The following is a 72089-nucleotide window of genomic DNA, read 5'->3' as shown; positions in this document are numbered from 1 at the left end:
TTTATCAACAATATTTTGTTAGTATTATAATATTAGCTGTCAACGGACGGCTCTCTCTCTCTCTCTCTCTCTCTCTCTGTGACCCTCGCATTTTTCCCATCTTCGCTTTACATATTGAATTTTGCAATTGCAATTTCCTCGCTGATTCCTGAATTTCCATTTTCAATTCGCCGAGTGTCGATCGTATTCTGTCCCTGATAACTTGTTTAAAGTTGTCGTCTGGTTATGTAGTACTATATGTGTAAAGCCTTTGGTAACGGGCGTTGCTTTCGATACACATACACACACACACACACACACACACACACACACACACATATATATATATATATATATATATATATATATATATATATAGATATATTATCATATATATATATATATGTATAATATATAATAATCTATAATGTGTTCTAATATTATGTTATTAACAAGATGACGCAACAGGACTTAGGCTATTGTTAGATAACGGGTGCCACTCATCCCTGTTCCCCCCCCCTCCCCCGCCCCCATCCACACCTACCACTCCTCTAGCTTTCTCTCATTCCACCCCCCCCCCCCCCCCATCTCTCTCCCTCGATTGTGTTTTGAATTTAAAGTTCGCTGATAGTAGTCATTAAAGTGGTATATCCCTGTGTGTGTGTGTGTGTGTGTTTCACTGAGTCATTAACACATAATATCAAGCCTGATTTCTTAAAAATATGCATTAAAAAAATAACTCGTTACGGATTCAATATGCGAGACGAAAACGAGCAGATGATGTTTTCAGAGAAATGAAGGTGTTTCATTCATTTCTAGAAAAAGAACCCAGAAACTGTATATTAGGATTAGCTTATTGTGAATGCTTTAGGAGTTACTGTTGAACTTCCACTTAGAGAGCAGAGGGCGCCATTTGCTGTGGTTGGTGGTCTTGATAACGTGATGGAGTAGCTCCTGGACAGGTTCCTCAACTATGCCTGCCTGGATGAGGGAAAGGTCTCACAGGAATGTGGGAGAAGAGTAATTCGTTCCTGCTGTGTAAAGGTGGGAGACAATTGACGCAAGTGTGAGGATTACCAGGGCATTATTTTATTTACTTGGCTTACTAATGAAGCAGGCGTGTACCGAGGGTGTGAGGTTCGAACGACCCAAATTTCTGGATGTCCATATTTTCTGTGACTATCCTTTTCATTGAACTGTCCTTACAAAGTAATAAATAATTGTTGTTTTTTGTTAAGTCAAAGTATGAACATAACAACAAACAAAGTAATTTGCATGTTATTGTTAACATAATAAATGAATCAATCAATAAAACTGAAGAATAATCTTGAATCTCAGTGGGTACTTTCAACATTATAAGTAAAATTGTGTCAACCAAAGCCAGTACTTTGAATAACATCTAATCGGGTAGAAGGACATAGACCGCATAGGTATATACCCAATTTTTCTTCTTAATATAACTAAAATAACATTTTCAAGTATTTCATCTTTTATACACTACCACTTACTATATATGCAATGACATTTGTAGAAGAAAATGTCCAGTTTTGGGAAAAACGACCCCCCTTCTTAAATAAGAAAGAAAAAAAGAAAAAACTGGGTATGGGCCTGTGAAAGACTTATAGGGGGAGAGCAGTGTGGGTTTAGAGCAGGGGTTCTCAAAGTGGTCGATATCGACCCCCAGGGGTCAATAGGAGCATCCAAGGGGGTCTATGAATAGTCAGGGGGTCGATGAATAACTAACGTGTCGGAGAATTAAGTTACATATAATCGTACATCTAGTTCCTAAACATATTTTCTTACTTGGTGTTGCTTTTTTATCATACTGAATGTCAAGTACTAAACTAATACTACTCAAATTGATTCTGACATAGTTTTTTTTTTAAATTATTAAATGCTAGTCTAGGGGGTCGATAGAAAATTTGAAACTTCATAAGGGGGCCGTGGAGTTAAAAAGTTTGAGAACCCATGGTTCAGAGAGTAGGAGAGCTTGCTAGATGAAGTGTTTATTGTGAGGAGCAGTTATTTATGATACTTGAAAATAGATTAGAATAGTACTACTAGCACACATACGCTTAGAAATTACTGTTCATTATAGCATCAATAGAAAAGCAGTGTCATGGGTATTTATTTAATATAGAACATATGAAAGCTGCTGCTGGAAGCGATTACAATCTTTTATGATGGAGGCGAACCATGAGAAGAATACGTAAAAAAAGAGAGTGACTGGTTTGGAGGGGAAATTGGGTCAGAGGTCAGGTTATCTCGTGTCTTCTGGCTTAAATACCTTGAAAGGAGTGATATTAATAAAAAGAAAATTAAAGAATGGAAATTAAATGTAGGTGTAAAATATGTGACGAGCATTATAAATGAGTGTTGAATGATTAATACATTGCAGACGATGCAGTACTGACGATATATATATTATATTATATATATATGTGTGTGTGTGTGTGTGTGCGTTAAAATTTGTTTTAACTGTACTTCAATTTGCTTGTGACTAATCTAGTGTGTCTTACAGAATACGGGAAGCCAAAGTAAAGTGATAATGAAAAGAAAATTTGAATCATGAAAAACGGGCGATGGGAATATAGGAGATGGATTCTTGTACACGATTATGATCCTAAGAGAGATTTTGTTAGCATTAGCCGAATGAGGGAAGTTGGCTGGATGAAAATAAACACAATGTTTATCCATTAAGTTTCACTCTATACAGATTTCCTAGATTATGTTATCTCTTAAGATACATCAATCTTGCTCTGGCTCGGGTATTTACAGTAGATAACGTTCGTTGTAGAGATTTCCAAGTTCCGTAGACCATGTGGCCTGTAAAGTTCCAAGTTCCATAGGTTTCTTTCATTCCTTCTAAAATCCCCAAGTCCAGAACATTCAAAAACTCATAGGCCATTCTTAATCCCAGAAACCATAGATATCATCCTTCCATATTCACCCGAAGATTGGCTGACCTTTTGTTCTATCAAAACACATCTTTTTATAGCCTCTCGGTCTGTTCCAGCTTCAGAGGTCACGTTCAGACCAAAAATACAAGAATCACTTTCCCGAATGCGGGGTCAAACTCCACCTGTGTTTGGATATCTGATATATCCGCCTGGTAGTATAGGCAGTTAGACCCTGTGAATCGGCGAAGGTAAACACCTCCTTCTCCCTCATATCAGTAAGCGCCTTTGTAAACAAAAGAGTGGTTGCCCCTGTCGGGATGTTTGGGCTTCTGCTTACTGACAGTGGTTCATTCCTCCCGTGCCAAGTTCAGGAGTCGCTATTGTCGATGAATTGGGAGTCCTTGGTTCAAGTACAGTGAGTAGGCTTACCCCTTGATGGGTGACCAACTTCCTTTGGCATACACAGGTCTGATACTGTTACTTCCATTGGTCTTTAGTGACAGTCTGTTTTTCTTGTGCGAAAAATTATTATCATTATTAAAGCTGTTATGTGGTGGAAGTTTGATTCGAGCTTGTCTTCACCATGTATAGACATCTTTCATTGTCTGTCTGATTTGTAAGAAGTGATGTTTTTCCAAATCTTATGAAAGCTTCATTTGTTCTTGATAGCCTGGAAATGTGTAAGATTATATGGTAACCCTTTTTTGCATTGACATTCTACAATGAATAAGAAAAGTGATGAGTAATATTTTAACCGCTGTGAAAGACTATGACTTCAGCCATATAGGGATGGTTGTATGGAAGGTTCCTTGATAACATATGGTTGATACTCAATATATCCTTAGTATTAGGAGTTTGTGTATAATTCAAAATGACAATTATGTGATGACACTCTACACATGTGCCGTTTATGGTGCATGTAAGCCAGTGACAATGTTCCCTCTCCTATGTGTAATTTTGTCTTTTTCAGAAAGGTCCTAAGAATAATATTCTGTGCCAGTAGAGACAAATAAATTAAAAAGAAAACAGTGATGATAAATCTTAAGTGAGTGAACTCAGCTTGATATTGACTCATACCTGGGAAGCTCATTAAGAGAAACCTGTATCATTCCAGAAAGTGCATAACAATTTAACGACATTTGAATCGTATCCGAAATCCATAACACTCCCTGTGATGAGGGTCTTAATATGTGCATAAGACCCCTTGTCTTGAATTCCACCCCTTACGTGTACGGTATGGCACTCGCTTGGGCCCAGAAGTGAGACGCTCTCCTCTGCTCGCCGTGTCGGCCGCGGGTGTGTGGGCTGATGCTGGGTGGGGGGGCGCAGGTGTGGAAAGAAGTCCTCTGTTAGCGCCACCGACGGTTACTAGTACTAGCGGTGGCAGTGGTGGAGGACGAGGTGGAGGCCGGAGTGGTCGTGCACCGCATTATCACACACACTATCAGCACCCGTCACGACCGCTGCCTCGACCTCGCACGCCGGGTCCTCCACCACTGCGACCGTCACGGCCTCACACCCCTCGGTACCATCACCACGGCTACCACCAGTCCCCGCGACAGTCGCGCCACGTCGCAAGCGCCGCGCCCAGCACGCCGTTGCCAGCAACATCGCCACTACCTGAACAGGGTAGTGGTCTGTTGACCACACCCACATATAAGATCACTTGTGCTGCTGCTGCTGCTGCTGCTGCCAAAGGTAGCACGAGCAGCGCCAGTGCTTGTAACGTTGGCGTAGCCCCTGGAGAAGAAGATGCCTTGAACGTAGAGCATCAACAACACCATCATCAGGTAGGGTGGTGTTGCCCTGCTCCTGTAGCCAGAGTCGGCAACTGCGATCCTCTGTCTGGCTGCCTTGACGCCGATGCTGCATACGTCTGTACTGCTCTAGCCCCATCGTGTTTCCTCATTCAGAAAGTGCGCGAGGTAAGCCGTCATTTGATCCCTTCCACTGACTAACAGGAAAATCTTAATACTTTGTTATGGATTACTGTTGATTAAGTAATTGTGTGGTTTCTGGTGTTGTACGTAGTGTTGTTTTATTTGTCTTCATTTATATCTTTCTTAGTTTATTATATGGTTTATTTGAAATGGAATTAGTAGTTCTGTATGCTAAAGTAAACCCACTCTTTATATATACTTGTACAAAACTTCTATTCAGATTAGTCTTCATGTAGGAGATAAGGACTGGCAGGCTGTAAGTGGTAAGGTTACTTACAATGGACTGGGTTCTAGAGTAGCAAGTGAACAGTAAGGTTACTCCTCATCACTGCATAGAAGTGCCAGTACAGGAGCCTATTTTGTGCAATTGTAGTAGAAATTTAGCAAACATCTGAATTGTGTCGCTCTAATAATGCAAGGTGAACATAACGCCTTACGTTAGCATTATGAAAGGGTTGAGTAAGCCTGAAGTTTAGTTACCTAATCTCATATATAAATGAAGCTGAAGCTTTTTTGTTCAGTTATTTTCAACGTTCACCAAAAATTCTGTGAAGTAACTGCATAATTAATCTTCAAGCCAAAAAGCAGCCTCGGAAATTTTAAGGCAAACTTCTTAAATAACTGTATAATTAAAAATTTTGATTTATTACAGACTCATTTTCTGAATTATACACCTCACTCAAAATTAAGGGCCCTAACAGTGTTAACTCGTAAGGTTATATCATAGATGATTCCATATTATATTTGTATAAAGAGCATTATTAATTGTATGCATAGTCTTCTACCATCCAGTGGAAAGTATTTGCCTAGTAACTCCCATATCCTTACAAAGGCAGTTTAATGAATGTCAGTGTTTACAATACTTGTGGGCTGCCTTGCTTCCCATATGGTACAGAGGGATGGCTTACTCGAGAATACCAGCTCAATAGGTTTGATAGCTTTTGTTGCTGCTGTTCTAGAGAGATTCTTGGGGTTGTCTGTCATCACAGATTGATCAATGTGGAGGGCCTGAATACGGTTAGTTCTGACACCCTTTATAACCAAAGCAGCAGCACTGGATGACAATCCAGTGTCATGGAAATTCTGTATGGAGAAATACAGAGTTGAGACAAGCCGGGAGGCTGCTTGTACACTTTTCTGGTATAGATCAAACTTTGTGGAGTGTGATCTATATCTATGCAAAATAAATTATTTGAAGGAACTTTCCAGGACCAAGGTCTCTGGATATGATGGACCAGATAAGGTTGATTGTCTCTGGATATGATGGACCAGGTAAGGTTGATTAGCAATGCTCAGGGGGGAGACAGTAGTTGAGGCTAATGAAATCTTGTACAGTTTTTTGTGATGCTTCCTTGAGAGTTATACAATATTCCATTGCCAACTTCACAAGGTGATTTTATTTGATGTTGAATTTCTTTATGAATGGAGTCATCAAAGTGAATTTGTTAAACCAAGTCACCTGCAGGTGTGTTGATGCCAGGATGTTAGCACTCAATTGATGCGTGTGTAAAAATTTAATTTCCATCATCCATGATACCAGATTGTGAAGGACTAAGTGTATGCTCAGCTGGATAGGGAATTTGCCTTAAGATCCATAAATGTCATAGGAAACAAGTTTGTATGAAATTGCTAGAAATATGTAAAGTTCAGAGGATGTAGATCTAAAGATACTTCGTAGATGGCCATGAATTTGGCAGATACTATTCTAAAATTACATTTCCTTAGAGGTAAATGATTGTATGAATGATTATACGATTGACCTCAGTCCATCTTCTGACTGGTATAAGAAGTTTGATGCAAATTTCAAGAAAGTTGCAACTCATTTAAGGTTGGACGCTAAAAAGAAAGAAAGAAAGAAAGAAAGAACGATATGCCATTATGGTAACCATGAATGACAAAGCATAGTATGGTAGATGATGGTATCTTGGGAGTCTGTTGTTATGGTCCTTTCACGGTGGGTTATTCAGAGTATACTTTGAGCTCTTCAGGTATTTAACAGACGAGATAACATTCAGTTTCTGAAAAGGCAAATCGTAATTCTGCAATATCAAATGCGCTATTTGCAAGTCATATGAACATTTAGAAGATTTACCATACATGTGAATGAGTATTTTCATTCTAGTTTAGCAATGAACAGTCTTTGTGAGGTTGGTTGTCCCATGATGTTAAAAGTTAGACCAGAGGAGTAGAGATCTTCTCAGCAATAAAGATTAAAATGGAAAGCATATTAAAATCACATCAAGTGACCAGCACTATATAGAGTTATTGTAGATAGCATTTGTAGTATGTATAAAGTAAGCGGATGACATGAAAGCTGCAACTACTTGCTCTTACAGGATTTGAGAGTAAGCGCATGGGAACAAAGAGTCCTTTGCATGGTCGATCTCATTCTGTGCTATACCCTTGACTCAACAATTCTGAATATTTTAACAATACTTTAGTCTACCTTTTGCTCCAAGCTTGGCGTTGTGTTGTAATTTAAATTTATCTCATTTGCCAGATAACTTGGGGGCAATCTGTATCACTTTTCTTAACTGTAATGCCTGTGGTAATGTATGTAATATTCTCAGTGGCTTATTTTCCCGATAATTGAAATTTTTTTTAGCCCTTGTTGGACTATTTCACAAGGAAATCTCTGCTGTTTCCCTAAGATCCTTTTCATCTTGAGTACGCGTAGACTACTCATTTCGCCGTCGCTTGTTATATACTGGTAACGTTCCCCGATATCAACTGCTCAGTTCCAGAGGCCCTCTGTTTCCTTTGCCATGACACAGTGGAACAGTAATGCAGCCAGTATCGTTACTGCTGGGGCTGTTAGTTCAACAGAAGTTGTAATGTTCTTATTAAAGTTAAAGTTTCCCTGCTGCTTGCTCTCTCTCTCTCTCTCTCTCTCTCTCTCTCTCTCTCTTCTCTCTCTCTCTCTCTCTCTGCAGTGGCCACAAGTACGATGCTCAGAAGGCTTCGTATCGTAAGTTCTTGGAGAGGATTCCAGACTTTTGTTTTAGTGATTAAAGTCCAGTGTTATGATTGTGTTCTGCGGAAACTGCAATGTATTGCTGTTTTCCCAACTCGGGTTATGCAATGCCAGCTAGTTCTTATCTGATAATTACCATTCGTATTTAGTTGTCCTGCGCTGTGACATATTCATTCCAGCGTTGTAAAATGGGCTTTTCAGTGACAGCGTTGTTGTGTGTGGTTGTGCGAATATTTTTTTCAGGTGTGTTAACGAATGAACTAAGTGTCATTTCTGCTGTTTGTGGAGTCGCTTAAACTGGTGACTGAGGTGCGGTGAATTTCCGTCAAATAGTCGACTACCTTTCATGAAAAATAAAAAGCTTGGTTCATGTTTAGTTGCAAGACACATTAAGGGACCCGTCTCTTTGGAAAACATTATGGAATGTGTCTTCAAAGGGTTGTGATATTTGCTCCAGAAAGTAGTGATGTGCTTCATAAATAAGAGGTGTTTACTTCGTAGTGAGGTTGTCTCTTCCACAAACAAGGGGATTTTCGCTCCACAATCAAGTCGACTGCTCCGTAAATAAAGAGCTTTTTGCTTCCTAGAACAGCGAAGTTGGCTTCGTAACTTAGATGTGTTTGGCGTTCGTGGAATAATAAGGGATGGAGTGACGGCAACTCAGGAGTGACAACAATTCCATTGTGATTTCGGCACTATGACAATTTTCTATTCTCCTGTACTTTAATACTTTAATAACCTCGCAAATAAAATTACATTGTGAAGCTGTTTTGCATCCGTATAAATACTTTATCTCTTTCCTGATTTCCTATTGAGATGGCTTTGTCTGTCTGTCCGCACTTTTTCTGTCCGTCCGCAGATCTTAAAAAGTACTGAGGCTAGAGGGCTGCAAATTTGTATACTGATCATCCACCCTCCAATCATCAAACAGACCAAATTGCAGCCATCCACCCTCAGTCGTTTTTTTATTTTATTCTTTTATTTTTTATTTTATTTAAAGTTAGTTATCCATAATCGTGATTCTGGCAACGCAACAACGCAGGCCACCACGGCTGGAGGAGAGTTTCATGGGCCGCGGCTTATACCGAAATGTAAAAAGATATCTTACTACATTTTGGCTCATACAGCTTTTTACAGATACCACCGAAAGACACATCTATTTTCAGTGGCCTTATTATACGTTGTACAGAAACTTCGATTTGCGTTTTTTACTTTATTTATTTTATTATTTTTTCGTTTCTCATTTTCTCAGTAACAGAAAGAGGCAACTTTCACAGATTATAACGGAGTAGTTCCTGCTAGAATCGGATATTACCCTCTGCCACTTCCAGGAATGAACATCATTAGATCCTGAGCAAAATATGAAAAAGGTGACAAGATGGATAAGCAGGACTTGACGCGATCCATTTCCAAGGAAATTTCACTGTCCTTGGCGAAGTTAATTTACTGTCTTGCTGTAATATTACCATCTATGTCGTTGTCGCATTGTTTATGCTGCCGTCATTGATTGCAGTTAGTTTGGTCTTGTGGCGTTGTTTTGGTGATATTACTATTATTATTATCCTACCGTCATTGCAGTGTGTGTTTTAATGGCGTTGTTTTGGTGATTTTACCATTATTATCCTACTTTTTCCTGTCGTCATTGGTTTGGTGGTTGGTTCCCAAAAAACATTTTGATCCTGACTTTTTTTCTCGAAGTAACAGGTCAATTTGAAGGTAAAAAAACTTTTTTTTTTCTTCGCGGTATTATTATGATCCTACGTTTTCCTGTCGTCATTGTACGTATGTATACCTTAGAGTTTGTGGTTGGTTCCCTAAAACATTTTGACCCTGACTTTTTTCCGAGGTCACATGTCAATATGAAGGTCAAAAAGTATTTTTTTCCATTTCGGTATAAAATTTCATTCCAGAGGTGAATGAATTTTTTCCATCTTTAGAATGATACGTTTTGAGTCGAAGGTATCTACTGGGCAGTATTTTTCCACCTTGACCCTTTGTCCCGGTCAGATGTCAGGTCAAGGGTCGACACTGTATTTTACTCTGATATTGATGGACCTTGATGGTTGCTGGTTTTTCTCACGTTCTCGTGCTTATTCTATTTTTCCATCTTATGTTTTTAGTTTTCTGTAAAAGAACAATATTGTGCTGGCTTTGTCCGTCCGTCCGCACTTTTTTTTGTCTGCCCTCAGGTCTTAACAACTACCGAGGCTAGAGCGCTGCAAATTGGTATATTGATCATCCACTCTCCAATCATCAAACATACCAAATTGCAGCCCTCTAGCCTCAGCAGTTTTTATTTCATAGTTAAAGCTAGCCGTAATCGTGCTTTTAGCAAAGATGTAATCCAGGCCACCACCAGGCCGTGGCTAAAGTTCCAGGGGCCGCGGCTCATATAGCATTTTACCGAAGCCACCGAAAGATAGATCTGTTTTCGGTGGCTTTGATTATCGATGTTCAGATTCGGCTCAGTTTTTATTGTTTATTTTCATTTTGATGAAACTTTTTTTAAAGGTAATCCACAAATATTTATTTTTACCTGACCTAATTATTAATCTCAACTATTTTCGTTACATTACAATGACAGATTTTGTATTCTCTCTAGTCAATTTAAAGGCCAAAGTTGTATCTCCTTTCGGTTTTGATAGAATTGGGTACTTAAGGAGTAGGTAGTTACTTTTCATGAATTTTTCACCTTGTCTTGTGTTCATATGGTCGCAGGTGAAAACTTGAAAGCCAGAAAAGCAGTTTCTAATTCTTTTGATCTTACAAGCTGTGGTTAATGTGTCATTTCATTTTGGTAGTCTTGTATTATTTTCTATTTTGAGATGAAAATGTTTGCACGTAGTTTTCATGGTATACCAGCAATGTTGTTAGTATATTTTGTAAGATATCAAACGTCATCTTGTTCTTGATCATTCATGCGGTACTGAACACGGACCTTGGAAGTGTCGAAAAAAGATGAAAAAGAAAAAAAAACTATGAAAGAACAACGGCGGAAGAACAAGACACCTACGATGGGCGCTGGATTTGTTCTTAACGAAGCGGCGGGGAAAAGAAATCTCTTAATGAAACTATGTGTTCGAGTTCTAACTGCGTCTGCATTCATTAAAACTTGAACTTCGTTCTTTTGCTGCGAAGTCACGTGAAGTTCTGATGGGCCGTTGTTTACGAGGGAGGAGCAATACGAAGAAGAAGAAGAAGAAGGGCCAATGCTGATTATGGTGTCTTCATACTCGGTTTTTTCCTCGGTCGTACACAGAGTGTGTAATGGTAGCTGGTGTCGTGGCCCGAGTTTGATAATGATATTGTGCAAACTCCATTATTTCATTTGCTTTTTTTTTTATCGCATGCAGGGTTTAATTTAGCATATTTCCTTAATTGTATGAGCTTTTTATAACTGTTTATGGCAGGTTACTGGGCGTAGACGCACACACACTCATGGTACACAAGGCGAACGAAGGTGTAAACTCACAGTCTTAGTTCTTATTGTTGCAAGCTCCATTATTTCATTTTTTTTATAACGTGCAAGGTTTCATTTATATTTCCTTGTTTGTCTGAGTTTTCATAACTGTTTATGGCAGGTTTGCTGGGAATAAACACACACACACACACGACCGAACGAAAGTGTAGACTCAGTCTTAGACCTATATTGAGCCATTCATTCATTCCAAGCATTACATTCTCTTCCCATTAGCAAAGGACTGTCATACACTTGCACTTACATTGATTCCTGTGTATTTACGTGAGTTTGTGAAGCTTCTGCGTGTGCAAGCAGTGGCAGAAGGCTTCGTACAGTGAAGCCGCGAATAGGCAAGTTACGTAACAGTACAATATGTGGTACTCTTGGTATACAGCAAAGTATCTGGTGTGTTATCATTATTATTAAGTTGGTTTCCAAATTATTGTAATTATTATTATCAAATTAACATGATCCAGCCATTATTTTTAATTGGGCATGCATGTTTATTGTTATTTATCAATATCACCATTATTCATATTATTATTGGTTGATTTCTAATTTTCCCGGAAGTGCAGTAGTACAACAGCTGTTGATTTCTCCCCGACAGGGATGTAGTGGGGGAGGGGGAGGTGGAGGAGGCGCCGGAAGAGTCCCTGGAGTGGCAGGCGGAAGGAGAGGAGGGGGTGGAGGAGGAGGAGGAGGAGGCGGAGGTGGTGGTGGAGGAGGAGCGCGTGCGGTTTGTGGATCGGGTGCCGCCGCCAGTTTGAATCCCGAAGCGACAGTATTCCAGCTTCCCAGCCCCGCCGACACCCCCACCCCCCAGCAGGGGGGAAGAGAGACGCCCCCTTTGCCCATGTCGTCTTCTCCTCCTTCGTCAGTGACGACGACCGTGCCCCTCAATGGCTACCACACGCACGGTAAGTAGCTTGCGACGTGTTGCTTAGCCTATGGGGTGCGTTCCTCGCATACGAAATTATTCCTCTCTCTCTCTCTCTCTCTCTCTCTCTCTTTGTGTGTTTGTGAAGTTCCAGATCATTCACCTTCGTCTCACCGTTGATGTATATTCCGGTTTTTGGATTTTTTTTTCTTCCATTTTGCTTTTCGGTCACTAGTCTCATAATGTTTCGGCGCGGTGCTACTTAGTGGCGTTGCGGTTCCGTTGCGAGGGTGTTACGTAACGTCGATTTTTTTTTTATTTTCCCCAGTCGCGTTTTTTTTTTTTTCCTTTTTTTATAACCGGGATCGTTTCCATTGTACCGTGATGGGGGAAAAGTGTTCATATCGAGGCGTCTTCTGCCTGTCTGCCATTCGTAACATTTCGGTAACAGAACCAGGTAGAGACCAGGATGTTCGGGAGTAGTAGCTATACAGTTTTATTTAGCTTGATTGGTCTTGTAAGTTTGGTAATCGAGTCGCTCTGTAACTCCTCTTCACACTTTATTGAACCCTGTTTGTACCCTGCCATATGTTTGAATGCCTTCTGCACTTATTACATCTGTTATTCTCATTTTTCTACTTTGGCATTATGTTATAACTTTCCTCCAACGTCTCATGTTATCACAAAGGTAACACACGAGAGAGAGAGAGAGAGAGAGAGAGAGAGAGAGAGAGAGAGAGAGAGAGAGAGAGAGAGATGCTTAACTGTAAACTCTATAATATGGATGAACCCGGGAAAGTTCGAACAGAGATTACCTTCTTGAATGATAATTGCATTCTTGACGAGAACCATGCTACAGTTAGAAGCCATTTCATTCAGATCATGCGCTGTAGCGTTTTTCTTTAATTACTACGTATAAAAATGATCCAGTACTTCAGTATTTTAAGTACAGATTGGCGTGTCAAGAGTATCATGGGACTATGGTACTATGGGTCTAACAAGTTTCGTACTCTGGTGGTATTTATGTTGAACGGAACGCTGTCACCAGCGCAGCCGGCAAGCCCGGCTTTCGTTGAATTTTAAATACTCGAGTACCATGATTAATAAACCCTTCGGTAAAGTCATGCCGATGCTGTCACTGGGTAGCACCTAAAGTCTTGGCCCTTGTAGTACGGGATTGCCGTCGGCAAATCTCTAGACCTTAGTAGAAGTTTGTCGTAAAAATGAATAGATGCGGAATCCCCGAAGTATTTTGGAATATACTTTTTATTTCTGGCTGTATTCGTAGGCAGTAGGTGTTTATAGCATAGTTACCGTGAACGATCGACATTGGCTATGCATTTTTAGCAACAGATTGATTCCGTAGCGTTCTCGGTTTATTTCTGTCAAAACCGAAGATTTTGTTGTGTTATTTCTGTGGCATAGATCACGTCTTGTATTTATTGAGTAAGGCAACCATAATCTTTTTTTTTTTATGTTCCTTGTAAAAATAAAGACTACATGTATGAAGTTAAAACCACATTTCGTTCAGATGATCGAATTTGGGATTAAAGGCCTAAACATATTTTATTGTTTTATGCAGCTGTATAGTGTAAACGGATTAAATCACAATAACACAGGTGCAAGCTACACAGTAAGCTTACAATTCACAAATACTAAGCCTAGCTCAAATTTGTCCTGAATGCTGCCGTATCCCATAATGACAACGTTGTATACATACAATACATATGTCGACATATACACTATATATAGTATATATATATATATATATATATATATATATATATATATATATATATATATATATATATGAGAGAGAGAGAGAGCACTGTGTTATTAAGCTGTACTAGTCATATGGTTTTAAGAAAATAAATGCATAGAAACATTACGATGAGATGTAACTGTAATACTGAAAGAAGGACCCAGAATTTTCGGTAAGCTTCCTTGCGCGTTAAACTGATGTGAATATACCCGAAAATAACGATGGAAAAAGTAAAAATCGATTTAGTTCAAGGATTTGTCATTCAGCAAAACCATTAAGTTTTAATTGACAAACTAAGTCCTGGCGAGCGTGTGGCTATATAAAAAAATTGTGATGGGTATACGATCTGCAAAATGCCAGTTGAATTCATTCAGATTAAGTTTAAGCTTTATTTTAGCCTATTAAATTCGGATTATTCCCTTCCACTGACGGTTACATGGGTCTGTCTAGGCCTAGTGAGCACGTTTGGCTCATAATCGACAAGGGAGAGATCGCATAGGTCTAGAACGTGGTCTAGATCGTGGAAGAGACCTTGGTCTAAGGAAAACCATGGGAGAGACCATGTAAGCACGTCATTTTCAAATGCAATTTACCTCTGCTGACGTCAGGAGGGAATAGCGTACGTAGTTTGTAAGTAGGTGTTGTGGAGAGAGAGAGAGAGAGAGAGAGAGAGAGAGACTCCACGTGCCATACTCGGTCAGAATGCCCCGTCCTACCACATATATATATATAGTATATATATATATATATATATATATATATATATATATATATATATATATATATATATATATATATATATATGGGAAATGACTTCGAGAACGACCCTCACCCGTTAGAATGTAATAAAACCATTCTTAAATTTATTCATTAAAATCTCTCTCTCTCTCTCTCTCTCTCTCTCTCTCTCACACACACACACACACACGCAAATGCACAGGAGCACGTGCTGGCGTGTAATATTTAACCTTTGCTGTAAGTGATAATTAAACTTGCCCTGGCGTAGGCTTCTTCCTCTTCTTCTTCTTCCCAGCTTTCTGATAACATGACTTCGGAATGATAGCGCGGAGAAAACGCCCACCCTCTTCTGTTTACCGTACAATCAAGAAAGCCTCAGTTGGAACTGAACATGATCATGCTGTTTGTCAATAATATCTTATCACAGATAAGCTAGAGAGAGAGCGAGAGAGAGAGAGATAACTTGTTTTCATTTCCCTTATCTAACTCGTTCAGTCAACCCACCGATTATGTGCATTGTTACTCACGTACTGTATCTCATTTAACACTTAAACAAGCTCGGTTTAAGTGGCGACAGATTACGATCAAAGTTCGTTCTAACTATAGCTGCATCAACGTGATTATGGTCTTTTTTATATATAAGTTTTTGACCTGGTAATTTTTCCTTTGTTTTAAATGGCTCTGTGAAATTGTGAGATTTGCCTACATGTTTGCATCATGCTAGTCTCATATTAGTTATCTGTTCACCCAGGCAACTTGAACTCATTAATCTCTCTCTCTCTCTCTCTCTCTCTCTCTCTCTCTCTCAACACACACACACACACACACACACACACACACGCAAAAATGGTCCCCGTTTTCCACCCTTGTCGTGCTTTTAGGTATAATTCCTTCATTCTGTTGCTGTGCTGGTGTGACCTTTCCATAAGCTGTGGCGGTTGCTTATCGTTAATATTTTTGCCAGTTTACTTATTTATAATGTCCCTGGTGGCAGGCAGTCTTTGTCTGCTGCTGATTGCTGGCAGGCTCTGCCTTTGATCGGTTATTCTATAGATCTTGGACTGAACAGGAACTGCATTGGAACTGGAACGCGTAGTTGAGAGTTGAATTCGTACTAGGTATCAGGGATAACATATACCTTAGATTATATATGTAATGTTAGGGCTGAGACTAACTGCAGTGTTAGGTATTTTTATTATTATTTTGGTTTGTCGTCAGATATTTTGAGTGACGATGTCGTCATTTCTGAGAAAATGAAAGAGAAAGGTAGAAGAGAATCAAGTGTTACTGAAGTGCTTCATGTTTATCATTATTTAAATCTCTCGCAAGGGGCTCTGGGAGGTCGAACAAGACTAGAAGGGCTATCAGATTTGCTTCAGAGTGAAGTGGCCCCCTGCGTAGGGGGTGTATTTGATAACGGTTCATACGTTGTGTGTATATATACACATACATACATAATGTAAATAACCTTACGCCTGCACACGTACGTATGCCATCGGTATACATATACACACATGCGTGCATATAACTGAATACACTTTCCCTTTTAGTTACATTGATATGTTCTCACTCTAGTCTCATCCAAGGTCCTTCGAATATATTCTCCCTCTAGTCTCATCTAAGGTCCTTCGAATATATTCAACTACTATGACGCCAAATTATTGGTGATCGGTAATAAAGCCACAAGGAAATAAAAACTCAATTTTGGCTAGGAAAAAAGTCAATATTTCTTGGGAGTCATTGTCTTTATATTTACAGTCTTTTGTTGATGTTTTTACGGTCATCCCCAACAATATCTTGGAAAAATTAATGTGGCTTTTTTTCTGAGTTTTTGTTTTTTTCTTTTACTTGACCTTTTTTTTCACGGGATTCAAATGATTAGACTCGCATATTTTTGTTGTTGTAAGTCCAGCAAATGTGTCACCAGGGAGATTTGAATTAATATTCAGTTATGGATATCAATTTTGTCATCGTTTCAATTAAACACCAAAGACAGATATAAAATTGCGTAACTCAAGATCCGCTTTGATATGCAAATGAAGAGGAAAATAAGATACGAAAGAAATGGGATAGTGTAGAATGATTCTCGGTGATGAGTTGTCGAGTGCAAAGAAAAGTGTACTAGAAAATAAAATGATAATATCAGACTATATTAGCCTAGAAGTCTTGCGTAAGAATATGAATTAAAACACACTTACCTTACTGAACAAATCACCACAATTACAATATAGCGTTGATTCACAACCACGTATCTAGGCATTACTCTCTCTCTCTCTCTCTCTCTCTCTCTCTCTCTCTCTCTCTCTCTCTCTCTCTCTCTCTCTCTCTCTCTCGTGTGTTTTTACACAGTTCATTGGCCTCCCGAAGCCAATCTGTATTCCATGTGTGCTCAATTCATAACCGGTTTTTTTTCTATGGCCTGTAATGGAATTAATACAGTGTTCGCTTATCCCTTGTCATTTCTGCGACTGTATGATTAGTGATTACACAACTCAGTATTTTCACATATTTAATGCTTTGTATGGGATCGTACAGTGTTTTATCTTTTATGATTTCACAGTTGTTTATTTTACGTACCACGTGATGTTTTTTAAGATTTAAGATAACGTTTTGATTGCTTATAAATATTTTAAGTAAAAAAAATGGTGGTTATTACGCAAATTACGAGAGATTCATACTCGTGAAGAAGGCAGTATCTATAAACATGATCAATGCAAATAAGGACTTACGACAAATGCTTGATGAGGTGGGTTTTGTAACTTTGGAGTAAAAGAAAAATTTCCAGTAAAAAACTTTTGACTGGAAGAGAGAGAGAGAGAGAGAGAGAGAGAGAGATCAGAGAAGCGAAGGTTTAACACAGAAATCATGGGCATAAGTGGAATACAAGTCTTGGATGGTAAGGGCCTCAGTATTAGGGAAACACGAGAAAAACATACTTGGAGGTGAGTGGCACACTGTGCTCAGAGTCGAAAGAGGATTGTTGATAAGCCTTATGCTGAGGTGCGTGAAGACCCTGGTACTGTGGAAGCTTTTCATCCATTGAATATGCAAAAAAAAGTGGACTTTTTTATATATAAAAAAATAGGAATGTGTCGAAGTGACAAACTCTCTCTCTCTCTCTCTCTCTCTCTCTCTCTCTCTCTCTCTCTCTCTCTCCAGGCGAGGTGTCATAATACGAAAGAGGCGCCCTGATATCTCGAAAGCAAGCAAGCAAGCAAGCGCTTGTGCGGTTGTGAGTTTTATTTCGCAATGTGGTGTGTAACCCTTTTTGCGCCCAGTATTGTCACTGGGATCCGCCCTTCGTGCTTCAAGATCGTAAAATGGTGTTGGTTTTGTTCGTATGACGAGAGATAGATCGCCGTTCACTTAATTAAGAGGACGTCTGGTTCCGACTGCGTCTAGCTTTCGTTCCTAAAGTTGGCGTTGAAATGGAAGCGCTTTCCCTGCCTTCCGCGGGAGAAGAAAAGCTCTTCAATTACAGATATATGGAGATCATTGTCGTTCACTTCGTATCGTACAGGGCGATAAATATTTGTAAATAATGAGCGGAAATCAATGCCACGTGCCGTACAGTATTTTTTTCCCCCAATCCGGCCACATAACTTTCGCGTGGTTGGCAACTCTGGTGGTGTGAGTCGACAGGTGAAATTGCTTATAGCAAGCATCCGGATGTAAACTGCGTAACTCTCTCTCTCTCTCTCTCTTCTCTCTCTCTCTCTCTCTCTCTCTCTCATTACTTTCTAATCCGTGTGCACCTCGACGTAAAAGAAATGATTGTGGTCTGTATTATTAAACATCGGTCTATATATGGACGATTTGTATACAAACATGGTGTGTTGTATGCTCGCCCACACGTCCGTGTATGTCTGTTTTTCTTAAATAATGAGCTTTTCTTTATTTCGACCAAGGAGCTCCAGATTTGTATCACATTGCATTTACTTTTTATGGTTTGCTTCGTAAAATGGGTGACATGGTTATTTTCCAAAACTGGACATCATCTGTTTCTTAAGTGTGCAGAGAGTAAGTTACGTTTATCTTGGAAACGCAGAAGACTTTTGACATTCGAATACCTTATAAATTATAAGTGTTTAGCTAATGTTCAGTTTTAATGACTTGTGGAGAGAGAGAGAGAGAGAGAGAGAGAGAGAGAGAGAGAGAGAGAGAGAGAGAGAGAGAGTCAGCGCATGGTTCTAGACTAGAGTATGGTATAAGGTATTTTTCCGATGAATATTTTAGCCTCGGCCGACACCAGGCTTGTTAGACCTAATTGCTTTCAATCTCTCTAATGCTTCGTCGTGTGGATATTATGAATTTCACATCCAAACATTTCGCTGAACGTCTGATGTCGGTGTTGTCGGGTTGTGGTTCTTCCGAGGTCACGATCTGGCATTCCTTGCTCCTTGAGCTTACGTGATGATCTCGTCAAAACAAGTGTTTCGATGGTGTTATCAGCGTCGATGACCCCGCCACATTTTAGAGAGCATCGGCAACGAGGTGACTGACTGACTGACTGTTTTAAACGGTCAATTATCTCGGTTGCTCGGGGGTGCTCATGAGTTTGTAATCTTCTTGTGGATATTTTGCAGTTTTCCTCGTTGCTTAATGCTTAGGGAGCGTTGTTGTATTAGGCCTATGTGGGCTTGTTGCATTGATAAACCAATCATTGTCACCGCTGCTCGGGATGTTTATGACTTTATAATCTTGTGGATACTTTGCAGTTTCGTCGTTACTTTACGCCTAGGGAGTGTGTTTGTATTAGGTCGATGTGGTCTGTATTGCATTGGTAAATGATCAGTTAGCTCAATATTTTCTTTGTTCTATTATTATTTTAGAAACATTATTTTCATAGATTATAAAGCTTTGTGTAGTACTTATGACATCATGCTTGTAATTCATGAAACACACATTGTCATGAATACATGAATAAAATTTTCAACATTACAGTTTTACCATTGAGAGGGACAGCACCGTATACACACACACACACACACACACACACACACACACACATATATATATATATATATATATATATTATATATATATATATAGTGTGTGTGAGTGGTCAGTCATTTAAAATGCATTACGTGTTTTATGAGGATTTTTGTGGTAAAAGTTCCTTTAATGTCATCTCTCATGAACGGATGTAATACGGCTGCATTCTTTTAAAGGGAGATTTTCCCCGTATCCTACAGGGGAGGGCTTTCGTACGTGTTAGTTATTCAGTGACTCAAAGCAGAGGATTTTCTTTCCAGATTTATTTCTAAGCGAAGTCTGGCGAGATTGAGACTTCATGTGTTGATGTTCATTTTGTATTCCGGAAGGGAGATAAAAATTAGGTGTGTATGTGTGAATATGTGATATATATATATATATATATATATATATATATATATATATATATATATATACTATATATATATATTGTGTGTGTATGTATGTTTTTATAAGAGTTTTCCGATTGCATAGTGATTTACAGTTATGACTAGAAAACGTAACGTGAAGTTAACCGAGTCCAACGTCTTCCTATTAGACGTCAAAGAAAGTCAGAGTACTTTGAAAAAATTATTTAAAATGAATATGTATTATATATAGATATTATAATTTGAATGACGTACAGTGGTTCTTTGAGCAATAAGTTTTATGCCTCGTTATGTAGATTTCTGAGAATCGGATAAAGCGGGTTTTCCTCCTTATGGAACGTTCTCTCTCTTCTCTCTCTCTCTCTCTCTCTCTCTCTCTCTCTGTGTGTGTGTGTGTGTGTGGAATTTACTCGTCTCATCCTGTTTACAAGTTCTTTTGATAATTGTATTTTTTATTTTATTTTTTCCTTTTTAGTTTTAACCACACTTCTTTTGGGATAAATTCTTGAATTAGTGAATGTTTCTGGTTGACTTAGAAGTGATCGTCCATTACATTTGGATTTATTAACTTGACTGACATCATCGGATGCTACTTTTCTGTTTATTGTTGTGTCTTTTTTCTTATTTCTAAACTATTAATTTCTTCGCCTTTGATTTTCTCTATTGGTCGTTGTTTCCGTCTGTTCTCATTATTACTGGATTCTCACCATTCCTTCATTATGCCTCTTGTTTCGTTTAACAATCAACGTCTCGCTGGTGTGTTTCTCCCTTGCTGAATCTGTGAAAAAAAAAGGGGGGGGGGGGAGGGTGAGGGCGGAGGAAAGGGTGGGGGGGGGGGGGGGTAGGTCTAGGATGTTGAGTAATGCCTGCTTGGTCAGTCACACTCCGTCTCTCAAGCTGATTTGTTTACACTTTTAGATGATGTATACAATCCTCATTTCAAATTGATAATGGGTGACATCCTCCTGTGCCCAATTTGGAATCAGCGTGATAATATAATAATAATTATAATTACGATTTTGGATGAATGGGCGTTGGCGTTCGTCATTCGCCTATCCTACCATCGAGCCAAACGTGTCTGGTTCGTGTGCTAGGCTGATAGCTATTATTAGGTCATTGCGACGGGCCGTTTATCCAGGACGAAAAGCTGTGCCTCCAGAGCCATTATCCCACTAGCTTACCTCGTCACGTGATCTGATTGAAGTTATAACAAGGGAGCTGGAATATAGCGTTAAAAAAGAACAAAATAATAATAATAACAATCGTACATTTTTATTGCCGTAGTCAGCCTTCCCAGTGCATTGCCTCATATCTCGCGGTGAGTCACAGGTTTGTTCCTTTCGTCGTGTTCCCTGTTCCAATGGAGGGGACAGAGATGGTACAAAATCGTGGATTCTCTCTCTCTCTCTCTCGTTGTGCGGATTGGCTTTTATTTTTTAATAATAATGCTGTAGTCTCATAGACATCTTCATCTTTTATTCCTTGGTGTTAGACTGCAATGTGTTCTCGTTTTAAGTTGAATTGTCATACGTGGACGTACGAATGAGTCTACGTTAAATTGCCTACGTATTTAGGAAAAATGGGTGAGGCTGGATTTCCCCTGAATGTACGCTTTGTGAGAACTGGGATGCATCAGCTATGCAGTTGCTGCGGTTGATGTGACGAAACCTTCTTGTGACCAACTGTTCCTGGAGGAGAAATTGCATACGGCATCTGAACCTTTATATTGTCGGTGATAAGTGCTTGGATCCAGTTTTGGTGATTACACAACCTGTTTTTTGCAGGATGACGTAGAAATTTTATTTTTTAGAGTAAATTCACGTAATGGTGGGTAACTTTTGGCAAATATAGGTAGGTTGGTGAGTATAGGCTTCGGTGGGTGTTATTTTTTTTTTTTTATAGGGAAGCCCACATCAAATGACGCTGGACCCAGAAACAGACGTTTTTGTGCTTTGGTGAGATTCTAATGGCGCTCCTCTATCAAGGCTAGACCTACAAACACATGTCTTGTTCCGTAATAATAATCCTTTCTATGACTCGTTTGCAAGTGATCATTTTCGACATTGGTTCAACCTTTCAGTGATTTGAACAAAGTTGTTTTCCTTGGGCGCTTTTGTTTCGCGGCATTCAACTTGTTTTTCTTGCTTTTTAGAAACTGCTCCGCGTGAGCGAAGGTCGATTCAGATTTTCCCTGTTGTTCCTACTGTCGATAAACATCATTGCCAGCGGTTTTTTTTGGCGTCCTTTTTGGTGTGATCGTCATTCGTTATGTTTTCGCTAAGCCATCATTATTACCACTTCGTTCTTTTCAAGGCCACGAGTCCTACTGCGCCTAACGGCACGTAAAACGACCTTACAATTGATTTCTTACATTTGTAATAACTTGGGTTTGAATATTTGAGTTTTTCGTTATGATAACACACATTTCAATGGTCCTTCTCTTCCACCCGAGCTCGTCTTAATTTAAATTTGAGGCTGTTGCCACATCGCTTCCATATTTCAGCATAAAGCGGGAACCCGATTTTATTGCTTTAGCCTAATCGTTGTAGCTTTATTGCGGAGTCTGGTTTGAAGGTTTACGAGTTTTTAATATGCTGATTTTGCTCTCTCAGGAATTTCATATTCCTGTCCTCTTGGTTCCTTTTGCTTTTTTCTTTTTTTTAAACGTCCTCATAAATACCTTTGGTTATTTTTGTTGTTATTGCTATAACAATCGATGTCGACTTTCTTTTTATCATTCTCAATATGTTCGTTTCCTCTTGTCGTTTTCTGTAGTATTACTTGTTTATGGTGCTGGTATGTTTAGTAGATTCTCTCAGCTTATGTTTTCTAACTGCTATATACATACATCCATATATATGTATATATATATATATATATATATATATATAATATATATATATATATAAATAATTTATGCATATATATATTATTATTATAATATATATATTATATATATAACCCATATATTATAATATATATATATATTATATATATATAATATATATATATAAATTACAAGCACCCATTACCAGTTTAAAGGGTTCGCCTTTGTGTTCTTTGTTACTACTGCATCCACGAAGCCTTATCGCGATGTTTATCACCATCTGCCCTAAACTGGTACGAATCGCTCAATTGGTCAGTAATTTAATGAACAATGCATCCCTCTTGAGAGGTTAGCAACTTCCAAGCTCTGTATTGGAGCGAATCGTTGTACTTCCGTTTTCTGACAGTCTTCAGATTTCCCGTTTTCCTTTTTCCTTCTGCTGTTTTATATAGCCTTCGGGTCTCGTTTGGACACGCTGAGAACGACAAATGACTAATATAACCCCTTCTCAGTTACCTTTAGCAGTAAGGAATCTTCTAGGACCTGTTTCCCATTTGGCCGCGTCGTGCCCCTGGGTGGCCCTCAGTCGTGCTATAGTCTTAGACCATGTTTGTTTGATTGTTTTTGTTCATTTGTATGGTGTTTTTCCGTTGCATAGAACTAGTGGTTATTCAGTAACAGGACTAACGGCTTTACGTGACTTCCGAACCTCTTAGACCACGAGTCTTGCCTCGATCCTAGCACGGTCTAGGTATATCCAAGGTCCTTTAAATATACTCGGTATATTTAAAGGACCTTGGGTATATCTAGACCGTGTCTTGTCTTGATCATTTCAAGCGGCTTTCAGTGTTACCATGAACTGCATCCGCTGAGAATTTATGGCTATGTTTAGCCCCATTTGTTTGTATCTCTTGTTTGCGTGACAAGGATAGGCCTACTATGTGCCAACAATAGATAAGATTTCTGAGGTGTACAAACTAATTCTTGGGGGGAGAATGTACCCTTTTGAGAGTATTGCAGACTTATAAAATACCTAACAATATCTTCAGTGATGTTTAAATCCGGTGGGTATAGGGCCTCATCTTTGTGATGAAGTATTTCTTCTCGAAACCAAACTTCCAGATATTCATGAAGTGTGTCTTGACAGTTGAACAGTGGCTTTTAGGTTGTACTGAACGTTTTCTGACATTTTCATGCTCTGTACCCTATCATTTCCAGCTTCCGTTGCTGAACGTTTGTCGATTCATTTTCGTTGGTTTAGGAAACCCTCAGTTTATTGTGAGTTACTGTGGCTGTTCTTTGTAGCGTAGTGTTCGTCATCTCGATCCCTGGCCTAAGACTCTTGGATTCAAGTCTGACTTCTGTGTTTCAGTTCCATGTGCATTTCTTTGTTTAAAGATTTTTTTTTCTTTTTTAAGGATGAAGTATCAGAATTTCTTTTCTAGCCTGTATATTACCGTGCGAAATATTGTTTAAACCTTCCACAAGGTCGTTACGAATTTTTGGTATTTTAAATGTCTGTAGCCGGAAAGGTTGACTAGAAGAGAAGGGGGCGTGACATTTCATGCGTTTTCTTAGTCTAGCAGAGGTCTCTCGTCTTTTTACAGAAACGTCTTGACGTTTTTATAATAATAGTTCCCCTTCCAAACGCTTATTTGGTAATGGATATATTATCTTCAAGCATAGGTCGTTCCCCCAAACAGTGGCCTGTTTTATGAAGGTAAATAAATAAATATAAAATAAAATAAAATCCGTTATCTTCCTCTTTTCCATCGTATTTTCTCAACCGAAGAGGACAGACTTTAGAAAAAAACTTACTCGCAGATGTAGTCTTATCTCTCTCTCTCTCTCTCTCTCTCTCTCTCTCTCTCTCTAAGTCAAGAAGAAAGTAAGTTAGATGAAAGTCAATGGGTCTGATTGATCTCAACTCGTTGCATTCAAGATACCAGGTGTTTGTTTGGGGGGAGGGGAGGGGGGGTTGTTAGGGACATGGCACCAGGCAGCCGAGTGCGACCGTAGGTCAGTGGATGAATGAATGGGTGAGATGGAGAGAAATGTAAATAAAGTAGGAGGACGAGAAGAAATAAGAAGGAAAATTATGGAAGTGGTGTGGGGGGCGAGGAAAAGAGGATATTCATATAGAATAAATAATGAGAAACACAACTGTTTAGAGGTCATTTCAAAGAAATATACGAGACGATAATTATATCCAAACGGGAAAATTATTATATTGGCTGAGTAATATCTATTTGTTTATTTAGACTTCCAGCTTAACCTGAATAGAATGTCCTGGAACAGAAGAGAGCTTATAAGTCATGAAAGAATGGAAGATGAACAGATGGCACTAGACATATATAAATAAAATCTTATAATGTGCGAGAAAACAGTTGGTCTTTATATGGATGTTGATTACATCTGTTTATAAATGGCGTTTTGAAGTTGTGTATTTGGTTTAACAAAGCCTACTACATAGTATTCTGTAGATACGAAGGCAGGTATAGGAAGCAGTAAATTAATAACCACTTCTCTTGTGTGTGTGAGAGAGAGAGAGAGATTCCACAGCATCAGACGTTTCGTATGTTTTCTTATCTCATCAGAGGAGAGTCGACAGGGATTTTCTTTTAACACTGCACACACAATATAAAGATCCAGTTGTCACTCATAATTTTACTCACTAACGATTCCTTTGGACCCAGCGTGTTTTGCATACAAATATATGTTATATTTGGATTTGTATATATTTATTTATTCTACTGTTCACTTTTTACCAGGTATGGATGTAATTGTGATAACCATATGAAAAATGTATTAAGGTAGTTGCAGTTACACACACACACACACACACACACACACACACACATATATCATATATATATATATATATATATATATATATATAGATATACCTATATATCATATTGGATATATTATTATATATATATATATATCTATATATATTATATATATATATATATATATAAGATTTAATATATATATTAGGTTAGTGCACATAAATACATACAAGCCAGAATAAAGCAGCATCAGTATACACATCTCGAAAAAGTGTTTTTTTTTTTTTTTTTTTTTTATCATCCTCCGCAGCTGTTAATACTGCTTCCGAACTCTTACCGGTGGGTGATCATCTTGCATTTCCTGAATATCGATGCTATTTTGTTTAATAACGCTTGAGGCACGCCTGAGATCCATCATGTTTCTTTCTATTTCCGTGTTTTTAAACATTTTTAAATCGTTGTCGCGAGCGTGTGAGGGAAGGTGCTTATTCCCAAATGATTTACTTTGTCACGCTTAGGTCTTCTTAACTCGTGGCTATTTGTCCGTCCGTCCGTCCGCACTTTTTCCTGTCCCCCCTCAGATCTGAAAAACTACTGAGGCTAGAGGGCTGCAAATTGCTCTGTTGATCGTCCACCCTCCAATCATTAAACATACCAAATCGCAGCCCCCTTAGTACTTCTTATTTTATTTAAGGTGAACCATGATCGTGCGTTTGGCAACAACGGAGGCCACCACCGGGATATGGGTGAAATTCGGCTAAGAGTTTCATGGGCCATGGCTGAGAGTTTCATACAGCATTATACGCTGCACAGAGAACTCGATTGCGCCGAAGAAACCTTGGTGCATTGTTTACTTGTTAAAAATACTTACCACTTTATTCTACACTTTTCAGAGTATTGACACCAACTGTTTCGACTGATTTTGTCGAACGCATTCAGTAGACGTGTTAGCATAAGGTAAAAGTGTTGTTCAACAGGGACATTTGACAACAACAAAAATAAAAAAATTAACTTGATAAAAAAATGTAAAAAATGTAACTTGATAAAAAAGAAGGTTCTGGTTAGAATATATTTATAGCATAAATGATAATGAAATGAAAAGGAAGATACTGCTTGCATTTCAAGTCAGTGGCCCCTGTGGTGGGTTTGTTCCATATGAATAGGTTTCATCTTCTGAATAATAATAATAATAATAATAATAATAATAATAATAATAATAATAATAATAATAAGGATGATGGCAGACGTAAATTGGTCATTTAAGCGAGACAGCTCAAAATTTACTGAATCTGGAAAGGCAAATATAAAAGACATTTACAGTTTACTTTTTAATTGGGGACTTGAAGCCAACTGCAAGAAATAATTCTCCGTAAATTGTGTACGTAGAATAGTTTGAAAGGGTGAACTGAACTGATTGTAAAATGTGTATGTAAAACAGTTTGAAATGTTGAAATGAAATCACAGTAAAGTGTGCACATAAAACAGTCTGGAAAGGTGACATGAAATCATTGTAAAATATGAAAGTAACAGTTTGAAATGGAAAAGTGAAATCATTGTAAAATGTGTATGTAAAACAAGTTGAGAGGGTGAAATGAAATCATTGTAAAATGTTTATGTAAAACAGTCTGAAAGGGTGAAGTGGAATCATTGTAAAATAGGTATGTGGAACAATTAGAAATGAAATCATTGCAAAATATGAATGTAAAACAATTTGAAGTGTGGAAATCATTGTAAAAATATGAATGTAAAACAGTTTGAAATGGAGAAATTAAATCTTAGTAAAATGTATATTTAAAACAGACTGAAAGGTGACGAGTAGATAATAAACCAAAGTAGCACCCAAAATTATAATTTTTTTCTGTCCTTTGGCAATCCCTCTAAATTTTAAATTTCGATTCTCCGTCGTCTTGAAAGTACCTCTGAATGGCAGTATAACTTAACGCGTGCGTGCAGTTGTTATTATTATTATTATTTCCCAAACAAAACATGGCGTTGCAACGTGATCCCCCACCCCACCCACTCCGTCTATTTCGTTGCATTCGACCAACTAATCCACCCGAACAACATCCTTGCAAGGAGGGAAATGCATGTCATATTGCATTACGTAATTATATCCATCCTGGGATCAGCGGCAGCTGCCAAGAGTTGATGACGCAACTCCTTCTAAGCCGTATGACCAGGCACGCTATCCCGCGTTGACCGTGGCACCCTGGGTTGTTTAGCAACAACTACAACAACGGTAGGAGCGCGAATCGCACTTTATCTGCTTTTTCTCGATCAACGGCCCTTACTTGCAACGCGAGGATTGATGAACAGTGGAGTTCGCTTTTACCTTTTCCTTGGTTTCCACGGAGCCATACGGGCAGTCCTTGTAGTAGTAGTACATCAGCGTGAGGTTCGATGTCAACACACACACACACACACACACACACAGAGAGAGAGAGAGAGATAGCAGAAATGGTCTATTGTGCATTACCGTTCACGAAGAAACAGGTAGTGTTGATAAGAACAACACAATCTTGGATGGAAAGGTGTCTTCGTCGTCAACAGCTGATCTCAAATAGGCCTAGTCAAGAGTCCTATTCCTTCCATCGTAATTTCTTTGACGCGGACCCTTCTATCGCAATTTACGTTATGTGAAACTTGTATTATTGATTCAAGGGTAACTTAGGTAATACTCTTCCCTACTTTTGATGTGCTAAGACAAATAAATGACAGACAATGCTTTCAGGCAAGAGCTATGTTTCCCTCGTGATTCGTTTTCACTAAGACCCCGAGGCAGCATCAGCGTGGTAGTATGCATTGTCAGTAAGAAGGCATGGAATGTTTATTTTGGGCACCGGGATTCGTAATCACAAATGACTTTCATCATGAAACACGTCATTTAGCTGTATAACACACAGGGTTCAGCAGTCTCTACGCAGTTCGTTGGGGGTAGTAAACGTAGAAGTTCTTAAAACCCAGTTTGTACCCGGGAGGAACCATAGGTATACAAGAGCTCGCCAGTTCCTCGCTACAGAATTTACGGTATTCGTTCGTATCTGTTGCGTTCTCCGTCTCCTCTCTGTGGTTTGGTGGTGTGGCAAGCATTGTGCGACTTCGTAAGTGTGCGTGTTTCATCTGTGTGACTTTTTTCATCTATATTCGTGTCAGTCGTGTCCTCTTTGTTATTTACCTAGCAAAAGAAAAGCGATCTTCTTTGTTTTTTACTCATGCGATCGGAGCATTTCGATTCTTATTTAAAATTTCGTAGACGTGTACCAATGCTGTGAGTTTTGTTTCTAATTTTATAATATAATGAAGAATGTGAAATTATAGCACTCAGACAATATGCGGTAAAACAATATAGAATGAGTCACGGTGAGATAAAAGCTCCCCGAATGTCTTTCTTTATCTAACTTCGAGCCGCCATCTCATATCGTGCCTATTTACTTATTCATTAACAGGTATGATGAAATACTTTTCCCATATGTTTGGTTTTAAAGCTGTCTTTTTCTCTTAATCTTATCCTTATAAATATAGGTGTGCAGCGTTTCTCTTATATTCATCCCTCGGGAAACTTACCGAAGAAATCAATATATTTGTGTCCATAGTCGACTACGGTTTACTTTTCCAATGTTGTTGATTCATTCTCCTTTGGCTTGAATGTAAGATCCTGGGGAAATTCAACGTCGTTGTTGATCACGAAATGCCATTAATCAAAATCTACGCATTGGAATATATATACTGCCCTTATTTTGATACCATGGGCTCTCACTCAAAAATGATGTAAGACCAAAACATTCTTTCTGGGGGAGCCAGAGCGAGATGGCGGCATGTTTAAAATATGTCCCCAGTTTTATGGACGCTCAAGTATTTTATTCGAGGCGTTTCCCGCACTAGCAGACTTTCACACCTGCAAAGAAAGGTTGCACATCTTACGGCGGAAGGTCACGGGTATCAGAGGGTCAGTTTGTTTTGCATATGACTCAGACAAATGTTGGATCATGTGGTCCCTGCTGTTACGTCCTCCCCCCCTTCCCTACCCCATCCCCGGGGCGTCCCCTTCTATAGAGACCATTACAACGGTATTGTCGAATCATCGTGTCGTCGCCTCGATTACATATTGACGGCCGTCTTGTATGTAGAAGGGTATACGTCTATATTTTTGACTGGAGTGGAAGAGAGCGAAAGACATTGAGGGTAGAAGTAAAACGTCGCCAGTGAAAATAGGCGACAATAGATGGCGTTGGGGACGCTGAGCAGCGCGCCATAGCCATGCGGCCGGTGCTGCGGCAGCCATCTTGGGATATCTAGGTCGTTTCTCGTAGGGATCACTCCCTCATCTCGGTGAGTTTTTGCCTCCTGCACGAGTCGTTTTGCACCCTTTTACCCCCTCCGTGGCCCTGGATGTCCTCCTCGATGCCAGCGAGAGGGGCAGCGCGAATATCCGGCGGTGGAGTCGGGCAGGAGGAGGGAAGAAGAAGCCCGTGGAAGATGTTGTAGCAGAGAGTCGAGTGTCGAGTCTCTCTCGCCGCTGCTTTCTTTGCCTTCGCCCACAGTCCTCCTTAAATGATGTTCTCGACCATTTCCGACAGCGGCGACGCGGCTTTTACACGGGACGCCCCGGCCCCAGGTTAGGTGTCACGGTGTTGTTAAGGGAGCATAAGGCCCCTTTTTCGGCGACGTCTGTCCTCTTGTCGTCTGTTAGCGCTCTTCGCCCTTCGCCTGTGGAATGGCATACGTAAATATACCCCGGATTTTTTCCCCTGTCCCCCCGATTCTCTGCTGCCGAAGCCCGTCACATTTCGGGGAGGTGGCCCACAGAGTCCTTATTTGACGCGTTTTGGGGTGGATTTGTGAATTGGACGCCGTAAATCCGTCGCAAGGTGTGAAATCCCCCCACCACCGTTGGGAACACGAAAGCATGGTTGGCAGTCCGACCGACATGGCCCCAGCTATTTCGGCCAATTCTACCGTCGATTATTGCGATAATGTCTCGATACGACCCATTTTTCTGGCCTTGATGCCTTCTATTAAGTGTACGGTAGGATTAATTGCTTAAAATGCGAGTAATAGGCCTTCGAGGCACGAAGCTATAAATAGGCCCACGTAGGCTAATCCGGAGAACAAGATTGGACCTCATTCAGGCCCCAGACTGCTGTAGCCTTGACCCTGAATCACGACACGCCTCTCTTTGTACGGATTTCCATGATTTCTAGCCTACCCTTCGATTATTTGTGTAGATGGGAGGAACCTGCTGCAAACCTCTTGAGTTTAGGCCTCTCGCTGGAGTTGCATGGGCTAGCCTAGGCATTGTAATGTCTTCTAAGTGTTATTGTCGTCTAATGAAATTCATAGGCTACCCTTGTCTCTATTTGTAGCTTATCAATTTCCCTCGAAAGCGTGCTTTTACACTGCGCGTTCTGGATGGCATAGCCTAACTATCCGCTGTTGTTGCGTTGAGGCTTGGCCTCTTCGCTTTGTGATGTATAGGGTAGCCTATGCCTATTACGGGCAATAATGTATCATGAAAGGTTTATCATGATTGCCTTCTTTTACCTAGGCTACCATAGGCTCGCAGTGTAGGCAGTCAGCATATGGTCATTGCATAACGTAACATAACCTTCAAGGTGTGACAAGGCAGCGGGAGTTGATGCTGTGGTTAAAGATGAAACTGCAGACAGTAGCCTACTAATGTATTGTTTGTCGGCTGAAAATAATTTAGGAATCTCTATTTTTGAAGGTTTTATATACGCATTTACCGATTTTATTAATAAACAAGGTGTTAGTAACACCATTGTTAATGGCATATGGTGGAGCTAGTTTTGTATGTGTATGTATTTCGAGTATTAAGAACATTCATTGTTTTGCAAACATGGGAAATTTCTCACCTGGCCTAGTCTTATACAAAAAATGACCCAGTAGAACACTCCAGTAAACCATTGTTAACAGCATCAGTTAGGCAATCTAAGTTATGCCTATATTTCACATCCTTTTAACAAAAGTAGTTATTGGTGTTTAGCAACAGCTAGTCTTTGGTGTACATATGGCAACTTGCGTGAGAAACTTTCTTTGTGGATTGTTCGTTCTTTTAGCAGTGCGTAATCTATTGATGATATAGCTAAACATTCTAGACAACTCATTGCACCATCACAGGCCTTTAAAAAGGATTTGTGAGCATTGAAGAATCAAAGGAACTAGGTAGTAATGGGATAGCAGTGTATTTATTATACAAACTGTTTGGTGAAAGCACAAACAACATAAAAGATCTACTGTGAATATTTTCACATTACGTAAAAGCTGTGCTACCTTATACGGATGATGAATGAGAAGCAAACTATTGTGTATTATCAGTATTTGAGAGAGGTTATTGAATAAAAGAGTAATACTGCATTTTGATATGCACTCTTCTATGTTGTTTGGGTCTATAATTCTGTTAAAAAGCTCACGGACACCATGATTAGGATCATCACCCTAGAAATGGTTGTGAAAACATGGAAGTTGATAAATTTTGCAAATATGTTCACGTGTATACCTTCATATGTGCCCGTTTCCATATGGTTCAGTCTAAAACCTTGGCGATAAATTTTTTCGTTGTGCAGAGCTCTCCTGTAGAATTATCTAAGGTGTAGTGAGTAATAACAAGAACCTCTTCTCCCACCAGGTTGGGCACAGTGCTTTAGTATAGGATATCTTAAGATATATCCCAGTGTAATGTCTTAGGATCTTTTGAGGGCCTATGATACAGGGAAATAGGACCTTTGTGTCCAGCTTTTCTCCACTTTGTTGCACATACAGACATCCATTCAAGTTTGGACAGTAAATACCATACATCAGCAGAGGATGTTAAGGGAGTTTTGATAAAATCTTGAAAGACTTAACAAGTATGTGTGCTCAATAATTAGGTAACAATGCTTATAAAATTTCCTAAATTATTTTTGTATGCTGATCGGTATAGTGAATGTCAGTAGCATATTTCATTTCTTATCTTGATGTGAAGTAGATATTTTCCTGCCCATATATAGAAATTTTCACACCCAAAGTAATTTACTGTAAACTGTAGATTTCTTGAATTAATTCAGTGGGCTGTTCGCCATATGAGATGTAGATTAATGCTTTTAAGGCTGATAAAATAAGATTTCATTGTTTGATAATCAGTACACATGTAATGGTGGTGACCAGCTGTTATGGTGGTACCAGTGACAAACTGGCCAAGGTGTACATCACAAAATTATGCTACTTACAATGTTGTTAGCTGGCCTGGGCTAGAAATTAATTTCAAAGTAAAATTTATTGATCTTTTTGTATTATGAAGCAGTGAATCATTAGGATTTGTTAGTATTGTAAACCTTTTAATACTAACACTTTCCATAAGGTAGTGTTTCCCAACAATAGAACCTACCTCCCATCTGCATGCAGCCTGATATTACAAGTTTACTTTAAAACTAGTCTTGTGTCATATGTACGTTTTCATGTTAATCATCATTCAAAGTTTGGTAGATGTAACAGTATAAGATTATATTGAGTAGGTTGTAGGTGTGAAACGAGGGCCTTTGGTCAGGGACAACTAAGAATCGTGATATTTGGAAATGGTAATTGTAGACACACCCTACCTAACCTTACCATCATCCCCTGTTCCACATGACAGGATGTAAGTACCTTTATGTAACTTACTAAGTATGCAGTATCATTGTTTTCCTTTGATTACTGCACAAAAGCTAAAACAAAAATCATTCACATGTCAAATGTTCATTATCAACATCATTAACATTATCACACTTATTATTTTCATTAATATGAAGTAAAGAGCAAAAATGCTTCCAATGTTCAACACCAGAGTGTGATGTTATAGCTCAAGGAACTCGCACAAATCATATCCAGCCTGAATCGTTTAATTCCGTACTTTGTGTATACAACTGTGCACCTACACCTTCAATCTGATAACTAGTTGTTTAAGGTAGATGTACCGGCTTAAACTGTATTAATGTACAAAGGTACCTTATCCTCCCTAAGCTGTGATACTTGATGAATGAAAGTTTACAAAACTTTGATTTCAATCTAGATTTATATTCTAGTAACTTACAGCTGGTTGTGATACACCAAGACAGTAAACTTTGTTATATAAAGTAGGTTTTATATGATTAATATCATAACCCCATATTAGGCTTATAACTTACACAAAAACCACATAGGGGGAAACATCACGACAGGCCAACCCTCATCACGGTAGACGGGTCTTATTCACTCGTTATATTTAATTGGTGAAACATGAATACAATTGCAACTCTAAGCATACCATTTAAAAGACTGAAGTTTCGTCAACATATTGTGATATATGAAAGCCCCATACGAACTAAAATAAGCATGTGAGCTCTTCGTAAAATATGTTTTCAAGGCAGTTTTGAAATCCAATATGGCGGCTACGTTTTGCATGGACGGTTCTCATCAGTGACGGCCACCATCTTTCCCCAGCCTTCCCAGCACTCATTTGAACAATGTTAGCGTATGTATGTAACGTTTATTGATCTTACTCAAGATTGCAGTTGTAATCAGCACAATAAAACAACATTTTGTTGCCTATATTAGTGAAAGTATGAAACTTGTTATTCCCGGGTTATGGTGGAACTGAATTAATTCTTACCTTGTAATCGGCGGTTTTTATCCTTACTGCCATCACAACTGAAACTCCACAGTGCTTATTTGATTGTTATTATACACATTTTGGTCTCAGTCACTCCACATTGCACTTTAAACCCGTTGCTGTTCCTGGTTTCTAAGCGCGCGCGCCATAAAACACAATTTCGAACAGCAGACGACGACAGACGACGAAACTGCAAGTTTTATTCCCTAAACTGTTTACTTTACTCGTTATTTAGTTTAAAATTATTTACTTTGTTATTTAAAAATTTTGATTTAATTCATGTATATTAACCCTTTTTTGCAACCAAATTACCCCGAAAAATTACAGATATTTCTAAAGTAGATAAAATCAATCTCTAACGTTTTCGTACATCTGGCTGCCGAAAACCATAGAGGAACGAATACTTTTTTTTTTTTTCTTGCTAGCACTTTTCATTGATTTCAGTCTTTATTAGTATTTTGAATTTCTTTAATAATCGTATGCCAGAAATAAATGTAACCTTAATGTTTGCATGCTAAGAATGGCAAAATCATCGTTGCCACATTAGTGGAGGCCTTCACACATACGCCGTTCCATTATTATCCTGTTAAGCGTCGCCCCTGATGAGCTCGCTGCTAACGTACCGTCACGCTTTTTTTGTAATCAGCGATCATAGCACTGATGATAGTTTTTCAAAGTTAATATTGATTTTTATGCTTGTTATTCATACTGTAATTAACTGTAGGAAATTCTCTCTCTCTCTCTCTCTCTCTCTCTCTCTCTTCTCTCTCTCTGTGTGTGTGTGTGTGTGTGTAGTGTGTGTGTGTGTGTGTGTGTGTGTGTGTGTGTGCGCGCGCGCGCAAAGAAAAGTCATCTTCTCCCGCAATTGGAAGAAAATTTTGTATCATCACTGGAGGATTCAGAACTAGAGCTCTCTCATCAAATAGGTTATCAATATCACACTCTCATCTAGTATTTGATTGATCTCACCTGAAGAAATATGCCTCCTTTGGGACATTCATTGTGAAAGACGCAAAATCCCAATTTGTCTCGATAAACGCCCACCCCCGAAGTATTGAAAGAAAACCAACAGGGACAGGCAGTTTTCTAGCATAAGCGACCACCAGGAAAGAGTTGCTAGGCTGGAAATAAGTTCCCATGTGCTGAGAGTGTTACCAAATGATGTTCCTACACTTTCTATACGAGTAAACGTATTATTACGGGGCTGACGGCTGACAAGCACAGTTAAAGTCTTGAACGTAATATCCCGTTGAAGGCGCTACCGAGTAGATCGCGGTAAAACGTATTATTACGTGGGTGACGCTTAACAGGTTATAAAAACTGTTTCCATGAATTCTAGTTGTCATAGTAATGCAATAATGATAAAATTGCTTTTAAATATTTTATGTATATATCTTCCAATACATAGCCTAATTTCACCAATTTCAACGTTTTGTGTGTAGTCTTATACCCAGTTTGGAGGGTCAACACATACCGAATGGCAACAGAGAGAGAGAGAGAGAGAGAGAGAGAGAGAGAGAGAGAGAGAGAGAGAGAGAGAGAAAGAAGGAAGGCGGAGGAACGAAGAAGAAAAGGATGGCGGTGGAGGGGGGGGGGGTTGGGGAGAGGGTAGGTGGAGCTTTATACGCGTGTTCGTATCCATTTCTGCATAATGGAGTTTTTGTCTCTTGGTACAAGGACAAGTGTCGTTATTTACGATTAGTGATTCACGATACCCTTATAAATTGAGGCACTGGGTGTAATGCACTATAGCAAAATCTCGTTCTGTAAGAGTGTTCGTTACAGAAATAGGTATTGCCCAAAAACGTGCTTGCACTGTCTCTGAAAAACCATAGTAGACATGCTGCTTAGTTGTCAATCAAGTTTTTATAACCAAGTATTTTTTACAAGCTAGCTATTGAATAAATTTGTATTTTTCTCAGTCAAAACATATGCCCCTCAATGCTAACTTTTCCTCTTTTAACGACTTTCTGGTCATTGCAAATTCGGCCCATAATTTCTTATGGTGCGAAAACAGACAGAGGCCCATGGACCGAAAACGATTGCGTCACACTACGGCGATAATCCAGCAGTAAAACATCTTCATATATCCAAAAAGTAAATAATAAAGATATATATGCGCATTACGATTATAACAATTACATGTATAGCTGATAACAATCTGCATGAATAAACTGGTAAACTGTTCTGCAATGACAGTGAGTATAGCAATTATTTACAATAGGTACTAAAGTCAAGATGTCGTGACGTCATAATACAGAACTTGAAAGAACGTTCTAATTCAGAAAAATAATTACTTAAATTTGAGTCAGAGTCGAGTTACTTTTTCAATAACGAATATTTTCAAAATAATCATCATAAATATGTAAAATATTGATGTTTTACTACTTATTTAAAAATTAGCCAAGAGCACGCTTCTCGTCATCTTCTACCAAAACAGCTGTTTACGCCTGGCTTGTTGTTGGTGAGAAATCGTGTTTCGATTGTTGTGATAAAAGTGCTCCAGCGTCTGTGGGTACAAGTGGTGTGCGGATTTATCACAGGAAATGGAAAGAAGTTTGTTGACACAAGCGACTCCGTAAACATCGAGATGGCGTCAATCTTCGAAACATTTTAGTTGTAAGTAAAAATTCTAAAGCGTTTTGGTGAGATTTCCACTGCCGTGGGCGCCATTTTCAGTACCCTCTGTTTAAATCTTAAAATTTGGCCTTAATTTCTAACTTTGGAGAAAATACTTACTTCGAAAGGAGAGTAGAGGTCTTTAGCTCCGTTTCTCACCAACAAGAAGTCGCGACTGATGCCCATCTCGGGTGTCAGGACGCGTTATAATGTACTTTTTCGGAGGGTGGCTTGCATTGATTGTAGGTGGCCTGCTTGGCCTGCTGTGATGTTCTACCCTAGTTTATAAGCTTTCCTGTAACAATATGTTCAAGAACAATTGCAGGCAATTTAGTTTCAATGAAATATACAAATTTGAGGATATGTAATAGGAGTAATCCTCAGCAATAACTAGTTCTATCACTGAACCTTGGAATGAAGGTGTGTTGGGGGTAGGGGGCCACTTGGCCATGTGAGAATTAGAATCCCACCCATTCACCCAGCAGTACCAACATTTATTCTTTTGTAGTTTTCAAGTCAAGAAGGTGTTATTCTGTGCAATCATAGATCTCTACTTCATTGTGGAGCTTTTTATAAGTTTATTATCATGATGTTTAGTATGTCAGGGAAACTAAACCCAAGCCTAAGTGTATCCTGTGTGCTTTTCTTTTTCGGGCAGCATGTAAGCATGTACCTTCTGGTCATTGCACCACTGAGGTGGAGATATCTGTCAATCGGTATATTCCTAATTGTACTATTGAAAAAATGGTTTGGCTGAAATCCAGACCCAGTTGAGATCATATTATTGAAGCTTGTCAGTCACTAAATATTTCAGTTGCCGTATTAGATCCTCATCCTAAGAAGTAGTTAAATGAAATGCTGATGGCTGTTTTAAAGGTATGTCCCTAGAAAGGCCATCAAATTTAGGACAAATGACCAGCCATGGTTTGATGATCGATGTAGATGAGGTTACTGTCAAACGGACCAAATTCACCGCCTGGAGACAGGCGTTCAAATGAAATTGACAGCGTTTTTGTTGAATCTCGCCCTGCTGCAAATAGAACTTACCATACAGCCGTGAGAAAGTACAACAATTCCTTTGGAGAGGAAACTTGGAGGAGTTATTCGTCCTCATCTGTGGACCAAATTGACATAATCCATCTATGGGTAGTCTCATCTTCCATTCCACCACTACTTACAGATGAAGGTAGATCGGTTACTGACCCTAGGGGAAAAAGGCTGGGCTGCCCATCTAGCTCTTTTGAAACCAAGCAAATCAACTGAGGATGTCCCTCTTGCTGATACTTGTCACACTGAAGCCATTCTTTAAAAGTTTGCATTTTGCTCCATGTCCACTTGGCTTTGTGGATGAGCACAAGTTTCAGCAAATACCTCACAAAAATCCTCTTATTTATAACTGTGATGAAAGCAATGCAACATGTTTTAGGTCATTGGTACTTCCTTTACTAGAATACTGTTCTCTGGTGTGGATGTGTGCTTCTGCCAGAGATTTATCTCTTTTAGAAGAGTGGTTCATGTTTGGTTACCTAATAGTAGCAGTTAAGACTTGAACCGTTGATGGATGGTCTCGTTTGTTAGTTTTTCATAAGTCGACGGATGGTCGTGTTTGTCATTTTTTCCAAGTTTTATTTCAACAGGTCTTTCACTTTCACAATTGATCCCTGATCTCCTTTATCTGCCGAGAGCAACCAGGTTTGCTGAACAGCATCACCAACATGCAGTAACCTTTATTGCTGCTGTGCTGTTTCAATGGGTTGTCATTTTATTCTTCACTGGAGAGGATTCCTTCCAATGTGAGCATGTATACTTCATGTGTATGCTTTTATTTGCACAAACTATATTCCTGCCCCACCTGTTTTCATGACCTGTCCTTTCAGTATGCCTGATCAGTGTTGCCACATTTCCACAACACTGACTTCCGTGCTCACCTAAATTTTATATTCTTTTGGGCATCGGTAAAGTCTAACATATATAAGATTGTATGCTTTCCTTTACTGTTTAAAGAACATTTTCCTTAGGTAAACATATATTAACAGGAAAACCTATACATATGTGTTTGTACAAGGGTCTGGACATCCTATAGCACTAAACAAAAATGAGTATTACTATTTAGATCTAAACATAATGCAATATCACTTTGCAAAGAACTTCCTGTATCAAGTAATCAATACAGTAATCACAGTCACTTTTTTTTACATTTTATTAAAACAATTTTAAATAGATTTTTGTTATGCATTCTCTGTATCATTCAAGACATTGCTTCTCAACAGTCTTCTGCTGCTTTCTAATTTAGAGTGTAAACAACGATTCTTTGAATTTGGCGCGTACATAAATTATTCTTTGATGGTTATTCAGTCATTATTATATGAACATGAATAACTTCATCACAAAATAGATAAAACGTGATGCTAAGTATAAGTAAAGGTAATGCCACGGAGGAAAAATGAAGAGAGAGAAATGCCGAGATCTTTTGGTGTACACGCCCTTTACTATGTCTCAAGTAAAGGGTCATGTAGACTGAACCGAAAGATCTCTGCATTTCTCGTCTTAATTTTTCCTCTGTGGCATTACCTTTACTTATGAATATGAATAAATAAGCAAATGACCAAGAAATAGGTAAATAAATCACATCAGAAAATAATGTATCCAACTACAGCAAACCTCTAAAACGAGTGGACATTTTTACCGCACTTGGTGTGGGAGACCATAAAATGATGTCACTCCTACGCCCAATTATCGTGTACATGAAAACTTCCATACTGGAAGCCACACGTTTCCACATCTCAACAACACTGGGCCTGATGCATGTTAGTAAACTAATTGTTGTTACTGCAGCAGGTATGGTATTGTAGGACTTGCACACATTTCAGAAAGACGTATGCTTGGTCACCCATTTAATGTTTGTTTCATGAGCTCCATGTTAATAATCCCCGAGTTTATAGCTAGGATTCATCATTGACTGAAGCATCTTTTGTCTTGAAATTTCAGTTGACGATTAATTTCGAATATTGGAAATTAAGTTATTACGAAAATAATTTAGTATCATTTTCAGGATTCCTATTATTATTCAAAGTTTGATAGTTGTAATAACATTTATGTTTTGAGCAATTGTGTCTTAAGTGTCCATTGATCTTTTCCAGTTTACCCCTTCATGAATGGGGATGTTGGCAAGCAGTATTGCGGGGCCTGCCCCCCCTCCACTCCCGATACTCCCACACCAATGGCAGTAGAGTCACCGGTGGAGGCTTCTGCCTCCTGTTCCACCACTACCACTACGACTACATCCTCCTCTTCCTCTGCCTTCTTGGAAACTTCCTCCAATGGTGTTGCTGTATCCACAGAAACACCTTCGCTGAGTAAGCCGTCTGTCACAGAGACTATAGAAGAAATGGCTGCATCCTCACCGAACAGTGAGCAAGAAAGGATTCCAGAGGATGGCAGTATTTCTGTTAGCAGTGGCCAACAGAATGGTGAAATGCCTGTGGAAGGGGACAGTCAACAGACAAGTACTACTTCGTTATTGCCTCCAACTCCTTCGCTGTCCTCTCCGGTTCCTTCTTGCAGTAGTGATGCAGCTCAAGAAGGCGTCTCTGGTCAGCCAGTAAATTTGGAAGAAATGAATGAAGAGAGGGGAAAGAGTGGAGAACTGACCACCCCTGCTACTACCAGTGAGAATCAGGGCACACAGACTACCCCAGCACAAACTCCAACTCCAACTCCAGTTACTCCAGCAGCCACTCCAGTGGCACAGCAACAGCAGGCCTCACAACCACTTACACGGGACCAGATACAGCAGATGGTAGCACAGCAGGTGGAATATGTTTTTTCCAGGTGAGTTGAGTTTTTATAGAATTTGCTAATACAGTGGACTATAGAACAGATATCTTGAGTGTTATTCCAAGCTTAGTATTGTCATAATTGTTCTTGCCAGAATGCTCTTAAGCGTGGTATAAAACCAGTTCACCTGTAATTTTATATGGTCACTGCTGGACAAGTACGTAAATTGATTAACCCTTTGGAAAGTCTTTGCGTGGTGTCAAACTCATTTTGGGTAAAGCTCCTTGCTTCTGGCTTACTGCCTTTGAGCTTGAAAATACTTTATTTTTTTTTTCTTTTCAATGCCTGCTGTAAATTTATTGTTCAAGATTTAATGGTAGTTGTGATCTCATTGTTTGTGGAAAACAAATTTCTTATCATAATTATGGAAAAAAACAAAAGTTATAAATTCATTTTGTACCTTGAACAATTACAATACTATATCATAATATATATATATAATATATATATATATATATCATAATAATATATTTATATATAATATATAATATTATATATATCTATATATATATATATATATATATATATATATATATATATATATATATATATATAATATATATATAATATATATATATACGTATATATATATATATATATATATATATATATATATATATATATATATATATATATATATATATATATATATGTATATGTATATGTATATATATATATATATATATATATATATATATATATATATATATATATATATATGTATATAAATATATATTATATATATAGCTTGATGATAAATGTAGTGCCAAGACCAGGAAGAACATTCTTGATTATACGAGCTTTCGAGGTTTAAAACCTCATATTCAGGCTGAAAAAATGACAAGGATGAGAAATCACTAAAAATTACATTAAAATGAATTGTCTTATTAAAAGCTTCAGTAAAAACATAAAATAAAATGAACATCACATACAAATTAAAAATTACAAAAAAAATTAAAACAAAACGCAACATATACAGAAACAGAAATAAAAATAATATGAAAGGTAAAACAAACTACCACCTTCAGAAATAAAATGGCTAACGACCCACTTTGTGTACCTACTATGAAACTATATGATAGCTAGTTGAATACCGGACAAGTTGTTGTTCAATTCCGGTTTCATTTTCTTAATAAACAGCAACTCTGAAATTAAAAGGTCCAGTCTATTTGAGCAAAAAGACAGTAGTACTCTAAAATCTAGGTGAGTGAAAGGATGGTCTTGTGCTAAACTGTGTTCCCTTATGGCAGAAAAAGGTGTTTTAGAAAGAGGAAACCTAGTTTAACGGAAAGACCTCTTGTGTTCCAAAATTCTGTCTCTAAGCCAGCGGGAACTGGATCCCACGTATCGCAGACCACACTGCGAACAGTGTGGTCTGCGATATTTTATTTTATGTTTTTACTGAAGCTTGTAATAAGACAATTCATTTTAATGTAATTTTTAGTGATTTCTCATTCTTGTCATTTTTTCAGCCTGAAGATGAGGTTTTAAACCTCGAAAGCTCATATAATAAAGAATGTTCTTCCTGGTCTTGGCACTATTATTTATCATCAAGCTAAGATTTCCAAGTAGCCGCACAATGTGTGTGTGTGTGTGTGTTCAATTATATATAGTTGTTGATCCTTATTAGATATATATGTAAAGTGAAAAAGATAAATCAATTGTTGCAAGGTTTTAAATGAACGATACAGAACACCTGTAAATTTAATTTGAAAAGATATACCGGACTACAGCAATCGTAATTTTAAAGGATAGGCAGTGCATTCTAGATATAATTTTATTCCAGGTAAATGACTTGTTCATAACAGACCAGAAATTTGTATGCAGGGTTTACAGAAATTAAACTTGGAATTGGGTGCATTTAGATTTCGTAACAAAGAAGTTAACTTGTGGTAGGTTGGTGAGTTGTGAACCTCCATTTGCCTGCCTCATTAAGCAGTCTTCAGCCATGATCAAGTTTAGATGTGTTACTGAGACCTGATTTACCATCTGCTTGAAACGTCTTTCAAGGAGGGGGAGGGGGGGCGGCACAGCTTGTTTGGACTTTTTTTAATGAACGGTTTTTTACAAGAAGTAAATTGTAAAACCTACGAAGGATGTTAGTAGGTTTTGGCTGAGTTGGGTGGAGAAGTACTAAAAGATATCAGACATTTTCTTCAAAGAGGGTTACTAAGCTTTTGATACTGGTGAATTTTCAGCACATGCCCAGTATGAAGCATAGCATAATCTTTAAAGTACTGTAGCATAAGTGTTTGCATTGCTAACTTGGGCATTTCCTGAGCTCTCATAGGACTTTTGAACAGTTTTGCTGATTTTATTTTAGCTTCTGCCTATGGAGTGAGAGGTGACTCACTGTAGCATAACTGCTCACCGAAAGGTTTTAGTGACTGATTTGAGCAACCAATGAGGAAAGCTTCTACATATAAAAACTCAATGTTGTAGATATAAATTACCATAAAAGTATGTAATGATCTTATTGACAATTGTAGAATTCACATCTGGCATTGTAACAATATACTTAATTGAGTTATTAGTTTTTTTTTTAACTGACTTATTAATGTGTGTTTAATTTGATTTTCAGAGAGAACCTGAACAACGACCCTTACCTTATATCACAGATGGATAGTGATCAGTATGTACCAGTGTTTATATTGGCGAATTGCTCTCAATTCAAGAATATCACTAATGATCACAGCATTATTGTGGAGGCTTTGAAAGGTATGTGTATACTACAAAACCTCTAATGCTGAAAAATTCAAATATACTCAAAGAATGTGGGCATTTTTTGGTACTTACATTGTGTCAGTATAGTATTATACACATTGAATTTCTAAAATTTCCTATATATTTTGTATGGAATTTCAATTTAAAGTTTACAAATTAATGATGTAAGGTACAGATCTATATTACATTTCAGTCCAACATTCCATGTGCAGTAGTTTGTTGTAGGGCAGATTTCCTAAGGTGTTTCTTACTTTTTGTATGTTACAAAAGTGTTCATTTAAATTGCTGGTAATAGAGCATACAAAAGCACTATGCAGTAATAGTATAAACTACTACACTATTTGAACACGATACTATAATCTGGCAGCCTTGCCTGTAGGTAGTTAAGACAAATTTCATCTGTCTTGATTTGGTCAGCTTTTGTAAATCTATTAGGATGTGGCTACTGATATTTTGATAATTTGGTAGACATCATGGCGCGCACAGTGAAATTCTGTAGGTGGTGGGTAACAACGTGTGCATTCTGGATTTAGTAAATTCAATTTTTGATATGCTTCATAGTTAAATAAGTGGGTTTCCCCAAGGGGTTAGTGCAATCAATGCATTTTATGTGGTGCACTGCAAGCATTACTTATTGTTCCTAGCAGTGTCCCTTGGCCTTTTGCTTAAACCCCTTTCATTCTTTTTATTATACCCACATTCATATCTTTCTTCCATCTTGCTTCCAATTCTTCTTACCATCAATTCATTGTGCAGTTGCGAGATTTTCCTCCTGTTGGCACCTTTAAAACCTTTTTACTGTGGCTTTCTTTGTGTAATGACTTCCTGGGTCCAGTCATAGCTGTAGATTGTTTAGAAAGGTAAAATTTTCAACTTGGATGCAGTATTAGGGTGTTTGAGATTCCTGCAGTATTCAAGGCGATCATGGAGGGAAATGATTATGTACTAATTCTTGTATTTTTGACAGGGCATAAAATGTTTTTCAGTAGAAGTTGTGTAAGTAAGATGCATTAAGAAATTATAATGTTTAAAGCAGCTTGAGATAAGCAAGTCACATCATAAATATTTCTTTGCTTCATTCTTAAACCCAAAATTTAAATTATCTAAAGGCAGAAGTTGGACAGCCCTCTAGTTGGAAATAAGCTGTAGGAGAATTAAAATTACAGAGTGCCTTGAAGTTGGGTGCATTAACGGAATCTGCAGAACACTGGCACTATAACAGGCCCAAAGCCCATGCCATTTACATAGACTTTAGAAACTTAATTTTGTTAGCGCTGTTAAAGCCATTGTCTACTTGTTTAGTATCATCAGTAACAGTCAGATTTAAATCAAACTGTTATCGGGTGATGTGCATGTTCCAGACACTTGATAATATATATAGATTTCCTGAAAATGACTTTTTCCACTTCAGAATCACCTTGTGTACAGTTAGATGAGGAGAACAACAGAGTTCGACCTAATTACAAACGTTGTATTGTGATTCTCAGAGAAATTCCAGAAACAACACCTGTTGAAGAAATTGAGGTATAGTACTTGTAGTATATATAAATTATTTTCAGAATTCCTTTTATATATATATATATATATATATATATATATATATATATATATATATATATATATATATTATATATATATATAATATATACTATATAATAGAGTACCTGTCAGAAATTTGCCAGGTCTTTTATTTTTAAGGTAGATGAAAGGTAGTTATAGGGAGGTATGTAGTTAGTATATTGGGTGTGTTGTTATGTAATATGTTTTGCTGTACTATATATGTGGTATTGTATTTTTGCAATGAGATCTTAAGACTGAATAGAATGCAGTAGGTTGACTGTTGTTCAGTAATAACTGTAAACTGCAGATCTTAAAAAGGGGTATATTACTTAAAAGAAATAAAAACATGGACCCCTTAGAAAGTCAATTATTGTTTGTTTTATTGACTGTGCTGTAGTTTTAAGGTTCTCTGACATAGTGGTGTATTTGACCTACAAGCATATATTGCAACTGCCTTGAATACTTAATTGAGATAAACATTTCTCTTATTGCAGGCTGTATTTAAAAGTGATGATTGCCCTAAAGTAGTTTCATGCGAATTCGTCCACAATTCATCGTGGTATGTAACATTTGAGTCTGACGAAGATGCACAAAAAGCTTATTGGTTTCTAAGAGGAACTGTGCAAACATTCAAGGTAAGTTTTTCCTGACACCCATAAGGTATCATGATTTATCTGAGGGTTTGGTGTGTGTGTTTTTTTTTTTTTTTTTTTTTTTTTTTTTTAAATATTTCTCTGCCCAACTTTTTTTTTTTTTTTTTTTTTTTTTTTTTTTTTTTTTTTTTAAGTAAATTTATTTATTTAAATATTTCTCTGTCCAACAATTGGTTAATTTCTTTAGAAGCAATTTTTTTTTTTTTTTTTGGGGGGGGGTGTAAGTTTATTTATTTTAAATATTTCTCGGCCCAACAATTGGTTAATTTCTTTTAATTTTTTTTTTTTTTTTTTTTTTTTTTTCCTTCCCTTCCCTCCAGTACATTGAAAAGGAAGTGATTTGTTGTGAATGTTTCTGGATTAGAGTTGCCAGAAATGACCTGTAGATTACAGTCATGGGCATTGAAAAGGAAGCATTGTGAATTTTAATTATTTTTAGGTTATAAAATTAACAATTATTACACAGCAGAAGGTTTAACTTGAAAGTTGAAATTTTGTGTACTTATTCATTAGTCATTTCAGGTAGGTCTCATTTTGAGTGTGAGCAACCTCAGAAGAAAATGACTCAACCATACTTCTTTTCAGGGTAAGCCCATTCTAGCAAGGATAAAGACAAAGCCAGTTTCAAGATTAGGTTGTTTATCAGTATTACCATCTTATGGAGGTAAAAGTGGGACTGAAGGCAAAGATGGATCAGGTCCTCCTTCTACACCAGGGTCAGCTGGTCTACCCTCAGGACCAGGAACTCCACAACAGAATGCCAATTTTTCTGCTCCCACTGGCCAGCGTTTCATGTATTCACCCCCGACTTCAGTTAGCGCAAACTCCTATACACACACCTATACGATGCCGGCAAATATGCCGACTGCCTTTGTGAGTACATTTAATTTAATGTTTATTTTTCATTGTAGATAATGTCAGAAGGTCAGTTGCAGACTTGATTCAGTCCAGTAAATTGCATTTCATGATAACCTTTAGTGGGAAATAGACTGCTTTCAGTCTATTAAGCCATCATGCACAGGTCATACACTTCATCTATCTACGGTTTAATAGTTTTTGTATAATTCCACCACAGCCCATCATAGTGATCCATTCTTGAAGGACTTTTATGGAAATGAGAATATTGTTAAAATGTTTCCAGTTTATCAGTAGAATGCATCCTGAATTGTTGATTATAAACATAGATTTGTCAACTTCACATTCATCAGCTGACTTTCATTCCAAATTGTTGATTGTAAACTTAGAATGATCTTATTTTTAAAAATCCCTGATTTTTATATTAATCTCGGGCACCATCATTCAGTTTCTTGTCTATACTGTTCATGATATTTTGTGCCAAACAAAACCATCAGAGTTTTAATCTTGCTATCAATTTTGTTATAACTTCAGAAGGTCAAACTTGGTGAAGTTGCTTTTCACTCAATAGATTGACAAGTTATCATTCTTTGTTTCATTTATAGTCTTATTTATTTTGCTACGTCTCATTTTTTTTTCCAACGTATTTTTCTTCTTTCTTTGACATTTATTTATTTATTCCAACTTATTTTTCTTTCTTTTTGACATTTATTCTTTACATAACAGTTAACATTGTACTACTGGGCAGCTTTCCCTGTTTGAGACTGTAAGCATGTATCATTCTGCTGTTCCAACTAGGTTTGTAACAATTTAATTATAATAACAATAATATTTATAGCTATTTGATCCTTTATAAGAAAATTTGTGTTTTGGTTTTTTCCAGTTCTACCCCAACATGGTGCAGTGGACAACACCAGGTGGTTTTTATGACATAAATGGATTCTTACAATTTAATGGACTTTCACCACAAGCTGCCTTTAAACCCCCGACTTCAAACCATAATGTTAGATATAATCAGAACCGAAGGTTGGTGTTACATTTTTTCTTGTTAGAAATTTGTCCAGTGTTTGTTATTTCTTAGTTAAATTGGTTTGTCTAAGATATTAAAGTAATATTTTACTATTGCAGTATTTTGTTCACTTATGTTAGTTTTCATTCTTTTTCCAGGAATAATAAACGTGATGGTAATCGCTTTGACAAAGGTGATAATCGACATAATAATGCAGGCAGTCAAGGTGGTTCGAGTGGTAATAACCAAGGTGGTCATATGGGTGGCCATTATCACCCTGGCCAGAGACCCTATCACAGACCTCAATCTTCTCAGTCTCCTTCACTACCTTCTCATCGGTCGAATCACCCTATGCCTTCCAGTAATGGAGGTCCACCTCCCTCTCCACCACCACCTTTACCACCACCCTCCCATCCTGCAACACCAGTGTCAACTGTCACCGCCAGCAACAACCATCCTAACCATCTCAGCTTTGCTCATTGCGACCTCGCCATAGTTAGTGAATCAGATTTATATACATCATTTAGTCCACCAATGGGGTCGGCACAAGTGATACGCAGTGATAAGAAAGAGGTGGTGACAGTATGTAAGAACACTACTAGTAGTACTTCAGCATCATCTCAGTCTGTGAACACATCGGCGAGTTCTTTGAACCCTCCACCCTCAAGTACGTCTCTGCTCAATGCCACAGTGTCCACTGTGGCAACTGCAACTTCTGTCACTTCTGCTGCAACCACGTCTGCTGTTGCTCCTACAATGACTACCAACAGCACCACTCAGATTCCTTCTCCACACCAACAGGGTCAGGGTCCTCCTCCACCACCACCACCCACCCATCACCATGTGCAGCAACACCAGCCATCTGGGCAACCACATCGCAGCAGCTATAGTAATAATAATGCAACCAGTAATGACCATTATCACCACTATCACCATCATTATCCCATGCCGAGGGATCCTCAGACTGCTCGGCAGTTGTAAGTATTTTTTTATCTGTGTTATGTATCCTTAGTCTTGCATGTGATTTATTTAATTAATAGTAAGTGGAAAGATGATGACCCTACCCAGTTTCTGAAATGTATACGAGATTAAAAGGCTTGTCAAATCGTACAGATCCCGTGGGGCACGTCGACGGCCTCGTGGACGTGATGACGAAGCAGCAGCCAGTGGCAGTGGTCGCAGTATGCCTCAGCGAGGTAACAATGCTCAGCCACCAGCTGCAGACAAATCTGGTAACAATAGCCAGGAATCAACCCCGCCCCCACCTCCACCACCACAGTTTGACCTACAGGCTACAGCATTTCCACCACTTCCAGGTAAGGGATAAATTCATACCAACTTTGAATAATTAGGTATAGTATGCAAAGGGCCAAAGGTGATAAAATGGTTCTGGGTCATGAATCTAATTTTGCTGTGATAGTATTTCAGGCTAAGTTGTCATGCTTTGGCTAGTTTTTCTTGAATTACTGTATTTTGCCTTTACTGAACAGATATTATTATATACAGAACAGTGTTCAGTTATCCAACTATAAAGAAAATGAATCAACTGGGAGGTGGTATGTGATTATGTGAAGTCTTGCCATCAGATACAATTTGCTTTAAAACTACTACTATTCAAAAACTATATTTTGTTATTCAAAGTTCTTGGATTGATGTAGCAGTGAATTGAAAAACTTGCTGCATATTGTTGATATTGTACTGACCAACAGTTTCTTAATGCAGTAAGTAGAGGGGTTACAGCTGGCTCAGGTTTTCAAAATTTTGAACTATTCAATGTAGGCCTCTTCAATTTTTTTTAATATTAGTTAAGTGAAAACTAAATCATACAAAAGAAAATTTTAGATAATGGAATAATGTTTTGCACTTTTACATAGTGTATAAAAATACACACGATACAAATGTTACAAATAAGAAGAAAAAATTTATTTTCAAAACCTGAAAATATTTTTATTGTTATTTGTAAAAATAACACAATTTTGATTATGATAGTTGTACTGTCAAAAGATACGCTGATATAGATTGAGTCTTTGTGACTGTATGTGTTATGAGATGTATTTGCTTACTATTATAACTAAGTATAAATTATACTCTCTTCAGAGTTTGTATGCTCAACTTCTTATTACTATCTATTAAAGGTAACCCTCCCTGGGTTAGGATAGCTATGTCTGTGGAAATGTATTTGCTTACTATTATAACTAAGTATAAATTATACTCTCTTCAGAGTTTGTATGCTCAACTTCTTATTACTATCTATTAAAGGTAACCCTCCCTGGGTTAGGATAGCTATGTCTGTGGAAAAAGTAACCTTCGGACTCTCAGACACATGGTCAATATCCAAGACTTGTTTCATGTAAAACTTGCTCAGAAGATTGGTTGATTGAACATACAGATCTTCCGTTGATGTAGAACTTGTTGCAGTATTTTTAGTTCAATTGATGGTACTGCAATATTTTTAGTGGAATTGATGGTACTGGTGTGATAGTTGGCAAGGCTAGGGACTATGGTAGTGTGTAAAGATGAAAAGATTGAGAATTATGGAGTACAGATATTAATGGTATACAAAAGATCAGTTAAGAAGGTTTGTTGTGAATGAAAGTATGAAAGTGGTGGATTTATATAGGTATTTTAACTATAACAAATGAAGGTAGGGTAAAGATGTGAATTGCAAAATATGTGGCCCAGGTCTCCTTTATTGAGTTAGCAGTGAATGGAACATGAAAATCAGGTTGGAAGTGTAAATGTAGATTGTTTGCATAGTATTAGGTCATGTGAAGGCTTATGTTGCAAGTTGATATGGGTTTATAACTGAAAATTTTTGGGAGTGAGGAGGATGCATGAACTGTCATTGAAGGCTATAAGGACTTTAATGTCCAGGAAGCATATTTTTTCCATCACATATATAACTATTATTTTTTTAGGTGCCGATGAGCAGACCCCCGTAGCGGAAGAGAAAAGACCTGCCGAACCACTTCCTTCTCCATGGGGAAGTGATACACAGCGCTTTTCTGATGTGATGAAAGGAACAGCGAAACCCAGACCAACCTCTCAGTCATCAGAAAAAGACCTCCCCCAGGAATCTGTGGTGTCTGCACCTCCAAACACATCATCAGCTTCATCCCCTTGCCCCACTGTAACTGCAGCACCCACAGTTGTAGCAGCAGCCACACAAGCTAGTCAAGTTTCCTCCTCCACGGCCACAATTCCTAGCCCATCTCAGGGTACAACAGTTGTAGTTGCAGTTACATCGTCAGCGAATGTAGCCTCTAGTAGTTCAGCAGTTACCACACAACAGAGTAGTGCTTCACAACCTAGTTCGAGTACTAACAAGCAAAGTGATACAAGACAAATACCTCGGGAGCAACGTGGGGTGCGTGAAGATCGCCGTGTTGGAGCCAGTGGTGGACACAGAGACAGAAGGGATTATGCCAGGGACCATCCAAGAGAATATTCGCGTGACCATCGAGACATGATGCGATCAGGAGGAAACAATATCCGTGACAGAGACTATCACCGTGCAGGAAGGGAAGGAAATTTGAGGAGTGGAAAGGAGAACAGACCTCTCCCAACACGCCAGTGGAAGGAAGACAAAGCAGATGCTGAGGGGTGGATCACCAAAGGTCCAAGGGAGCCACGCTGCCACAGAGATGCAAATCGAGATAGAGAGAGACCAGAGTCGAGGGAGACTCGAACACCTTTGGTGAATGGAGATTCTTCACCGCCACCTTCTCCCAAGTAATTACATTTTATCGTGTGCTCATTTCAGTGTTTAGTGAAATATTTCTCTTATTCATTCAGATTGACCATCAATTATAAAGGGGGCTTGCAACCCCCCTTCTCTTTCCCATTTGACTCAAAGGGTTCATGGTCAGTATACCATGTGGCACAGTCCAAGGCAGAAGGAAAACACTTACTATAATTGATGAAAAACCATTTACAATCATTATTTGTACAGGCTAAAGCTAGGATGACTTAGGGGAGGAAGGTTGGGAATATGATAATTTATTCTGCTTCAACTGAAAAAATAATGGTCATTAGGTTCATCAGATAAGAAATGAAGGAAAAGTAGTTAAAAAAAATGTATTCAGTGTTAGGATAGCAGCAGTTTTTATGTGCCTGAAGTTCCATGCCACATTGTAGGTAGATATATTACATGGCTTATTGTTAAGATGTTCACATGGAACAAACTCGAGGCTTATTGTTAAGATGTTCACATGGAACAAACTCGAGGCTTATTGTCAAGATGTTCACATGGAACAAACTCGAGGCTTATTGTTTAAGAGTTCATGAACAAACTCGAGGCTTATTGTCAAGAATGTTCACATGGAACAAACTCGAGGCTTATTGGTTAAGATGTTCACATGGAACAAACTCGAGGCTTATTGTCCAAGATGTTACATGGAACAAACTCGAGGCTTATTGTTAAGATGTCACATGGAACAAACTCGAGGCTTATTGTCAAGATGTTCACATGGAACAAACTCGAGGCTTATTGTTAAGATGTTCACATGGAACAAACTCGAGGCTTATTGTCAAGATGTTCACATGGAACAAACTCGAGGCTTATTGTTAAGATGTTCACATGGAACAAACTCGAGGGCTTATTGTCAAGATGTTCACATGGAAACAAACTCGAGGCTTATTGTCAAGATGTTCACATGGAACAAAACTCGAGGCTTTTATTGTCAAGATGTTCACAGGACAAACTCGAGGCCTTATTGTTAAGATGTTCACATGGAACAAACTCGAGGTGCTAAAGATAGGATAAATCTTAGCCCGCCCTAGTGGGAAACCAGTCATGTTTTGAAAAATTAGTCTGATACTTGGTAATAATTGAAAAAGAAGAAATTTAGGAGTGGGATGTGATGATTGTTTGCATCCTAAGCTTTTATATCCTAATGTTATGTAATATTTAATGTGTATTAAATCTGGTGAATTTTATTATTTCCCAGGACTCCCAAAACTGATGCGAAAGTGAATAGTGAAGAGAGCAATGCAGAATACAAGCTAAGTTGTTCGCAGTCATTAAACAATAATGATGGGGTAAGAATTGTGCAGAATTACCAGTTTATGTAAAATTATTACAAGTTTTGTCATTATGTAGTGTGTAGATTTAACGTTGTGAGTGACAAAAAATTTGTGGAATATACATGTTATATACATAGACTTTGATTAAAGTAAAAACTCCATTTGTTATGCGGAAACTAATTGAAATTTACAAAGTTTTAAGTGTAGTTTTCTCTGTTGCTATAGGAGCACAAAACAAGTTGGGCAAAAATGGCGTTGGCATCCAAGGAACACATGGAGAGATTGGCAGCCGAGCTCAAAGAGAAAGAAGAACAGGAAAAGAAATTGAGATTTCATACCAGACCTCAGACTAAACAACCTCAAGGTAGGTTCTTTTTATATTATGTGGTGTGGAGTGAAAGCATAATGTAGGTACATCGATGTTTTCTGTGGTGTTACTTTTACCCTTTGTATTTCTTAATGTTTATTTTATCTTTGGGAATCATGAGATGAAAGAATGTAAAATAAGTCCTTGGTAGTAAAAGGATTGTGTTCCATTTGAGTCTCAGTTTGCGTATTTGTGTAATTACCTTTGATTTTGTTAGGGAGAACAAACAGTACAAGTGTAGGTAGGCCATCAGTGTTGTTTTAAAACAGGTTTACCATAAAACCACATGGAAGTTTTTCTAAAATATCTTAGATTGAATGAAGAAAATTAAACCTTGAGTAGGCTTATCACTTTTGAAAGCCATCAAAACTAAAGTATTTTATCTTACGATTGGACATTACCCAAGTCTTGTTCGCAAATTTCCAAAGAATCATACAGCAGTCTCTTTTCCACATATCCTATTGGTGCTAGTCTTTGTTTGCTCAACATTTAAAAGACATTTAATAGGAAAAACTTCTCTCAGTTAAGGGGATCGGCTGCCTTAAAAACCCAAAAAATATGAAACGTATTCGATTTGCTGAAAAAAATTCTATGGCTTCGTAGAGCATTCAAGAATGTGTCCACGAAGTATTATGCTAAAATTCGCCTTACTTTCCTAGTTATGGCCTGAAATGTAACAATAACTTTATACCCACAAAACACCAGTAGCGCAAATGATTAGTCTGGTATAGTTTTTGTGATATATGTTACGAAAACTTCCTTTGAAATGAAATATATAATGTCAATAATAGCCTAATTGGCACCTTCTTAGTTATTCCTATACAAGACAAAGCACGCATCATGAGTTATGAGTCTCAGCGCGTGGCCACTGGCCAACAAAACGTGCACGTTATAAGGTCGCATTTTTTCACGCTCGCCAGCCTTGACTGAACTCTGTTTTCTGCGGTGTTTTTAGTTTTTCACCATGCCTAAAAGGTCCAAGACTTCACTTCATGCCTCTAGAATGCGGAAAAGTCAATTGGATATGCCCATTGAAGAAGTAGAACAGAGAATTCAAGAAACTAGTGCCATAAGGGGAATGAAGCGACGACAAGAGAGAGAGAAGCCGCGCAGCAAATGGCGCATGCTATAATCGCTGCTGACCAGAGACCAACCACATCCACCCCTAATCGTCTCTCTATTCGTTCATCACTGCTAAAGGGCAAAGATATTTTAGAAGAAGAAAGCAGTAGATCGGAGGCTGATATTATCAACGATAGTGAAAATAAAATAATGATGATAAGTGAAGCAAGACTTGAAAAATGACTTGAATCACAAATACCGAATTGTGGATGCAAAGTAATTCTGAGGATCCATTTGGCAAGGGATGGATTTGAGATACTAGTAAAAAAGATATGTCCTAAATGCAGAGGGAAAATGATTTCAGAACCCGCAAAATGCCCACCGATTTCTACAGAAGGAAGGAAGGCTCCAATTTACAAAACCAATGTGGCATTAATCTATTATTCTTTGTTGGTGGAAGATTATGGATTCGCGGGACTGAAGAGATTACAAGGAATGCAGCAACGCTTGGTATAAAACCAATGGGAAATAGCAAGTATTCACGCCATCTTAGATGTCTTTATGATTAAATAGATACATATTTTCAGATGAAACAAAAGAAAATCTTTGAAAATATAAGAACATACTACAGGAAATATATGGGAATTGTGCCCGATGAAAATGGAATACTCAGTATTGACGTATCCTACGATAGGACATGGATGAAAAGAGACCATGTTTCTAATGTAGGTATGGGAGTCATAATAGAAGTGTGCACAGGATATGTGATAGACTTTGAAGTGATGAACAAAGTTTGCAAAGCATGTGCCCCTAAAACGACTGAACTAAAAGAAATGAAAATAACAGAAGAAGATTTCAACGTGTGGAGAACCCTTCATGACGAAGATTGTAATATAAACTATGAAGGTACATCAGAAGGGATGGAAACAGAAGGCGCCATTAGGATGTTTTCAAGGTCGCAAGATTTGAGATTCCGCTACGCCACCTTTGTTGGAGACGGGAGATTCCAGCGCTTATAATAGTGTTTTAGCAATGAACGGTGGAAATGGACCGTATGAAAATTTAATTTAAAAGTGGCCTAAGTAGAATGCATCAACCATGTAAAGAAAAGAATGACTAACAGAATGGAGAGACTCAGAGAAGATGAAAAAGAAGAGAGAGTAACAAGAACTGGAAAAAGGAAGAAAATTTAGTGCTCTAAGTGGAAAGAATAAATTGTTGGATACAATCTTAACACAAAACGCAAATGAAAGTTTTCATTCAAAAATTTGGAACAGCACACAAGACTAAGTTTGCTGGAGCACAAAGATAATCAATTAATTAATATTCCTATTCATAATAATTTTGCAATTAATACTCAAAAATAAAAACTAAAACCATAAAATTAATGGTAGCAGTCTTTTACCTTTTTATGTACCTAAAACTTTGAAGCCCCGTTTCTCAAAACGTAAGTTTTTCACCTTCAAAATGTATCTCCTCCCTTAGTATTGGACCAATCTAAATGAAATTTCATATATAATATGGGGAAACATGGTAGATTTTAAAAAAAGCCGGGGATTTTTAATATTTTGAGTCTGATTTTTAGCAATGTTTTTCTAGTAATTTTTCCGGAAAAATTTCATTAAAAAAAGAAATAATAATAATTGAAAAATCAAAAATCCCCAGCTGTATATTGAAGGTCCATGTGTGTTTTATATGTGGTTCAAATCTCATCCCTTAAAACCAAAAAGCAAAGGAGGAGATGCATTTTGAAAATGGCCATTTTTGGCCGAAAAATGCTCTGGCGTCACAAAACCTAAGGTCACTGAACAAAAATTTTTTCCCCAGAAGTTCCACATAATATCCTTTAACAAACCCCCTATTTAACAACAACCTGTCGTTAAAAAAGTCGGAAACCGGCCGATCCCCTTAAAACATGAACATATGCTGTTCACTATGAAATCTTAGGATTGTAGAGTATGTTCTGTTAATGATACAAAATCCGTGAAAAATTGATGAGCTGTGCGTGTAGGTATAATCATGTAGTTTGAACAGACTGATTGTGTGCTGAATGGGCTGCCAATTAACCCTCCAAATTTGCAGTTTGTTAGTAATCAGTGTGGCATGAATAAAAAAAAAGTATTGTGAATTTTTTGTCTGTGTACTTTGAGAAAACAAGCAACGAATGTCATGGAAAAAAAATAAAAGTAATACCAGTCATAAATACATAAAATTTTAAATATTCTATTAATCTCATATTTGTTGTCCATCAACTCTCCATATCACTGGGTCACTTCAAAAATATTCGTTCACCTATGCAAACCCCTATTTGTTACTTGTACTCATATGCTTTTATTGTGAATTCTTTCAGTTCTGTTGCCATAACATGGAAAAAATATTTTTTTTTTAGTGTAAACAATTCAGTTTCTTGAATAGAGTGCGAATTATATATTCCATTCATACATTCTCACCTTGGCTTCCATAAACAATCCATATTTCTCCAGTCATTGCATACATCTTGATACCTAACTTACATCACCTTTTCTGTAACTATTGTCTTCTCATTGTGAAATCCTTCAAAATATTTACTTACTAACTACCGAAAGTTACTAGTGCCATTTGCTCATTGTCTTCTTTATCATCCATCCATTTCTCCTCCAAACCACGCACTTGATCACATTTACTGTTACCCAATAACTTCACCACAGTTACTGTTACCCAATAACTGCACAGCCAGTGAAAGCTGAAGGAAAAAAGAGAAAAAATGCTTAATTTTTGATAGCTTCACTTCTATATTTCTTGAAACATTGAGAGTATTATTGTGCAGGTAGTTTAAGATTTCAGAATGTAGGTTGCATGATGTACTGTAAAAGTATGTTTCTTAATAGAATATTTTTATTATTGCATATGTTTCTTAATAGAATATTTTTATTATTGCATATTTCTGCATATATCACGTTCTTTAATGGGGATACTTTACCAAGTTTTTTTGCTTTATTTCTCTTGTATCCTAGGTTTGCAGTTTGGCAACTTGTTTATAACAGTGTGTGTGTTTATAGGCCCATTAAGCATAAATTGTCTTACTCTAAGAAAGTACATAGCAACAATCTGAGAGATCTTGAAAAGGGACATCTTAGTGCACATGACATCATACTCCTCTCGTCCAGAAGACAAGGCTTCATTCTGGAGTATGAAATCCAAAGAGTCATGATTCTTTGCTTCTAAGGTCATGACTGTGGTTGCCTATATTGTGACATCTTTAGTTGTGAGTCACATTTACTACTCAGTTTTTCAGCTCAGAGGGAATTAATTGGCTATCCACATTCTCTCCATAATGATAGTTGCATACATGGAGACATGTGTTTCCTTGAGTATCATCTACCTTACGCTTCATGTTTATGGATAGTATCCCTTTCTTTGCCAGTCCGTTATTTCATGAAAGCTCCAGTGACTCAAATGACCCAGATGTTCCATGATCTGTTACTTAAGGGAATTGAATGTCTTATATCGTGATTGGCTCCCGGTTTCCTTGGTTCCTTTTCCTTGTTCTATCTCTAATTTGTAGTAGTTCCTTTTCCTTGTCCTATCTACTAATTTGTAATTAATGGTTGTAGGAACCATCTTTGCATAAAAGTTTTTCTTCAAGCCATTAATTATAAGCCCTTCGCTCCTACAAACTGTCAGTCTTACTCTTACACCTTACCTCCCGACTCCATACTCTGCCAGATGGTGGTTAGCATGGAGGAATGATGCTTATGTCTTTTGGGCAACTGGTGTGAAAGTAGGTTGTGCACAGTATGACTTTTCTACTTAGAGGATTTATTGGGGTGGTGTGACTGAGATTCATTTAAAAAGTTATTTATGATTCACCCTCTGCATTTTGAGATAAAACTCACTCAGTGTAAGGAAGTTTGTTCATATATGAAACAAACCTTCGGTCTTAACATTAGGATAATACTAGCGCCAAGCTGGAAACCGGTAGAATTAAAATTAAACTTGTGAGCTCCAGGGACTGTTGGCATCTATACCAAGTCACGGGGCATGTAGTACCCAGAATGACCTTGGCGTCCCGTGACCAGCCAGTTACTTTCCTACTGCCTTCAAGATGGGACGTGATTACTTTCTATCTGTTTTAAAGCCAGTTTTAGTTTGCCCGATTTGATTAATTTTCACTTTTTAGTCAAATTGTTCAGTTGGTGATATGAGCAACCATTAGTTTAGGAGTCAAGTTGGAAATGGCTTTTATCCTGTAATTTACACAGCCTAAGTTCATGGAGACTCATTGTTTGTATTTATGTACAATGCATGGGTAATCACAATATTAAAAAGTACAATACATAGGTAATTATAATGTTAAAAAGTAAGTGTTAGTGCACATTGAAACAAAATATCATTACCTGTGCTGAGGATAGTGTTGTATGATGTTCTTAGGAATGTAATGATTTATAACCTTGCAAGATGCAGTGAGCCAAATTCCTTGTCTTGCTTATGCTTGGAGAGGTTATCTGTTTTTGCTGTACATTTAAACTCCCTAAATGATAATAGGATATATTGTAATTCATGAATTTCTATTTAGAGAAAGTTTTGATACCCCGTGAGCGAGACGGCAAGCCTATGAGGAGAGATGGACCGCCGAGGGAAAATCGTCTCTCAAGTGAACGAGGAGGCCCCGTGCCATTCAGACCCCGTGATTCTGCCAGACCGAAGTCACCAAAATGAAGAACTCGACTCTGATTTGAATGTGGTGATGACGACGAACCAGAGACGGCTGCCCTCCAGGCTGGGGAATCACTTACAGGGAGCTTATTTAAATGGAAGGAATAATCATAAGACAATATGGTTGGTCTTGCCTTGTCCCAACACAGACCAACCCATTGCAAGCGAGGTTGTTGCATTTGCATTGCTAGTTTTGCTCTCCCTGGTGATTTCTATATTAGAACAAGTGTTGTAACCCCAGCCTGGTGACTCTGCACCCCACGTCCGGCCCAATTAGTGCTGTAGCACGTGGCTGCATCATCCTTCTCCAGTGCCTATGCTGCCTGCCATTATTATATGTATATAGTGAAAACATTGTGCGCTGTTAGCTCCGTATGCAATGTGCTCGACTGGAGAGTCAATTATGACCGGTGCCAAAATTATGGCAGTTTTGCTTAATTGTACAGTTGAGAGTTTATTTTTGACAATAATAGCCTTGTAAATTAATGAGAAAATTTTGGAGCCATTCCTCAGAACTTGGTGTGGCATTGTGAATTGTGTATAGCTACTTATATTAAAAGAGTGCTTGCCTGTGACTTGGCTGAATCAAAAACCATGAACAGCCATTTGAGTGTGTGATGGCAATGATTATTACTTGGGGACAATTCCTTGTCGTCGACAAGGGCTCCCTCGTTGGTGCTCAAATGAAAAACATTTTACAGGAATAGAAAAACATAGGAAACAACAAACCTTTAGTTGCATTATTGGCACCTCCCATTATTTTTGGCTGTGACCTAAGAAGCAAGTTTCTTCAGTGAAGAATATGTGGCTTGCTTGCTTTACCTAGAAATGTATCTTACATCATTGATGAATATATGAAGAGGAAGAAGTGTTTGTTATTATAGCAAATTCAAGGAGCTGCTAGTGAGTACATTGAATATCGAAGGGCTTTGTATGAGTGAAGTGCATTTAATCTACAGTGATAGCAATTCTGAATGCAGAGTTGTTTTATTTGAAGCGCGAATGGAGCAAGTGTTATGTGATATGCAAGTGTAAGTGTTTGTTGTTTGTAGTGAAGAATGGATAATGAGTGTATGCTGTGAAAATGGTTTGATCAAATATTGGGACTTGTGCCTGGTTACTTTTACTCTGTCTTTCGAGTGGTTCATGCTTGGTTGTGTAGCCCCTTGATCATCATTGACTACATGCTGGCATAAGATTGGGATGTGTGTATGCATTGCATAAATGGTGTTGATGTACATAAATGTGCTAAAGCTATAAGACTGGCAAGTAAGGTAAGGTTACCTCCTCTCATCCTGTGTAGAGACCCAGGTTGTGAATGAATGTCTTATGGAGTGTGACAAACTTTCTGATTAAAGTGAGAAAAAAGAAAAAAAACCTGTGGGATTTGCTAAGAAACCCCACCTTGGAAACTTAACACTAATCCCAAAGTTTGGGTGTGCAGTGATATGTAGTGATAACCGAACCTCAATTAAAACATAAAAAGTTTAAAAAATAAAAAAAAAAATTGATGCACTCTGAATGGTAATTATTGTAATGAAGACGAAATTATTTGACATTCGTGACAATAAATTTTCGTGTTTACTAGTTGGTCGTTTAGGAGTGTTTTATCTTGGGTGATCATCCTGTAGCTTGATATTCATCTTTGAAAAGCTTTGGGTGATTATACAGTATATATATATACATATGAATTTTTTCTTTCTAATTTCAAAGAAGATAGTGTTTGTACAGAAATGGATAATTTTTTTTTTGAAGATCACAACCCAGTCCAGTGAATTTGCTTTCTGTGGAAATATTAACAGTTAATGTGGTAATATATATTATACTATTGGATATAATAGGTTGAATTGATTGAAGGTGTGTGTCTGGACTGTCCTGAGCTTGGTTAAGTGGTACACACTACACAGACTGAGTGCATTTTATTTCCAAGTGCTCCTGTTTGCAAAAGCATTTATGATTTGTAAATGTCTTACCAGATAACGTATTTGGTTGTCTTCAGTGTTTAATGGTATACAGTTTTATTACAAAATGTGATGGCTTCCATAATTTCCATTTGCTACTGTAATTGCAGATGTATAGTATTCATATCTATATCAAATTGCTTATTGGCCTTGAGGCCTAAAGCTTTGACCCACAGAAATGATACCTAGGCTTAGCAGCCAAAGTGCTTGCAAGCAAAATTTGATACAAAAATTATAAATCCCATTTTAGAGTATAGATTGACAATTAAAAAGAATATAAATGAGCCGGCCTCAAAAGACTGAAACTGCTAATCGACGCAATGAGGTTGTGCACTCGTTGACCATTAGTTTTTGGATTTCTTCATTGTCATCATTCTGATTTTGTGTGTGTAAGCACCATGCCTTTATTGATGCATGTTAGTGGTGTGAGGTTGGTAATTCATAAGATTTGTTTAATTCAAGGGAGAAGAAAGTCCAAAGTGTTAAGAAGAAATTTTGCCTTTTGTCTAGAAGGGAAGTTCTTGAACACAAAAAGAGACAGCAGCATTACAATCAGTGGAGAATGGCCCTTTGTAATACTCCCTTTAATTTTGAGGATTTCGTTGTATAGATACAAGTACGTACTGTTATTCATTTCAATTGCAGACAGAGCTCAGACTTTTTTGTTATCAGTATCTTTGAAGGGAAAGGAATTATATAGGAAGTGAAGTATATTAGTCATATTGTGTACCTTGCATAGAAGTGTTTAGTTTCCTCCTCTTTAAGCAGAGTTATGAAGACATAAGCATATCCTCATTATTTTATACTGTACATGTCATTACTCACTAATAATAGTTTCCATTCAGTTATTTTAAGGAAAAATGATGTAGAATAGGTTCTAGTTGATGATTTGACTTTACTGTTCTTCTGGTTTCCAGTTTAGGAAACACCCTTGGCCATGGGTCATTAGCTGGAAAAATTCTCTCTCTCTCTCTCTCTCTCTCTCTCTCTCTCTCTCTCTCTCTCTCTCTCTCTCTCTCTCTCTCTCTCTCTCTCCTTCCTTCCTTCCTTCCTTGACCTGGAATCTAAACCTTTTCTAGATTGTATTTAGAGGGATGGGTGTTTAAACCGCGATTCACAGTTCCTTTTCCATGGACATGCAGTTTTGACTGAAATGTGGTGCATTGCCTGTGGATGAGTTTTGTAAGGAGTCGTAATGGTGTCCTCTATTATGAGTGATCAGAAATGGAGCCAAGGTCAGTGTGTCCATTCTTACATTTTATTATATTATTTAATTTATTATTACCCAGCTTTTTTTGTGGAGCCATTATTTTTAATTTGGGGGTTCAGATGAAAATTGTCATACATACGCAGCCATTTGTTAAAGTATGTGATAAAGGGAAGTTTGAGAAAATTTGTGGCATTTTACAGTGTAAGACATAATTTAGTTGCTTTTGGATTTAGTGTGATTATGTAAAGAGCAGTTTTGTTATGCATGCTTGCATTTAGCTATAATACAGTCTGTGTTTTGGTTGGATACTGATTTCTTTGGTGCAATTTTCCATTTAGCAGCATTTTTGAAGTCCCTGATAATACGTTCAGAGAAGACATCATTGCTGACTACAACTTTCATGTCTTTCTGAGGAAAGGGTTAATATATGTATATACATATAAATATATTGAGTTTGTATTCAGAATATATAAATATTTTCATTTGTTACCAGTCTGAGAAGTACAGTACTACCTACATGAAATAAGTAGTCTGCTGATGCAAAGTCATTGTGACGATCACTAGTCTTTTTCCCATTCCAAGTGCACGAACACAGGAGAAATGTAGAACCAGCCAGTGTGGTAGGTAACTGCTACTTTTTAAATGAAATTGAACTTTAGCCCAGTTAAATCACTTAGTACTGTATATATGAATTATAAGTACTTGCAAGTGGAAACTTGTACTATATCTAGAAAATATTTAAATTATGGTAGAGGCTTAGGAGGAGATCTTGAAGTATCTCTGTACACAAGACTGATTTCATTTTTTTTTTTTTTTTTTTTTTTTTTTTTTTTTTTTTTTTTTTTTTTTTTTTTTTTTTTTTTTTTTTTTTTTTTTTTTTTTTTTTTTTTTTCCCACCTGCTTGGTCCTACATGTGCGTGCAGTCTTGTAGAATTTAACACGCCCTTGTGTCAGTTTATATTTCCTCAAATGTGCGACTGACCACCACAGTTACTCAGGAACCACAGTACCGTCAGATGACAGTGATTGAGGATTCATTAGGTTGCTGTTGATGAGTTTATTTTGCAGTGGGTTGGGTTGGGTGGGTGGGAGGGAGGGAGGGAGGGAATGCTGTCTGTCTCACTGTTTTTAGGGTGCTGATGATTTTGAATAATTTCTATGAGATTAGGTATTGTGAATATCATAATGCACTTAAGTGTTGGTGACATGATCATAGACTTGGTGTAACATTGTGGCTTAACTGTTCATATAATGATCCCATCAGATACAAGGAAGAGATGCTGATGGGGTTTTGTGGAATTTCATATAGCCTTATCCCCTTTTCTCAGATGATGTGGATTATTTTATTTTATTTATTTTTTTTTTTTTTTTCTAAGATGTACTGCCACCAATATTGTAATATTTGCTCTCAAGTGATGTTAATAATCCTGATGTTGTTCTGTTGTGCTGTGCGCATTGTTCAGTTTGTCTCAAGTGGTTATATACTATTGATATGCCAATATGCAAGATGTGCAAGGTGTGTGTGCAAGTGCGCGCGATCTCAACCTTTTAATTTAAAATTGACATTAGCAATGTATTGAACTCCACCAGCCTCCTATAGAGTGATTCTCTGGACAGACTTTGTGAAGGAGGAAGCCAGGGTATATTATAATTCTTAATTATTATTAATTATGATTAGTATTCTAAGAACACTTCCATGGCTGTCACATCACTACCTTTTTCTCACTCGCTCAACACAAAACCATTTTATTGTTTCTGTTAAAAATTTAGTTTGACAAAATAAATTTCGCATGTGGTTTTCAGAACAGACCTTTTGACTTGAGTCCTTTTGATTTTTTATTTTGATTTTATTATTTTCTCAATTTATTTTATGTTTTTATGTGGGCTGTGAGCTGCTACCTGTCCAAAGATTTACTCGTATATATTTGTGGTTTGTTAATATCTAAGAAATATATTTATGCCTTGGATATGAAGTGGATTTATAGATAATGCTTCTGGTAAAATGACCAATTCATAATCAGGTAGTGTAACTTGCCCTTATTGCTCTCATCTTGAATACATACAGTATCTGTCAGCAAGCTGGGTGAATGGTACTGGCATTCCTTTCAATATTAATATTGTACGTCTGTATGAAGAAAGATATAGTTTTCTATGCTTGTCAAACTTGCATAATCAAATGCTGGTGATGATGCTGATGATAGTGTAACTATATAAAGATAGTTATGAAAGGATGAAAGGAAAGTGATTTCTAGTAACCTATTCAGAACACTCACAAGGAATATATTTACATATATCCAGTTGATTAGTGGTTTCTGTTTTAAATGCTTCCTTCAAAAACAGCAGCATATTGATTGTTTACCCCAAAGAAAAATATCAGAATTGTTTTTATGTAAGTGTCATTTACTACTGGATTTCTACCTAGAAATGGATAAACATTGAAGCTGATCCTTGGCATTCCCAGTGGTACCTATACTTACAACAAGCATAGACTCCAGTAATTTTATTTATTTATTTATTTTTTTAATACTTGGTCTCCAAAGTTGCTCCTAGCATTTGCACAAGTAGACTTTTTATTGCTTTCCAAGTTTTCCATTTGCAAATGAAGTAAAAAGGATGAGATGGAATAAAACACAGGTCACTGAACTATGTCCTTGTGTACTAATTGTCTGTCACTAATCCAGTTTCCAAGACCACTGAAAACGCTGTCATTGTTGCTGTTTAATGTGACTGATCATAGAGTAACCAAAAGAATTTTGAAAGTGAATCCACCCTGGTTACTTGCATTGTTTTTTCTATATGGAGAAGATACTGGAAAACATAATTTAGAAAGTTATCATGTTTTGTATTTCTTGCCTTTGAGTAACAACTTGGAAACATGAAAGTAATGGGAGTAGGGAATCCTTGCGTTCTGTTTTATTACTGTGACAAGATCTGAAATTTGTTGGCACTGATGATTCATGAGTCATCTTTGTTAAAAGAATGTCTACTGTAGAGTGCATCTGCCTGGCAATATTACAGAAGCCTTGCTGGAAGTAGAGGAGAAGGATTAAATGAGCAAGTTTCTTCAGTATCTCTTATAGAGACAAAAAAGAAAAAAAAATTGTTTTCTGTTAAAAGCATTGCATAGTTTGTCATCCTCACAATTAAAAGCATACACACCCTCTTTCCTCTTAAGATTCAACTCCTTAGTGTCTAGTGTCGTCCTTAATGTACTGAAGTCCTTAATAATACTTTTAAAAAAGTGCCACTTGGCACGTTATTGTAAAAATTGACTGCCATTGAAAAATGTAATATGTTACACACTGCATATACAGTATGGGAAGTAGGTCACTGTGTCCACGTGTAAGTTCATGTTGAGTTACAAGTACTTGGTGAATTTGGTTAATCAGTATTTACATTTTGCCTTAGTAATCTTTGTAGTGCCTTATAGTGTAATTATTCTGTACAGTAATGTTCTTAAGCAGGATGGAGCCTGATAGATTTTTTCCAAGTAATGAAGTTCTGAAGGTTCCCTTGTAACAATGTTTTAGTTATTGTCATTAGAAGTGAACATTATCCATCCAATCCACGTAGTTAATATAAGCCTTCAGTTCTTGTCTTATGAACATCTAGAGGAGAAAAGTTATTCTTGTGGCTGATCTGTAGTGTAGTTTGATACATGTGGATTTAATCTTACAAAGCCCCCAAAAAATGTGGTTATATGGGAAAAATCTGGTGCTTTTGGTATACAGTCCAATTAGTATGGTTCATGTTCATATTTTTTTGTGTACCAGGTCCCCTGAAATTTTTTAATAATTTTTTTCATGGAAAAATTTTGAAACCAGCTGTAGAATGAATTTTGATACAGTAATAACGTCTGTGCTGAAGAGAATAGAATATCATGTATTGCATTACAGAAAGGAAAGGTGGTGTAATTAAACTAAATAGTACATAAAGCCCACCTTATGAGAGAGAACTACTGTCAGATCTTCACAGGTCCAAAATGTTCCATAGATAATTTTGTCAGCATATTTATCTTTGCAAACCCCAGGTACATTCTTGTCCTTGAAATGACAGTCTCAAGTCTTGGAAAGAGTGCAGCATCAAGTAAAAGTTAGTGGGAGCTGGGCTTGGAAAAAACAGCTTGATCCTGCATGCTGTTTCATGAGGAAATATAGAGATGATTGAATTCATCTTTAAATTTATAGGGAATGTGAGGATACTGGTACACAATTCAACCCTTCAACTGTTACAATGTTATAACAATTATAGATTTGGTCATGTTTATGAAGATATCAGAGTGTATAATGAGTGCTCTTATCTGCCTACTGTATGGATGCTTGGTGACTAGAATTGCCACGAGACTGCACCGTCAAGTGTAGTTGGTAGAAAGTTAAGATAAAAATAAAAAATAAGGAAGCTGAAATCCCATGTGATTACAAGAGAAAATTTGTACCCAGTTTTAGTACTAATGCAATTACCCAAGGATTAAGCCTCTCAAAGGCAAATCTGACTTGTCAGGAGACAGAGGAAAGCATGCTGGCATCATGTCATTTATTTACCTTTGGTACTAGCCTACTCACTACTGGTAACAAAATCTGCAGTACAACAGGCAAGTTCTTTATACTAATTTCAAGTAGATGTGGCCTGTACAGATGTACAAAAGCTTTGTACCACCAATACTTTTACCATAAGGACTAATCACCAAGAGAAATAAGATACCCTTACTTTTCAGGTCATCATTGCTATTAGTTAGCGCCTCAGTGGTGTTGTTGGTATGGTCTTTGCCTGCCACCTCGGTGGCCGCAAGTTCGATTCTCGGTCATTCCATTGAGGGGTCAGAGATGTGTGTTCTGGTGATAGAAGTTCCCTTCTGACGTGGTTCGGAAGTCACGTAAAGCCATTGGTCTTGTTGCTAGATAACCGCTGGTTCCATGCAACGTAAAAACACCATACAAACAAACAAATAGCTGTTAGTATACTGTTCCAGTTAAAAACATTAAATTCTTGGCCTGATTTGTCAGAAGGCACTCGGTGGTGTCAATGGTGTAACATTCGGGAAAAAGATTAATCTTTACTGGCCTCGTGATCAAGAAGAAAGAAAATCCAATAACTGAAAAAAGAAATTGATTTTTTTTTAAAAGCAAACCTGTTAATCATGCAGTTATAGTTGAAATTACTGTATTATAAGTTAGCAGAAACCTTAGTTGGGAGGTAGACTGCTGTAAGCATTAGGTTTTAACAATGAAGGCGATCTTACAGAAATTTTTTAAATAAATGATAACGTGGAATAAAACAAAATTAATAGTGAAGCAGGACAAATAGTTAAACTATGAAACTAGATTCAAGCGATCCTACTAAATAGCTTAGTACAGTGTGCCCTCGACTAACGTTGGGGAACCCGTTCCACTGCCACACCGTAGGTCGGCTTTTTGCTGTCAATACTAACCCCTCACGGTGCCATAACTAAATTGTGGCGCTGTAAGTTGATGTTGCATCAAGTTACAGCCAGTTGCTCAGTGGTGTCTGGTTTAGCAACTTGATCACGTTTTGGTAAAGGAAATTTAGTAACCAAATGTGAACAGTATGAAGGTGGTACAGCATTACCTCACGAAAAAGATGAAAGATGCACAGTAACATAGTACTGTACTGGATTGACTACAACAAAGTTATTACACCATTGAAGTTTGTAAAATGTGGAATATCCCCAACATAAGCAATAAAGTTCATTCAAGGGTGCAAAAATTAATTTCGGTTGGTAGTCCCCCGAAAGCACACGAAACTTGAAAAAGAAAAAAAAATATATAACCGTGATGTCATCGTACAAAGTAGAATGTCCCAATTTTATGTTATGGAAGTTTAATATGCTATGTAATTGGTTCAACATCAGACAGGCACACATGTAATGGAGGATCAGAGTCTGCACTGCAGTGTTCAAATCCTCCTAAGAAGTGCCATAAAGTTTCGGGCAAGTTGAAAGCTTTTCAGTCGAAGACGTTTTCATGAACAACCATTCCCAGTTAAAGCCAATAGAATTGAGACAAATATTTAGCATGTATCTATGTACTATACCTTAGTACGGTCCATGTAAATATGATGGATACGTCACAGAAAAATAAACATGGTACTGTAGATCATAAGAAGACCTCAAGACCCACGCCGAAATATATACCGGCGGCTCCAAATCTCACAATGTAGGAATGATAAAAACAGCACGCCTTACCGAACAGTACTTAATTTCTCACAAGAAAACTGCAATATTCCTGTGTGGGACATGTTAAAAACCTGCCTCCAAAAGAATGAGTCATTTCCAGTGACCGGAGTGCTCCAAATGCATCTGATCTTTCCTATAATATATAGGTTTTAACCCGGAATGGATCGACCTTTGTGGCGTGCTTAGTACTACAGCCCCGTTGGGATGACCTTTAAAACACACAAGACTGTAAATATCATGAAGGTAATGGCTCCCAAGAAATATTAGTCCTAGATAAGGACCCCCGAAAACCTCTGGGGTCACTGTCCAGGATAGATCCCATGCTTCTCTTGCATGTAGTCCTTGAATAGGCTCATGATTTTCCTTGCACTCAAGAGTAATAATTTAAAGATTCTGACAATGGTTGCTTTTGAGTCATTCCTGATGCCGGAGCATGATCGTAAGCAGTCAGAGAATAGAGACTTCATTTCAGACAATCTGCACCTGTTTTGATTTTTTCAGGATTGATCAGCGGTGCGGTGGGTCTTAAAATGAAAGTCTTGGGTCAAAATTCAGTGCTTGCAAGCATTGAGCAATGATTTCATTTTTTGGTGAGTGTCAATTATTACTTGCCAAAATTAGTTTTAGACCACGAATACCTATAATAATTCAGTTTCAGATTCATAAGTATCACATCCGGAAAGGCACTGGGAAACTGAGTTTGAAATGTAAATACAAGCAAGTCACGCTTACCGGAACTTGTAAAAGAAGACTGGATGTGTTGAATTTAAGAATTAGGATGTGATTCAAGACGGGACTATACTCTGTTTTTTTTTTTTCATCTGTCCATCCGCCTGTGGTGTTTTTGTATGGTAACACTGCGTCCCGGGCTTTAGATAGTTACATTCAGCTTACATTCAACAATTATAATAATATCCTATTTCGAATATTAACGGTAATTAACATACAGTAAATTATTAAAAACACTTTTCAAGTTGCAAAATGTACACCTAGATATCCTTTTATTTACCTAAAACTTACAAATAGCGTAACTGTCTAATGCCCGGGACGCAGTGTTACCATACAAAAACGGCCACGGCGGAATGGACAGATGAAAAAAAAACAGAGTATATGTTTGAAGCAACTCTGTATCAGATATCTTAGGCTCGTTAAGACCCCGCAAAAAAAAAAAATAAAAACAAGAAAACCAACATAAATATGGCAATTACACAATGCACCACAGTCCTGCCTTCGAATTAAGTCTGATTCATTTAACCACGGATGTTTAGTGAATAGCCTACATGAACCATTTCCGGGATCCCACGTGTGGACACAGAACGCAGGGCGATAATTGCAGCTTGACGTTTTTATTGAATAATGACGCTTCAACCAAACCAACAGTGAATGTAGTTTTGAATATAAATTAGTCGCTCGGATTATGGCGGAATTATCGCAATTATCAACTTATCCAGCTTGCACATTTTAAAAAGTATGTTTAATATTTTCTTTCATTAAAAACAAACACTTTGCGCAGTCCTTTGAGTGGTTTGACTTATTACTGTAGAAATAGATAATTCAAACAAATATACAATTTTGAATTAAAAAACACACTCCCCGCAGGGGGGTACCGTGCAGTCAGTAACTCAGTATACCTCATTCGGTGCAATGTAGGCATTACTTAAGGTTCTTTGCAGCGTCCCTTCGGCCCCTAGTTGCAACTGCTGTCATTCCTTTTACTGTACCTCCGTTCATATTCTCTTTCTACCACCTTTCTGTCCACCCTCTCCTAACAATTGTTTCATATTGCAATTGCGATGTTTTCCTCCTTTACACCTTTCAAACCTTTTACTGTCAATTTCCGTTTCAGCGCCGAATGGCCTTAGTTGCCCCAGTATTTGGCATGATGCCAAAAATTATATAGATTATATCAAATTAAAAGGACACATTGTATGTTGTTCATTACTCAAAGTAAGCAACAAAAGAAAAAACAAACTATGGCTAAGAAAGCCTGTAAGAGCATCATAGCTGCTCCCTTTGCTATCCATGTTAGCTTTATATGTCATCTAAGGACTTGATAACAGTTATTTGCCCGAGGCAGAAAGTCAAACTAGGAATATCATTATATACGGCAAGGATGCTTCGGTGCTATACTGTCAAGCAGCAGCATTTGGTGTGGGAAGCAATTACGAAAGTCGGTGGTTGAATTAATGGACAACGGCGATTTGGCTATCAAGTTGGGATGTCTAGAGGTCCAGCAGGGACTATGAACTTCGTTTATTTGAAGGCAAGGCCCAGCCATGCAGTTAACCGCTGATATTTGACAATTGGGCCTTACAGTTAGTGTGACCGAGTATAACTGGATGGGAACTAGCATTTTGGAGTAATAACATTGCATTAACCCGATTATTCATCATTTAGTCTGGAGATGCCAAAGGCCAAATGCTTATGCGAATACAATAAAGTAACTTTCTCGCGTATTACCTTATTTTTAAAGAAGACCACATTTCTTCACTAGGTTGAAGTTGAAATTAGAACAACAAATGGCCTCAAGCACCAGTTACGGGGTTGGAACTTGGAATATTCTTCCAAACCAATTGGCCTTTTAATGCTGTTTCGTGTGCAAAAGCACCTGCTGGTCTGAGGTTAGCTTAGCCTAGACAACGAGAGGTCTTGCGCCATTCTTCAGTTAATAACAGAAAGAAAGGAGGTAATGTCCTACGGAAACCCCAGGGACAGCATATCCTCTTCGCCATTGGACCAACGCAAAGAGCATGAACTGGTTACCCAGGAAGTTTTCTTAATTATCTTTCCACAACGTTGTGATTAAATTCAGGTGAGTGGTATTGAAAGGAGCTTGGTAATTGGGATAGTAGTGTCTACAAATCCAAATGAAACCCCTTATCAGATTTCGGTATAGAGATTTTCTTGGCAATAATAATTCCTCATACAAAATGGAACATTACTTTCCATAGTTGCCCTAAAGGTGAAAAGCCGAGAGCCACGGATACGTTAATGTTTTTTGCTGATTTCCACCCAACTCTCTCTCTCTCTCTCTCTCTCTCTCTCTCTCTCTCTCTCTCTCTCTCTCTCTCTCTCTCTCTCTCTCTCTCTCCACATGAAGGAGATAGCGAGCAATTTCCCACAGCACATAGCACGGATCTACATTTGTGTAGTGATTTCGCTAGTGAAGGTTTTAACCTTTGCTTGTATTGATCCGGACCAGTTTCGTACAAGTCTTAGCCAGATTTTGTCAGTAATGATACATAAGACTTTATTTTTAGTATCAAGAAGGTCATTTAGAAGAGACATTAACACCTACTCAGTTTAATGCTTAACTTCACCGTAATTCCTAATGTAAAGGACCTCAGGTTTGTATATTTAGGAAAAACACAATTCACTGTAAAAAAATAAAATTTCAAGGCGTGAATAGTTTTATCGTATAGGCCTACTCTATAAGCCTACGATTTCGTAATTTGTTTTGATTTATGCAGAGATTTTTCATACATAAACTCACTGCGGTCTCTTTCATACCTTACAGCATCAGTCTGGTGTGATCAGTGAGATCTGTTTGGATGTTAATGGTGCATGCTGATTTCATTTTAATTCTTATCAGTATTTTAGTTGTAACAGTAATAGGTAGGCCTACTCATCTCGTCTAGAAGTTTATAGCCAAAAAAATTACAGACTCTCTCTCTCTCTCTCTCTCTCTCTCTCTCTCTCTCTCTCTCTCTCTCTCTCTCTCTCTCTCTCTCTCTCTCTCTCTCTCTCTCTCTCTCTCTCTCTCTCTCTCTCTCTCTCATTTATGGAAGTTATCGAACGATTTGTGTCTTTCGAAAGAGTAGTTGAATGTGTGTCACCTACACCACACAATTCCATTGGATCTGTTTTTATGTTATCGTGAGTGCTTCTTCATTTTCCTACTATTAGATATTGATTATTTGCATTGGTCAGACGATGGAGTCTTGTCATCATTTCAGTCACTCCAAGAGTAAGATCATTCTATTGGTCCATGTTAATAAAAAGACCGCAGTCAATTATTTCATAGATTTTTACTTGCCAGAATATTTAATGAAAAAAGTGAGGACGAATCCCCATCCGGCACTGA

The 72089-nt window shown here is 37.7% G+C and overlaps 1 protein-coding gene across 5 annotated transcripts; it reads left to right on the top strand.

The window, feature by feature from the left end:
- Window positions 1–11970: 11970 nt before the first annotated feature.
- On the top strand, window positions 11971–64975 carry LOC135210127 (la-related protein Larp4B-like). Of its 5 annotated transcripts, none has more exons than XM_064242942.1 (13): window positions 11971–12170; window positions 39995–40685; window positions 43273–43409; window positions 44827–44939; window positions 45470–45610; window positions 46214–46501; window positions 47367–47509; window positions 47651–48469; window positions 48606–48808; window positions 50411–51224; window positions 52442–52532; window positions 52743–52881; window positions 58502–64975. In XM_064242942.1, exons 1-13 carry the CDS (start codon window positions 12107–12109, stop codon window positions 58642–58644), a joined length of 3786 nt encoding a protein of 1261 aa, XP_064099012.1. In that variant the 5' UTR covers window positions 11971–12106; the 3' UTR covers window positions 58645–64975. The 5 variants fall into 5 exon arrangements, with proteins under 5 accessions (XP_064099012.1, XP_064099016.1, XP_064099014.1 ...); XM_064242946.1 differs by lacking the exon at window positions 11971–12170 and adding an exon at window positions 29711–29731; XM_064242944.1 differs by lacking the exon at window positions 11971–12170 and adding an exon at window positions 29775–29941.
- Window positions 64976–72089: the final 7114 nt, after the last annotated feature.

Source organism: Macrobrachium nipponense, chromosome 39 (assembly GCF_015104395.2).
Source record: "Macrobrachium nipponense isolate FS-2020 chromosome 39, ASM1510439v2, whole genome shotgun sequence".
NCBI classification, from domain to species: Eukaryota; Metazoa; Arthropoda; class Malacostraca; order Decapoda; family Palaemonidae; genus Macrobrachium; species Macrobrachium nipponense.
This window is presented reverse-complemented; position numbering and strand designations above follow the sequence as displayed.

What these genes read in the sequence shown, in the direction of transcription:
- LOC135210127 (XM_064242942.1), top strand. Translation starts at nt 12,107, where the DNA reads ATGTCGTCTTCTCCTCCTTCGTCAGTGACGACGACCGTGCCCCTCAAT. An exon ending in CAATGGCTACCACACGCACG is followed by an intron (nt 12,171 to 39,994) that starts GTAAGTAGCTTG and finishes GATCTTTTCCAG; the next exon opens with TTTACCCCTTCATGAATGGG. An exon ending in GAACTGTGCAAACATTCAAG is followed by an intron (nt 45,611 to 46,213) that starts GTAAGTTTTTCC and finishes ACTTCTTTTCAG; the next exon opens with GGTAAGCCCATTCTAGCAAG.